General features: G+C 45.9%; 1 protein-coding gene across 1 annotated transcript; it reads left to right on the forward strand.

The window, feature by feature from the left end:
* The first annotated feature begins 25,161 nt into the window (after window positions 1-25,161).
* On the forward strand, window positions 25,162-43,555 carry MYL3 (myosin light chain 3). The gene is made up of 6 exons (XM_064703758.1): window positions 25,162-25,287; window positions 33,340-33,367; window positions 39,625-39,774; window positions 41,556-41,729; window positions 43,270-43,347; window positions 43,527-43,555. Exons 1-6 carry the CDS (start codon window positions 25,162-25,164, stop codon window positions 43,553-43,555), a joined length of 585 nt encoding a protein of 194 aa, XP_064559828.1.
* The last annotated feature ends 27,849 nt before the right edge of the window (window positions 43,556-71,404 follow it).

A 71,404-nucleotide genomic window follows, 5' to 3' on the forward strand; every position in this document is an offset into this window, starting at 1 on the left:
TTTCATCATTCATTCATCATTCATCATCATTCATTCATCATTCATTCATTCATCATTCATCATTCATTCATTCATCATGCATCATTCAGTTCATTCATTCAGTTCATTCACATTCATCATTCATCATTCATTCATTCATCTCATCATTCATTCATTCATTCATTCACATTCATTCATCATCATTCATTCATTCAGCATTCATTCATCATGTCATCATTCACTTCATTCATTCACATTCATTCATCATCATCATTGCATCATTCATCATTCATTCATTCATTTCATGCATTCATTCATTATTCATTCATCATTCATGCATTCATCATTCATTCACATTCATCATTCATTCAGTCATTCATTCATTCATCATTCATCATTCATCATCACATTCATTCATCATTTCATCATTCATTCATTCATCATTCATTCATTCATTCATTCATTCATTCATTCATTCATTCATCATTCATTCATTCATTTCATTCATTCCATTCATCATCATTCATTCATCATTCATCATTCAGTCATCATTCATTCATGTCATTCATTCATTCATTCATTCATCATTCATTCATCATTCACCCCCCATTCATTCATTCATTCATTCATTCATTCACCCCCCATGTCACCCAGGCATCATGTCATGCACACCAGTGCAACAAACCCCCCCCACGTCGAAAACCCCAGTGACACAGCTCAGACCCCACCCCGGCTGTGGCAAAGCCCTGCACAGCCGGCCACCCACAGACCCCCACCAAGAGCACGGCCCACCCCACACCCGTCAGCCCCCGCCCTAGGCACACATACCCTGGACCCGGGCCGCCACGTTAACACTGTGAATCCCACCCCCAGCCCCACCCCCACCCTCCCAGGGAGGATTTTACCTGAAAAAAATTTCCTTGGTTAAGTTTTATTTTGCTGCATTTTTTCCTGTTTATACCTTTATTTTCCCCCCCTTTTATTCCGTGGCCATCCAAAAAGGAATCCTCTCCCCTTGGGGCTGGAGCCCCCCACAAACGGATTTATATCCAAAATGCCCAAACATCCGAGTTTTTCCTTTTCCTTAAATGAAAAAAAAAGAGTTGCAAACAGCTCAAAGGATGTTCTGGGAGTTTTATGGGATGATCCCGTTCTCTGCAGGCAGGAGGAACATTCCCTTCTGCTGGCTCCGTGTCCATTTTCCAATTCCGTGTTTAATGGCTGGGGAGCGCAGATAAGATCAGGTGAAACTGGGAGGGCTTGGTTTTATGGGAATTTCCAAACCAGGACTGTTCTGCTGCCAGGTTTGGGAGATAAAGGATATTTCTGGACATTTCATTCCAGTCCCTGACGTTCCGTGTGCCTGGACAGGAGCACATGGGCTGGGAGATGCTCCGCTCACGCTCAGAGGATTTATCTGAGCATGGGAAAAATAAGGAATATTTTCCTCTGGCATCGCTTTGGAGGAGACATTCCCAGAGTTCCTCAGTGCCCCATCCAGTCTCTTTTTCCCTGGTTGAGTCCTTTTCCCATGGATCCGATGGGTGGGTGGGATTCTGACAGCTCAGTTATGATTTGGGAACAAAATGTTTCGGGAAAAAGCTTCCAAAAAAGGAAAATTCCCTGTGCTCTTCATCATTGCCTGCTGCCATCCCATTCCTGAGTTTTGACAGGGACAAAGAACTTTCCAGAGATTTGGAGTTTGGGGAATTCTGACCAATATCCTCAAGATTATTTATTTATTTATTTATTTATTTATTTATTATTTATTTAATTATTTGTTTATTATTATATATTGATATATCAATATATCAATATATCAATATATCAATATATCAATATATCAATATATCAATATATCAATATATCAATATATCAATATATCAATATATCAATATATCAATATATCAATATATCTATATATCTATATATCTATATATCTATATATCTATATATCAATATAGATACATATCAGTATATCAATATATAAATATATAAATATATCTATATATCTATATCTATATCTAGATAAATAAATAAAATAGAATACATTATTTATAAATTATAAGAAATAAAATTATATAATTATATAACTATATTGTATTATTTAAATTCTATATTATATATGATAATATACACTATAATTATATTTATATTATTTTATACTATTTCTCTCTGTATATAGTTTATTTATTTATTTGAATACTTATTTATTTATTTAAAGAAAAATTTAATGTTTCCAAGGAATGATCCGTGTGGTTCATATCCATTCCCTACTTTTGACAAATATAAAAACAGGGAAAAACTGAATTAACTGGAATCATTGAGTGGAATCGGGATGAGGACAAAGGATTCAGGATCCAGCCCCACAATTCCTAAAACTGGCTAAAAAGTGCCTTTGAATTCCCTAAATGTGGCCCCACAGGAATATTAAGTTTTTCACTGATTAATAACAGCTCAAACACTCGAGGATGTGAAAAATGAGGATAGAAATCCATGGAAAACTCCCTGTTTCCAACTATCCATGGAAAACCATTCCGACTCCAGATTTTTGTGGTCCCAAAAAGGGAATTTTGCACTTTTCCACCTCATTCTGGATTTTGGGAATGCTCAGTGGAACCATGCAGACACCTTCAAACGTGACCCCTGAGCACCAATCAGCTCCTTCCAATGGGATCTGCTGGAAGATGGGAAGGAAAAACCAGGAAAAGGTCAAACTCAGGGATTTTTTTTTTGTGTTTTCCCCTCTTTTTCCTTTTCTCCCTGTTTTTCTTCCTCCTCAGCACTGACAGTTGATGCTGCTGAAGGGAAAACACCGAATTTAGGGAATTTGATCCTACTCTTCTCCAAGATCCAAAGCTCCATCCCTAATCCAAGGTTTCTCAAGGATTATTGGGAACAGGCCAATCCCTTTATGGACCAATCCCTGGAAATGTCCAAGGCCAGCCGGACAGGGTTTGGAGCAATCTGGGATGGAGGGAGGGGATGGATTCCTTCATTCCCTGCCCATGGCACTGGGAGGAGGGAATCTTTCAACTCCCTTCCAACCCCCCAAAAAATTCTGGAATTCTCTGCTTTTCCATGTGTTTTCTTTAAAGGCTTTTTGGGAGCGTTTTCCCACGTTCTTTGCGCTGATGGATCCGTTGTTGCTTCCAAACCCAAGGCAGAGTCCTGGGACCCCCCAAGTCCCAAGGAATTTTCCTTTTGGGATGAAGCCAGTCAGGCTCTGACCCTCCCACTCCAATCCCCTCTGGATAACCCGGGAAAAATCCTTGGAAGTGTGAGATGGAGTTTGGGAGGTCACCTCTGGATTTCCGCACTTACGGAGTCACAGGAAGAGGCAAAACCTCTGTGTTAGACACCACAAATCCACGGAAAAAGGAATTATCACCGTCAGGATCCTGCAGGTGCCATGGATAATTCCCCAGGTGAATTTCCCGTGCTTTCCATTCGCCGTTCCCTATTGGAATTTGGGCATTTTCTTGCCTGCAAAGTCTTGAAGTGATTTTCCTTAATGGATTTAATGGCCAAGTATGCCATTAAAAAAGGTAATTCCAAAAGCTATTCCCTGTATTTCCACATGTTTTTTTCTTTAACCTGCTCCGTATCTCCTTGGTGCCACTTGTCATCCTGGAGTCCTGCAGCCTCAGGATTTGTGGCTGGAAAAAATCCAGGATCCAAACCAGGATTTAAGCAGGGAGGGAGAGAAAACAACAGCTTAATGAAATTTGAATTCCCCTTTATGTGATGGAATTTTTGAGACTCCCTGGCTGGGAATAACCCTGAAGTGAGGAGAGAGTTTTTCCAACCTGGAATGAGGAGGGAAGACTCCAAAGTCAGGTGCTGTTCCTTCCCACTGCTCTTTCTGGAATGCTTTGGAAGAACCCCAGCTTGGGCCAAAATAATGTGCGAGCCTCAACTCCCCTGAGGACGGGAGAAGGATTTGGGTGAGCCTGGAGAAAGGCAGGAAAATCCAACATAATCATCCCTGAAAAAAATAATCCTGAGTAGATTTGTGCAGAATAAAATCTAAATATAACAAATAAAAAATATCAGAAATGTAGCAGGAGAAGCAAATTAAAAAAATATAATTTTTAACCATAAATAATATAAATATAAATAATAAAAATGCAATTAAAATGTAAATAATAATTTTAAAATCACAAAATACAAATGCAAATAGTTAAAAAAATATAACTGCAAGTAATTAAAAAAAATTATAAATCATGTAAAGGGGTTTTATAGATGTCACTCCAAAGAATGTCCCTGCTTTATTTATGACTTTCCAGCTGCTGGGACACAGAGCAGAGGATTTATCTGCTCTAAATTTAGCCCCACCAACGTTGTCCAGCCGGAATCCCAGCTATTCCAGGGATTAGCCTGGATAAATTGTGTTTGATATATGCTTGAGATAAGCAAAATATTCCCAGAGATAATTCCTAATCATAACGGAGGATCTGGAGGCTCAGACTTGACTTCAGAAGAGCAAAGGGAGGACACAGAACGTTCCTTAGCCCTGGATCGCCACCCAAGGGAAAGGAGTTTTTTCCATGCCTGGGTTCATTTCCCACCAAGATTCCCAGACAGAAAACCAAAAAATTGTCCTGGTTTTTCACTCAAAGGGAAAAAATTCCTGCTCTTTCAACGCAGGAGTAGAACAGGAAGGGAATCCTTGGATCAAAATTCAAAGCCTGAGGAACTGAGGTTGTGCAAAAGCCTTTGAAGGGTCTGGAAAATCCAGCTCCGGCTGGGAAGGGTGTCTGATTAAACTGGGATGTGGCCGCTGGTGATGGCAGGGAATTGACAGGGACCTCTTTTCTTTTCCAAGGGCCTCCTCCCTCATTGGGAAAATCCCTGGAATCAGCATGACCAGAGGGATGAAGGAATTGGGAAAAAAATCATGGAGAAGGGCTGGGAGCTCTGGTGGGGGAGGGATGAACATGCCCTGACCCTGTGCTCCAACAACCCCAAAATCTGGAGGTGTCCTGGGCTGATCCCACAGTTTGGGAAGCAGGAAAATGGGAATTCTGCTCCTCTGCCCCCTCAGGTGAGACCCCACCTGTGGAGCTGCTCCAAGCCTGGATCCCCATGGATCACAAGGACCTGGAGATGCTGGAGACATCCAGAGCAGGCCCCGGAGCTGCTGCAGGGCTGGAGCCAGGCTGGGAGAGCTGGGAATGTTCCCCTGGAGAAGGGAAAGCTCCAGGGAGAGCTCAGAGCCCCTGGCAGGGCCTGGAGGGGCTCCAGGAGAGCTGGAGAGGGACTGGGGACAGGGATGGAGGGACAGGACACAGGGAATGGCTCCCAGTGCCAGAGGGCAGGGATGGGTGGGAGATTGGGAATTCCTGGCTGGGATGGAATTCCCAGAGCAGCTGGGGCTGCCCCTGCATCCCTGGCAGTGTCCAAGGCCAGGCTGGAGCAGCCTGGGGCAGTGGGAGGTGTCCCTGCCATGGATGGGCTTTAGGATCTTTCCCAACCCAAACCATTCCATGATTCCTCGGCAATTCCATCCTTTAAGGTGCCTCCCTGGGCCACATTCCCAAACCAGGAAGGGGAAGCTCTGAAATTCCAGAGTTCCATGGAAATGTCTGTAAGACCAAAGGTGAACCAAAGCCTGGGGAGCTGCTGGGGCTTTTCTGGGAAGATTCTCCCGATTTGTCATATCCAGACAAGGAAAAATATTTGGGATTTAGGAGTTATTTCCATCTCACCATTCCTGGTGCTGAAGGGAGTGGAAGGATCTCAAGGCCAGCACAGGGATCTCATTCCTGATTTATGGACAGCACCTGGAATTTCACTTTTCCCATCTGGCTCCTGTTGTATCCATACCATGGAGGCCCCCATTTAAGTTTTTCAATTTTCTTCCCTCTAGGAAAGCCCCAATTCCAAGAATTCTCTTTTCTCCTATGGAAGAATGGTCAACAAACCAAACTTTCCCCTTTCTCCCTGTTTTTGTGTAACTTGGATTCTTATTCCAATATTATCCGTGTTCTCTCATCCTGATAATGCAAAAAACCCCTAACTTTTAATTAAAATTGATTAATTAAAGTGTCCTCTTCTCTACAGATATGAAAATGGGGTGGTCTGGCATTTATTAATATGTTTTATTCCCAGAAATTGCAGAGGGAGGGAATCCTTCACCTTCCCACAAGAAACCCTGGATAGACTTCATGAAAATATCTCCCATCCCAGCATTCCCTTATGGACTCTGCAGGCAACGTGGAAATAACTGGGAATTCTCAGATTTTCTGGAAATCCTGAGGTGCTTCCATCTTCATCCCTGTCCTCCACCCCACTGATTCCTTTTGGGGTTTCCTGGTTTGTGTCCTAAAAATGATCCATCCCTGCTTTTCCCAAAGCTTCAGTGGGGTTTGAGGGATCCCAAGGAAGGGAAGATGGGGGAAATTCAGGGAAGGGAAGATGGAGAAATTCAGGGATGGGAAAACAGGGGAATTCAGGGATGGGAAAACAGGGGAATTCGGGAATGGGAAGAGGGGAGAATTCAGGGATGGGAATGTGGGGGGAATTCATTGAAGGGAAGATGGGGGGATCCAGGGGAGGGAAGATGAGGAATTCAGGGATGGGAAGATGGGGGAATTCAGGGAAAGGAAAATATAGGAGGTATCCAGGGAAGGGAATGCAGGGGAAATTCAGGGAAGGGAAGATGGAGAAATTCAGGGATGGGAAAACAGGGGAATTCAGGGATGAGGAGATGGACGGAATCCAGGGATGGGAAGAGGGGAGGATCCAGGGATGGGAAAATGGGGAATTCAGGGATGGGAAAACAGAAGAAATTCAGGGATGGGAAGATGGGGGAATTCAGAGGTGGGAGAATTCAGGGATGAGAAGATGGAGGGATTCAGGGATGTGGAGATGGGAAATTCAGGGATGGGAAAACAGAAGAATTCAGGGATGGGAAGATATAGGAGGTATCCATGGAAGGGAATGTGGGGGAAATTCAGGGATGGGAATGTGGGGGAAATTCAGAGATGGGAAGATGGAGGGATCCAGGGATGGGAAGACAGGGAATTCAGGGATGGGAAGAGGGGGGGATCCAGGGAAGGGAAGATGGGGGAAATTCAGGGATGGGAAGATGGGGGAAATTTAGGGATGGGAAGATGGAGGAAATTCAGGGATGGGAAGACAGGAGGGATTCAAGGATGGGAAGACGAGGGGAATTCAGGGATGGGAAAACAGGGGAATTCAGGGATGGAAAGATGGGGGGATTCAGGGAAAGGAAGATATAGGAGGGATCCAGGGAAAGGAATGTGGGGGAAATTCAGGGAAGGGAATGTGGGGGGAATTCAGGGATGGAAAGACAGGGGGATCCAGGGATGGGAAGATGGGGGGATTCAGGGATTAGAATGTGGGGGAAATTTAGGGATGGGAAGATGGGAGGAATTCAGAGAAAGGAAGATATGGGAGGGATCCAGGGAAGGGAATATGGGGGAAATTCAGGGATGGGAAGAGAGGGAATCCAGGGAAGGGAAGATGGGGGAATTCAGGAATGAGAATGTGAGGGCATTCAGGGATGGGCAGACATGGAATCCAGGGAAGGGAAGATGTGGGAATTCAAGGAAAGGAAGATATAGGAGGTATCCAAGGAAGGGAACATGGGGAAAATTCAGGAAAGGGAAGATAGGGGAAGTTTAGGGATGGGAAGATGGGGGGAATTTAGGGAAGGGAAGATATGGGAGGGATCCAGGGAAGGGAATATGGGGGAAATTCAGGGATGGGAAGAGAGGGAATCCAGGGAAGGGAAGATGGGGGAATTCAGGAATGAGAATGTGAGGGCATTCAGGGATGGGCAGACATGGAATCCAGGGAAGGGAAGATGGGGGAATTCAAGGAAAGGAAGATATAGGAGGGATCCAGGGAAGGGAATGTGGGGAAAATTCAGGAAAGGGAAGATAGGGGAAGTTTAGGGATGGGAAGATGGGGGGAATTTAGGGAAGGGAAGACAGGGAGCATCCAGGGAAGGGAAGATCCAGGGGGGATGCAGAAAATGGGAAATTCAGGGCAGGGAATATGGAGGGAATTCAGGGAAGACCAGGGGCTGATCCCTCTGTTTCACATTTTCCCATCCCCAGGGCTCTATCCCGAATTCCTCGATTACCAGGAGCCAATCCCGGGGAATATCCATCCCATTCTCCCCTTGAGGCCGGGCACGGCTGAGCTTTGTTCCTCGACAGCTCCGCCTGGATGAAGGAGCCGTTAATCCTGAGGGGGGGATTTGCCAGCAGAGCCCCCGGACGTGATCCCTTGTAAACAGCTCATTAAGGACTTTACATCTCCCAGGGTGTTTTTTTTCCCCTCCCACACTCCCAGCCCGGGTCATTCCCTCCATCCCAGGCGTTGTAAGAGGATCCCGAGGGCATGCCCGGGATATTTTTAAGCCTCCACAGCTGCCGGCCCGTTTTGAAGTCCTGTTCTAAGGCTGGTTCATCCTTGGCCTTCATAACTTTGCATAACCCGTGGCTGGAATTCTCTGCTGTTCCCTCTGGGGTATGAGAGAGACACGGAGCTGATCCAAGGGATGGAGCCGGGCTGGGAGAGCTGGGAATGTTCCCCTGGAGAAGGGAAAGATCCAGGGAGAGCTCAGAGCCCCTGGCAGGGCCTGGAGGGGCTCCAGGAGAGCTGGAGAGGGACTGGGGACAGGGATGGAGGGACAGGACACAGGGAATGGCTCCCAGTGCCAGAGGGCAGGGATGGGTGGGAGATTGGGAATTGGGAATTGTTCCTGTGAGGGTGGGGAGGCCCTGGAATACAATCCCCAGAGCAGCTGGGGCTGCCCCTGGATTTCCAGGTCCAGGCTGGTCAGGGCTTGGAGCAGCCTGGGACAGTGGGAGGTGTCCCTGCCCATGGCTGGGGGTGGCACTGGAGGATCCTTGAGGTTCCTTCCAACCCAAACCATTCCAAGATTTCATGTCATTTCATTCCCATCTGTGAGAAATGAATTTGTAGAGAATTTTTAAAGTTTGACAGAGGAGTTTGGGGAGGAGAAGCTCCAGGGAGAGCTCAGAGCCCCTGGCAGGGCCTGGAGGGGCTCCAGGAGAGCTGGAGAGGGACTGGGGACAGGGATGGAGGGACAGGACACAGGGAATGGCTCCCAGTGCCAGAGGGCAGGGATGGGTGGGAGATTGGGAATTGGGAATTGTTCCTGTGAGGGTGGGCAGGCCCTGGAATACAATCCCCAGAGCAGCTGGGGCTGCCCCTGGATTTCCAGGTCCAGGCTGGTCAGGGCTTGGAGCAGCCTGGGACAGTGGGAGGTGTCCCTGCCCATGGCTGGGGGTGGCACTGGAGGATCCTTGAGGTTCCTTCCAACCCAAACCATTCCAATATTTCATGTCACTTCATTCCCATGAGAATTAAAAATTAAAAGGGAGGGCTGTACATTAGAGGGAAATCTTTGGTATCAGGCGTTTTGGGAAGTCTGAACCGCTCAAGTACCTCAGAAATGAGGAAAGAGAGAAGAGAAATGTGGCTGGAAATTGGGATAAAAAGGAGGCTGAGCCCTCCAAAAATCGGAGAGATCCCAGGGGATGCCCCATGGCCTCTGCCTTTATTGGAATAAATTTATAGGATTCCTCTGTCTCCTTTTTGGACACAAACCTCTGGTGTTTGTGGGTGAATTTTCCCAACAACCTGCATGATGCTTCATTCACATCGTGCAAGTGTGAAAAACGGGGTTTATTTCCTGGGTAAAATTTAAAAAGTTTCATGAAAAGACAGCAGGAGACAGAAATAAAGCAAAGGGTTAAAACATCCGGGTGCTTGGCATTCAGCAAGGAGCACGCTAAAGAATACAGAAAGGATACTTACAAAAGACTAAAAAGATAATAATAATAATGAAAATAAAGATAAAAATAATGAAAACTCCTGACTCTTTCCAGAGTCTCAACACAGCTTGGCCCTGATTGGCCAATGGGTGAAAACAACTCACACCAGACACCAATGGAACAATCACCTGTTGGATAAACAATCTCCAAACACATCCCAAAGCAGCAAAACGCAGGAGAAACAAATGAGATAATTATTGTTTCCCTTTTTCTCTCAGCTTCTTCTCAGCTTCCCAGGAGAAAGATCCTGGGCAAGGGGATTTATGCAGAAAATGTGACTGTGACACGTCCGGGTTTATGGGATTCCTGCAGCGGAATCCCATCCCTGTGGAGCACAAGGATGGAACGTTCCGGACATTTTCCTTTGATGAGAGGCGTTGAAGTGATTTGTTGGTCAGCATTGACTCCAGTTCATTGATCAAATTAGACGCTTTTTATAACAGTGCTAATTCACTTCACGCCTATTGCAAAATTTGAGCTCTCGATAGGCTGTAGAGAAAACTTCAACTCTTCTTTTTGTTTCTAACACCAAGATTTGTGTTCTCAAAACTTACTTTTACTTTTCCAAAACAGCTAAAAATAAAATGTTTACCCGTTATGAAAAAACTGCCTGAAAACTTTAAAAACTTATTTACAAAAACAAGCTGTGAAAATTTACTCTTCACATTTTTGGAAAAATCTCTAACAGAGAGGCAGAGTTTGGGATGCAGTGGGGGCAGCTCCTGCCATCTGATCCTGAGGATCTGGTGATCCTGAAACCGAGCTGGGCTCATGAAGATCTGATTGAAGTTTTTGGATCTCAGGGTTTCTGTGGTTGAAATGGCTCCCGAGGTATTTAAAAGTCTTTTTTCCCAGCCCCATGACAGAAGAAGCTGAGATTCATTGGCTCTGGTTTTCAAGGCTGTTGATTTTCTCTGATCTATTCCATTCTTTCTCTGTCCAGCAGGTTGGGTTGTGGCACACTGAGCACCCTTGGGGTGCTGTTGGCTTTTTATACATAGAACTATGTGTATTTTATTCACGATAATTTTACAATAATTTTCCAACAACTATCACCTATGTTAGACACTCTGTCTCTACTCTAAACCAACATCCCAGCAGAAGATGGAGAAGGAGAAGGAGAAGGAGGAGGAGGAGAAGGAGAAGGAGAAGAAGGAGAAGGAGAAGGAGAAGGAGAAGGAGAAGGAGAAGGAGAAGGAGAAGGAGAAGGAGGAGGAGGAGGAGGAGGAGGAGGAGGAGGAGGAGGAGGAGGAGAAGGAGGAGGAGGAGGAGGAGGAGGAGGAGGAGGAGAAGGAGGAGGAGGAGGAGGAGGAGGAGGAGAAGGAGGAGAAGGAGGAGGAGGAGGAGGAGGAGGAGAAGGAGAAGGAGGAGGAGGAGGAGGAGGAGGAGGAGGAGGAGAAGGAGGAGGAGGAGGAGGAGGAGGAGGAGAAGGAGAAGGAGGAGGAGGAGAAGGAGGAGGAGGAGGAAGAGGAGGAGGAAGAGGAGAAGGAGAAGGAGAAGGAGAAGGAGAAGGAGAAGGAGAAGGAGAAGGAGGAGGAGGAGGAGGAGGAGGAGGAGGAGGAGGAGGAGGAGGAGGAGGAGGAGGAGAAGGAGAAGGAGGAGGAGAAGGAGAAGGAGAAGGAGAAGGAGAAGGAGAAGGAGAAGAGGAGAAGGAGAAGGAGAGGAGGAGGAAGGAGAAGGAGGAGGAGGAGGAGAAGGAGGAGGAGGAGGAAGGAGGAGAAGGAGAAGGAGGAGGAGAAGGAAGGAGAAGGAGAAGGAGAGGAGGAGGAGGAGAGGAGAAGGAGAAGGAGAAGGAGGAGGAGGAGAGGAGGAGGAGGAGGAGGAGGAGGAGGAGAAGGAGGAGGAGAAGGAGAAGGAGAGGAGGAGAGAGAAGAAGGAGAAGGAGAAGGAGAAGGAGAAGGAGAAGGAGAAGGAGAAGGAGAAGGAGAAGGAGGAGGAGAAGGAGGAGGAGAAGGAAGAGAAGGAGAAGGAGAAGAAGGAGAAGGAAAAGGACAACAGGACACACCCCCAGATTCCTCCATTTTGCCTCTTGAACCCCCATTCTAAATCCCCAAAATTCTACTTTTTCACCCACTGGTGAATTCACTGTGTCTGGATCAGGTAATGGGAACAAGGGCTGGATAAAGGCACTAATTGGGATAAAACCCTGGAGTTGGGGTTCCTGCTGCACAAGCTCAAGGGAATCCCAGGATTTAAATCCCAATAAAAACTGACGGCAAGGCGCAAATTCCTTGGATCGTCACTGTGAGGGGATCCATGGTTATGGACACGGCTGGAATTTTTAATCAATACAAGAGGTTGAAATCCCAAAAAACTGACCAGGGCAATGTGGGGATTTATTTGGAGCATCACTACAAAGGGATCCATGGTTATGGACACGGCTGGAATTTTTAATCAATACAAGAGGTTGGAATCCCAAAAAACTGACCAGGGCAATGTGGGGATTTATTTGGAGCATCACTGCGAAGGGATCCATGGTTATGGACACGGCTGGAATTTTTAATCAATGGAAGGGGCTGAAATCCCAAAAAAAACCTGACCAGGGCAATGTGGGGATTTATTTGGAGCATCACTACAAAGGGATCCATGGTTATGGACACAGCTGGAATTTTTAATCAATACAAGAGGTTGGAATCCCAAAAAACTGACCAGGGCAATGTGGGGATTTATTTGGAGCATCACTGTGAAGGGATCCATGGTTATGGACACGGCTGGAATTTTTAATCAATGGAAGGGGCTGAAATCCCAAAAAAAATCTGACCAGGGCAGTGTGGGGATTTATTTGGAGCATCACTGTGAAGGGATCCATGGTTATGGACACGGCTGGAATTTTTAATCAATACAAGAGGTTGGAATCCCAAAAAAAACCTGACCAGGGCAATGTGGGGATTTATTTGGAGCATCACTGCAAAGGGATCCATGGTTATGGACACGGCTGGAATTTTTAATCAATACAAGAGGTTGGAATCCCAAAAAACTGACCAGGGCAATGTGGGGATTTATTTGGAGCATCACTGCAAAGGGATCCATGGTTATGGACACGGCTGGAATTTTTAATCAATGGAAGGGGCTGAAATCCCAAAAAAAACCTGACCAGGGCAATGTGGGGATTTATTTGGAGCATCACTGCAAAGGGATCCATGGTTATGGACACGGCTGGAATTTTTAATCAATGGAAGGGGCTGAAATCCCAAAAAAAACCTGACCAGGGCAATGTGGGGATTTATTTGGAGCATCACTGCAAAGGGATCCATGGTTATGGACACGGCTGGAATTTTTAATCAATACAAGAGGTTGGAATCCCAAAAAACTGACCAGGGCAATGTGGGGATTTATTTGTTGTAGGGCTGTGACTGGAAAGGAAAGCCCCAGGTGTTCCCAGCTGTGGGAATGAGAGGTGGGATTAGCTCTGATTCCCGGTGGGAATTTGAACATCCTGAGTGTCCATCCAATCCCAAGGCGGGAATAACGACATCCCGGCTTTTCCTGACAGGAGTTTATGTAAACCCAGCCTAAAGCGTTCCAGCAGGCCCAAGTTCTCCACCAGGCAGATTCCAGCAGCTGGGATTCATCGGAACACGGAGTTTTCCCAAACATTTCAGCAGGAAGATGAAGTGCAGCTTCTCCCAACCACCGGGAACGGAGTTTTGTGTGCTTTGAGCCACGGAGAGGGAATTTTTATAAGGATGGGCAGTGATGGGATAGGTGGGAATGGTTTAAACGGAAGGAGAGGGGGTTTGGATGGATATTGGGAAGGAATTCCTTACTCTGAGGGTGGTGACGCTCCAGCACAGTTTTCCAGAGAAGCTCTGATGCTCTTTCCCAGCCATCCATCCATCCACACTGTGCCAAATGACGGCATTTCGGCAAATCCAGAGGGGCAGGATTGGTGGATCCATTGGAAAAGAGCCCCAGGGATCATTGATTCCAGGTAAATCAACAATCTCCATCCAGCTGGGAACAACCCAGTGAGGATTGTGGGGATGAGGGAAGAGTCCTGGAATGTGTTCTCCGGGTGAGGGGTATCCATGGTTATTCCTGGTGTCCTCAGTCCTGGAATGTGTTCTCCAGGTGAGGGACATCCATGGTTATTCCTGGTGTCCTCAGTCCTGGAATGTGTTCTCCAGGTGAGGGACATCCATGGTTATTCCTGGTGTCCTCAGTCCTGGAATGTGTTCTCCAGGTGAGGGGTATCCATGGTTATTCCTGGTGTCCTCGGGCCAAAGGGAAAGGTTTGGGAAAGGATCCCAGGAGAGGGCAGCGATCCTCGCTGGCTTCCCTAGGGGGAAAAATGCAATTCAGAATGGACTCAGAGAATTCCAGGATGGTTTGGGATGGAAAAGAACTTAAGGATCATCCAATTCCATCCCCTGCAATGGGCAGGGACACCTTGAACTATCCCAGGGTGCTCCAACCCTGTCCAGCCTGGCCTTGGACATTCCAGGGGGCATCCACAGCTGCTCTGGGAATTCCATCCCAGCCAGGAATTCCCAATTCCCAATCTCCCACCCATCCCTGACCTCTGGGAGCCATTCCCTGTGTCCTGTCCCTCCATCCCTGTCCCCAGTCCCTCTCCAGCTCTCCTGGAGCCCCTCCAGGCTCATTGACTCCAGGTAAATCAACAATCTCCATCCAGCTGGGAACAATCCAGTGAGGATTGTGGGGGTGAGGGAAGAGTCCTGGAATGTGTTCTCCAGGTGAGGGGCATCCATGGTTATTCCTGGTGTCCTCAGTCCTGGAATGTGTTCTCCAGGTGAGGGGCATCCATGGTTATTCCTGGTGTCCTCGGGCCAAAGGGAAAGGTTTAAACGATCCCAGGAGAGGGCAGCGATCCTCGCTGGCTTCCCGAGGGGAAAAATGCAATTCAGAATGGACTCAGAGAATTCCAGGATGGTTTGGGATGGAAAAGAACTTAAGGATCATCCAATTCCATCCCCTGCAATGGGCAGGGACACCTTGCACTATCCCAGGGTGCTCCAAGCTCCATCCAACCTGGCCTTGGACATTCCAGGGGCAGCCACAGCTGCTCTGGGTGGAAATCCCAATTCCCAATCTCCCATCCATCCCTGCCCTCTGGCACTGGGAGCCATTCCCTGTGTCCTGTCCCTCCATCCCTGTCCCCAGTCCCTCTCCAGCTCTCCTGGAGCCCCTCCAGGCCCTGCCAGGGGCTCTGAGCTCTCCCTGGAGCTTCTCCTCTCCAAACTCCTCTGTCAAACTTTAAAAATTCTCTACAAATTCATTTCTCACAGATGGGAATGAAATGACATGAAATCTTGGAATGGTTTGGGTTGGAAGGAACCTCAAGGATCCTCCAGAGCCACCCCCAGCCATGGGCAGGGACACCTCCCACTGTCCCAGGCTGCTCCAAGCCCTGACCAGCCTGGACCTGGAAATCCAGGGGCAGCCCCAGCTGCTCTGGGGATTGTATTCCAGGGCCTCCCCACCCTCACAGGAACAATTCCCAATTCCCAATCTCCCACCCATCCCTGCCCTCTGGCACTGGGAGCCATTCCCTGTGTCCTGTCCCTCCATCCCTGTCCCCAGTCCCTCTCCAGCTCTCCTGGAGCCCCTCCAGGCCCTGCCAGGGGCTCTGAGCTCTCTCTGGATTTTCTTTCCAGGGGAACATTCCCAATTTTCCCAGCCTTTCCTTATGGGAAAGCTGCTCCATCCCTGGGATCACCCAGAGCTGGCTCATGCCAAGCAACTTTCCAGCTCCCATAAATCTTTTCCTTCTTGTCCCCAATGAAATTCCATGGATGTCAAAGGTGGATCAGCTGAGCTGTCCCAGACCTCATGCAGTCCTTGGCCCTTGGATCTGCATCCAAATCTTGTTCCTGCTCCTGGAGTCTGGATGTGGGAAATCTCTCCTGGAAGAAAGAGGAAAAAGAGGGGAAAATCTATTTTAAAAGGATGAAAGGATTTGGGTTTTGAAGGACCATCAAATTTTAACTCAGTCAAGACTGAAATGCTGTGTTTGGTGAAGGCCTTATTAAAAAAGATCCCAAAATCTTTCAGGAATGAGGGAAAGAATAAGAGGATAAAGTGGGAACTGAGGCAGAGAAATAAAAAGTGACTGGGGAGTCCAGCCTGGGGCAAATCCCGGGTGTGAATTCCCAAAAGAGGGGAAAATCTATTTTAAAAGGATGAAAGGATTTGGGTTTTGAAGGACCATCAAATTTTAACTCAGTCAAGACTGAAATGCTGTGTTTGGTGAACGCCTTATTAAAAAAGATCCCAAAATCTTTCAGGAATGAGGGAAAGAATAAGAGGATAAAGTGGGAACTGAGGCAGAGAAATAAAAAGTGACTGGGGCAAATCCTGGGTGTGAATTCCCAACCATGGCATCCCATTCCCTGTTCATGAGCCTGTCCCAGATGGATTCAGGGACACCTTTGGATGTTCCCTTTGACCCCTAATCCTGATCTCAGCTCTTCCCGCACCTCCCAGGCTCCTCGGGCCCGGCATTCCCGGGATTTCAGGAGCCCTTGATCCCAGGACATTCCTGGCGTTCCCGCGTGCCCATTGTTCCCGGGCTGATGGCTCGGGTTGGGTTTCAGCCCCGCAGGGAAGGGAGGGGGGAGCGACACAACCAGAGCCCAAATTCCGCCCCACGAAAAAGGCAGGGGAGTATTTTGGGAAGTGACATCGATGTTCCACCTGTGGCATCCCAAAAAAAGGGCTCCGTGCTCCCTTTGGATCTCCCCTCTCCTTGTTGAAACACAAAACAGCATCAACGCCAAGGAAATTAAGGAAATTCGCTGTTAAATCATTCCTGTGTAAGTTTTTCCCATCCCTTTTTCCTCCTCTTCCCACTTGTATTTAGGCTTTATTTTGATGCTTTATTCCTTTTCTTCCCCATCGTTTGAAAATTTCTTTCAAATTTATTTGTATTTAGGCTTTATTTTGTATTTAGGCTTTATTTTGGTGCTTTATTCCTTTTCTTCCCCATCGTTTGAAAATTTCTTTCAAATTTATTTGTATTTAGGCTTTATTTTGTATTTAGGCTTTATTTTGATGCTTTATTCCTTTTCTTCCCCATCGTTTGAAAATTTCTTTCAAATTTATTTGTATTTAGGCTTTATTTTGATGCTTTATTCCTTTTCTTCCCCACCGTTTGAAAATTTCTTTCAAATTTATTTGTATTTAGGCTTTATTTTGTATTTAGGCTTTATTTTGGTGCTTTATTCCTTTTCTTCCCCATCGTTTGAAAATTCCTTTCAAATTTATTTGTATTTAGGTTTTATTTTGTATTTAGCTTTATTTTGATGCTTTATTCCTTTTCTTCCCCATCGTTTGAAAATTTCTTTCAATTTATTTGTATTTAGGCTTTATTTTGTATTGAGGCTTTATTTTGGTGCTTTATTCCTTTCTTCCCCATCGTTTGAAAATTTCTTTCAAATTTATTTGTATTTAGGCTTTATTTTGATGCTTTATTCCTTTTCTTCCCCATCGTTTGAAAATTTCTTTCAAATTTATTTGTATTTAGGCTTTATTTTGTATTTAGTCTTTATTTTGGTGCTTTATTTCTTTTCTTTCCCCAAAATTTGAAAATTTTTTTTCAAATTTATTTGTATTTAGGCTTTATTTTGTATTTAGGCTTTATTTTGATGCTTTATTCTTTTCTTCCCCATCGTTTGAAAATTTCTTTCAAATTTATTTGTATTTAGGCTTTATTTTGTATTTAGGCTTTATTTGGTGCTTTATTCCTTTTCTTCCCATCGTTTTGAAAATTTCTTTCAAATTTATTTGTATTTAGGCTTTATTTTGTATTTAGGCTTTATTTTTGGTGCTTTATTCCTTTTCTTCCCCATCGTTTGAAAATTTCTTTCAAATTTATTGTATTTAGGCTTTATTTTGTATTTAGGCTTTATTTTGGTGCTTTATTCCTTTTCTTCCCCATCGTTTGAAAATTCCTTTCAAATTTATTTGTATTTAGGCTTTATTTTGTATTTAGGCTTTATTTTGGTGCTTTATTCCTTTTCTTCCCCATCGTTTGAAAATTTCTTTCAAATTTATTTGTATTTAGGCTTTATTTTGTATTTAGGCTTTATTTTGGTGCTTTATTCCTTTTCTTCCCCATAGTTTGAAAATTTTTTTTCAAATTTATTTGTATTTAGGCTTTATTTTGTATTTAGGCTTTATTTTGGTGCTTTATTCCTTTTCTTCCCCAAAATTTGAAAATTTCTTTCCCCCCCCCATGTCTAACTGTGATAAAAGCTGGAATTGCGGTTCCTGCTGCAGCCTCAAGGGAATCCCGGGATTCAAATCCCAACAAAAACTGATGGCAAGGCGCAAATTCCTTGGATCACACTGTGAAGGGATATCCATGTTTATGGATACAGCTGGAGTCTTAAATATCTCAGAGAAAAAACAGGAGGAGGACCAGGATAATTTTCCAAAAGGAAAAAAATTCTGAAATTAACAGAATTATACTATCATGAAGTCTGCAGAAATAATTGTTAATGAATCCTTTTAATTGTTTAATTATGTTTAATTAATCCTTTTAATTGTTTAATTATGTTTAATTTTATGTTTTATGTAAGAATATCAGAATATCCTTTGCACATCTGTGAACATCAAAAGTTCTCGTTTCCTGACATTTATGGAAGCCACTTCTGCTTGGACTGGAAAATTCTGGATTAAAATCCCAGTAAATCCTTGGGATTTGATTCTGTTTCCTCCTGTGTGTTCCTCCTCAAAACCCAGGGTAAATCCAGGATTTTTGGGAGTTCATTGGTGAACGGCCAAAATCCATGAGCAGATCAGTGGATTTTTCAGGAAATAGCCAGAGGGCATTTCTGGGATTATGAATTATATATTAGAATTATATATTATGAATTATATATATGAATTATATATTTAATTATATTATGAATATATATTTAATTAAAATAATTAATCCTTTTTTTTCCTTTCCCAAAACCCCTGAAGGATCCTGCTGATTTTTTTTTTTTTCCAGGATTTTGGAATTTTTTTTTTACCGGCTTTGCAGCAATGGAATGCCAAATCCCAGATCCCTTCTTCTCCTTGTCCCATGGTGCCTCCACATCCAAGGAATCCATCAGAAACTCATTTTCCATGAAATCCCACACGGCTTTGTGAGGAAGAGCAAATTTTTCCTTGGATTTCGCTGCTTGGTATCTTTAACATTCCATTTTCTATGGAAAAAATACTTTTGATTCTAATTTTTGATCCTTCTTTTCTTGTCCCAGGGAGGAGCCAACATGTGTTGTCCTGATCCCAGAAGTCGGGAAGGAATGGATGGATCCTGCTCCATATCCACAGCTGGGATAAATCAGCGTTTTCCCCTTGAAGTTTTGGAAGTGATTTAGAGCAGCTGAAGAGCTGGGCCAAAAGTGGGAGTCGGATTTTTTTTTGGGGAACTGAAATTCCTGTAGGAAATAGAGATAACACCCCATGGAATTTGGGAAATTCCCAAATTTTTCCATTTTTCCCTCTATTTCTGTGCCCCCCCCAGCAGCTTCTCAGCAGGAAAATCCCTCTCATGGTCCCACCTCATCCATTTTTCCATGTGGATCCAACATTTTCCCATCTCCCTTCCCTTCCTGCTTTATCCACTCTGGTGTTGACGGAAAAACTGGGAAGATCTGGCAAAAAATTGGGAACCAAAATGAGATTTTTCTCTAAATTCCCCATCTGGTTTTCAGGTTTTTTTATTTTATTTAATAGTTTTCCTTTTATTTTTAAACTGCTTTGTATTTTTCTTCCATAATGATCTTGGAAATGCCAGAGCCTTTTTGGAAAGCTTGGAATTTCTGTTTTTAACTGGGTTCGCCAAAGGGTGAGGAGCAGATGTGGTTTGGAGCTGGTTTTTCCTCATCCAACATCTGTCAGGAACATCTGGGCCTGAGAAGCCCCCAAAAAAATCCTCATTTTTGGGTCGCAAATCATCTAAAAATGCTTTTTTTATGCTCTTGGGGGAAGGCCTCAAGCTGTGACCATCTCCCAGTTCCAAGGGCAGAATTCCTTAGTGGGAAAAGTTGCACAACAATTTTTGGTTGGAATTGGGAACATCTTTGACGTGTCAAGATCTCGTTTAAAGGCGTCTGGAGACCTTCCAGGGATGTTCTGGAAGTGAGAATTGGAGTTTAAAATCCCAAATTGATTCGATTTTTATTTGGAACAGAAATCCCAAAACGTTCCAGAGGGGGGATAAATCAAACATCTGGAAACGGACGCATTTTTTTTTTTTTTTCCCCCAAATAATTGAATTTTAATCGCCCACAACGATATTCCATGGGAATTGGTCACTTCTCCCAGGTTTTTGTTTTTCCTCGGAAAAAGGGGATTCGCATTCCCTTTCCACTCTCCTTTACCTGAGGGGGAATGGGGCAAAATGCAGGAAAAAGAGGGAAATTGGGAAAAAATCTCCTCCAGGTCCCTTTTCCATGAAATGTGCCTCCCGATATTTTGAGGTCCTTTCCATCCTGATTCCAGCAGACATTCCAGCATTCCATTCCATGGGACAGCCAGAATTATCAAGGATCATGAGGCACCGTGGCAGCATTCCCAAATTTCAGCCATCCAGATTTTGGCTGGAATGTTTTGTTTTCGCCTCAATCCCAATTTTTTTTTGGTCCTTAAATCCAGTTGGTTTTGGGTTTTGTGGGAAATGTCTTGCTGAGTCCTGGAGAAATTTACTCTGCCCTGAGAATCCAGGGAATTTTAGACAATTCCCAGTTATTCCAGCTTCTCCTATGGAATAACGGCTCAGAAAAGTTGAGGAGGAATCTCCACCCTCTGCCCCAAATCCATTTGTAGGAAAAGGGATTTTGGGGCAAGTTTGGGGTTTTTTGGGAGCTGCTGGGATTCCAGTGGTCTTCCTGGAAGAGATGGATGAAGGATTTAGGAAAAGATTTGGCTGTTGGCAGAAAGATTTGCAGGGCATTGAAATATTTTGAATCCATGGGATTTGTCCAAGCAGAGGTTTGGTGCCTGCAGGGATTAAAATTCTATCAGGATCTTCCCTGATTTGGGTGGATTTTGGATATTTAAATAAAGAGGAACTTAGGAAATCTTGGAATTCTGGAATGGTTTGGCTTGGAAAGGACCATCAGAAAATCCTCTTCCAATCCATGGGCTCCAATATTGGTTTAACTTGGCTTTGGACATTCCCAGGGATCCAGGGGCAGCCACAGCTGCTCTGGGAATTCCATCCCAGGCAGGAATTCCCAATTCCCAATCTCCCACCCATCCCTGAAATGAAATGCCAGGGGCTATTCATAATATAATAATCCATAATTATTCATAATATATTCATATATATAATTCATAATATATAATTCATAATATATAATTCATAATATATAATTCATAATATATAATTCATAATCCCAGAAATGCCCTCTGGCTGTTTCCTGAAAAATCCACCTGTTCTGCTCATGGATTTTGGCCGTCCACAGATCCTCACCAATGAACTCCCCAAAAAAATCCCTGGATTTACCCTGGGTTTGGAGGAGGAACACACAGGAGGAAACTGAATCAAATCCCAAAGGATTTAACTGGGATTTTAATCCAGAATTTTCCAGTCCAAGCAGAAGTGGCTTCCCGTAAATTGTCAGGAAACGAGAACTTTTTGATGTTCACAGACGTGCAAAGGATCATTCCTGAATATTCTTTACCATAAATACATAAAAACATTCTGGAGAAAATCTTGGATAATCCAGAATTTTGCCTGAAAATCCAACTGGGTGTGATTTCCAGCCGTTTTTCCTGACCACCTTTCCTGTCATTTAATTTTAGCGGGGAAAAAGCTGAGGAGAAAAAAAAAAAAAATCCCAAAAAATCAGCCGACTTCCCAAATGTGGCTGATTTGTGGGATTTGGGAGAGAAGGCAAATCCATCCTTCCCGTTTTTTCTGGGCTCTTCTTATCCCTGGATCTGTGCTGATCCCAGAAATGTGGATTGAGGGATTTATTGTGAACATGGTGAAATAAATCTTTGGGATTTCTTGGGATCTGTGAAAGCTCCCCCAATTCTCCAGCCACGACTCCTTCCAATGCAGGAATTAAAGAGGGAAAAACTTTTCCAGGATATGAAAACAGGAATAATTCCTGTTATTTTTGTTATTTTTCCCAGTTCCTGGGAGTTTTCCAGGCCAGGCTGGAATACCCTGGTCTAATGGAAGGTGTCCATTACATAAATGGGATAAATGGGATAAATGGAATAAATGGGATAAATGGAATAAATGGGATAAATGGAATAAATGGTATAAATGATTTTCCAAGTCCGTCCAACCCAAACCATTCCATGGATTCAGTGATCCCATGGTTCTGTTTCTTCTCAGGGATATTTCCAGCGTGCAGAGTTTGCAGGGATCCATTCTGATCCCAGAAACCTTCCTGTCCTAATTCCTGTTGAGACAGAAAATGGGAAAATTGGGAAAGAGAAACCTGCGGGAAAACTTTTCCAATGGGGCTTTGCCATCTGAAGGAAATCTGGGAAGAGGGGAAATCCAGGAAAAGCAGAGGGAAGGGGTTTGGATTGTGGATCTCCAGGATGACACCAAAATGAGCTCCAGGAGATTTATGATTTTATGATATTTATTGGAATTCCAGCCTGGATCCCCTCACAAGTTCACTGTGGTTTGGTGAGTGGCTGCTTTGTTCCAGGTTTTTTTGGGAAAATACAAATAATCCAAGGAATGTGCAAGTGCCCCCGTGTCAAAGGTTCCTCCTGGGAAAGAAAAATGCCCTGAAAATGGAAAACATCCCGGAAAAATGACATAAATCTGGGAATTATTCCCTGCATTTTGCTTTGAGGGGAAGCGTTATCCAACCCGAGTGAAGGAAAGCTCCAAATGGGCGCTCTTATCTCAGTCCTTGGGACAGGAATTTGGCACTCGAGTCCCAAAAAAGGCCTGGAAAATCCAGGATGAGGAGGCAATTCCAGCACTGCCCCTTTCCCCGTGGAGGGAGGGAGAAAGCAGGAGAGGAAAATCCAGCAAAATCAAAGAAGGAAGGACAGAGGGAAAGAAGCAAAGGAAAAGAAAGGAAGAAGGGGGAGGTGGAATGAAGATGGAGAAAAATCTGGGGTGCAGAGCGTGTGGCTGAACGTTCGAATGCTCCCGGGGTGCATTTTCCTCAAAGCCATCCTGGTTTTTGGGCCCCTTTCCCGGGAGAAGGGCAGCGTGTGATCCGAGACGGGAATTCTCCCGGTGCCAGCTGACGGATGCTTCAGCTTCCCCAAAGCCCCATCCTCGGCTCTAAATATAAACCCGGGCTTATCTTTGCCTGACAAAGGCCAGGGGGGCCATCCAGCCTGGAAAAGCGAGCTGGGAATGTCACTCAGGAGCTGGGAATGTCACCTGGGAGCTGGGAATGTCACTCAGGAGCTGGGAATGTCACTCAGGAGCTGGGAATGTCACTCGGGAGCTGGGAATGTCACTCAGGATCTGGGAATGTCACTTGGGAGCTGGGAATGTCACTCGAGAGCTGGGAATGTCACCCAGGAGCTGAGAATGTCACCCAGGAGCTGGGAATGTCACTTGGGAGCTGGGAATGTCACCCAGGAGCTGGGAATGTCACTCAGGAGCTCGGAATGTCACCTAGGAGCTGGGAATGTCACCTGGGAGCTGGGAATGTCACTCGGGATCTGGGAATGTCACCTGGGATCTGGGAATGTCACTCAGGAGCTGGGAATGTCACTCGGGAGCTGGGAATGTCACTCGGGATCTGGGAATGTCACCTGGGATCTGGGAATGTCACCCGGGAGCTGGGAATGTCACTCAGGATCTGGGAATGTCACCCAGGAGCTGGGAATGTCACTCAGGATCTGGGAATGTCACCCAGGAGCTGGGAATGTCACTCGGGAGCTGGGAATGTCACTCAGGAGCTGGGAATGTCACTCGGGATCTGGGAATGTCACCCAGGAGCTGGGAATGTCACTCAGGAGCTGGGAATGTCACTTGGGAGCTGGGAATGTCACTCAGGAGCTGGGAATGTCACTCGGGATCTGGGAATGTCACTCGGGAGCTGGGAATGTCACCCAGGAGCTGGGAATATCATTCGGGAGCTGGGAATGTCACTCGGGAGCTGGGAATGTCACCTGGGATCTGGGAATGTCACTCAGGAGCTGGGAATGTCACTCGGGATCTGGGAATGTCACTCGGGATCTGGGAATGTCACTCAGGAGCTGGGAATGTCACTCAGGAGCTGGGAATGTCACCCAGGAGCTGGGAATGTCACTCGGGAGCTGGGAATGTCACTCGGGAGCTGGGAATGTCACTCGGGAGCTGGGAATGTCACTCGGGAGCTGGGAATGTCACTCGGGAGCTGGGAATGTCACTTGGGAGCTGGGAATGTCATTCGGGAGCTGGGAATGTCACTCAGGATCTGGGAATGTCACTTGGGAGCTGGGAATGTCACTCGGGAGCTGGGAATGTCACTTGGGAGCTGGGAATGTCACTCAGGAGCTGGGAATGTCACTCAGGAGCTGGGAATGTCACCCAGGAGCTGGGAATGTCACTCGGGAGCTGGGAATGTCACTCGGGAGCTGGGAATGTCACCCAGGAGCTGGGAATGTCACTCGGGAGCTGGGAATATCACTCGGGACCTGGGAATGTCACTCGGGAGCTGGGAATGTCACCCAGGAGCTGGGAATGTCACCCAGGAGCTGGGAATGTCACTCAGGAGCTGGGAATGTCACTTGGGATCTGGGAATGTCACTCAGGAGCTCGGAATGTCACCTAGGAGCTGGGAATGTCACTTGGGAGCTGGGAATGTCACTCGGGATCTGGGAATGTCACTCAGGAGCTGGGAATGTCACTCGGGAGCTGGGAATGTCACTCAGGAGCTGGGAATGTCACTCGGGATCTGGGAATGTCACCCGGGAGCTGGGAATGTCACCCAGGAGCTGGGAATGTCACTCAGGAGCTGGGAATGTCACTCGGGAGCTGGGAATGTCACTCGGGAGCTGGGAATGTCACTCGGGAGCTGGGAATGTCACTCGGGATGGACCTGGCAAGGACCAAACCCATCGGAGCACCTGGATCGTGATCCTCCCCCTTGTCCCTGCCCTGCAAAAATGTTTGAGCCGGCGCCAGGCTCGGCCTAAACCCCCCCAAAATCTCTTTTTCCATGGAAGTGTTAATTGGGAACAATGCCGGATCCAAGGGCAGGGTCCAAAATAGCCGGGGCCAGTCTTGTCCTTTTATAGCCGTGGCCCCATTGTGAGCAGTGGCATGTGACGGCTCTGGGAGGGACAATGGGGCACTTCCAGAGGGGATAAAGACCCACTCCAGCCCTCCAGCCGGGGCTTTTCCTGCAGCAGCTCCTCTTTCCTGCCTTTCCCACCCTGCCCAGCTCTCCTTCCCACAGCAGCCATGGCTCCCAAGAAGCCCGAGCCTAAGAAGGCGCCCGAGCCTAAGAAGGAGGAGCCCAAACCAGCGCCCAAACCGGCGGAACCAGAGCCCAAAAAAGAAGTGGAGTTTAACCCAGCTTCGGTCAAAGTAGGTGGATGGATGCTGTGGTGGTGCTGGAGATGGTGGAGGAGTTGGATACGGGGAGTTGGAATCCTCAAAAATTAGCTGGGATTTGGGTTTGTGCCAAAACGTGAATGTCCCGTGAGGGATAAACTCTGCAAGGCACAGGAGGAATTCTTGGTGGGGCTTTGTCCTTTGGGGGAAAGGATTGTCCTTTGGGGAAAAGGATTGTCCTTTGGGAATTGTCCTTTGGGGAAAAGGATTGTCCTTTGGGGAAAATGATTCTCCTTTGGGAATTGTCCTTTGGGGTAAAGGATTGTCCTTTGGGAAAGGGAATTGTCCTTTGGGAATTGTCCTTTGGGGAAAAGGATTGTCCTTTGGGAATTGTCCTTTGGGGGAAAGGATTGTCCTTTGGGAATTGTCCTTTGGGAATTGTCCTTTGGGAGAAAGGATTGTCCTTTGGGGAAAAGGATTCTCCTTTGGGAATTATCCTTTAGGGAAAAGGATTGTCCTTTGGGAAAAGGCATTGCCTTTGGAAATTGTCCTTTGGGGGAAAGGATTCTTCTTTGGGAATTGTCCTTTGGGAGAAAGGATTGTCCTTTTTGGGAAAGGATTATCCTTTGGGAATTATCCTTTGGGAATTGTCCTTTGGGAGAAAGGATTGTCCTTTGGGAATTGTCCTTTAGGGAAAAGGATTGTCCTTTGGGGAAAAGGATTGTCCTTTGGGAATTGTCCTTTGGGAATTGTCCTTCGGGGAAAAGGATTGTCTTTTGGGGGAAAGGATTGTCCTTTGGGGAAAATGATTCTCCTTTGGGGAAAAGGATTCTCCTTTGGGAATTGTCCTTTGGGGGAAAGGATTGTCCTTTGGGAATTGTCCTTTAGGGAAAAGGATTGTCCTTTGGGAATTGTCCTTTGGGAGAAAGGATTGTCCTTTGGGGGAAAGGATTGTCCTTTGGGAATTGTCCTTTAGGGAAAAGGATTGTCCTTTGGGAAAGGGAATTGTCCTTTGGGAATTGTCCTTTGGGGAAAAGGATTGTCCTTTGGGAATTGTCCTTTGGGGAAAAGGATTGTCCTTTGGGGAAAAGGATTGTCCTTTGGGAATTATCCTTTAGGGAAAAGGATTGTCCTTTGGGAATTGTCCTTTGGGAATTGTCCTTTGGGGAAAATTATTGTCCTTTGGGAATTGTCTTTTGGAGAAAAGGAATGTCCTTTGGGAATTGTCCTTTGAGAGAGGGCATTGCCTTTGGAAAAAGAAGAGGAGCTTTGTGGGATCTCTTTTGTAGCAGGAATTTGGAGCAGACAATCACAGAATCAGGGAATCCCAAAATTCTGGAATGGTTTGGATTAGGACAGACCTTCAATCCCATCCCATTCCATGAGCCTCCCACTGCCCCAGGCTGCTCCAGCCTGGCCTTGGGCACTTCCAGGGATCCAGGGCAGCCACAGCTGCTCTGGGAATTCCATCCCAGCCAGGAATTCCCAATTCCCAATCTCCCACCCATCCCTGCCCTCTGGCACTGGGAGCCATTCCCTGTGTCCTGTCCCTCCATCCCTGTCCCCAGTCCCTCTCCAGCTCTCCTGGAGCCCCTCCAGGCCCTGCCAGGGGCTCTGAGCTCTCCCTGGAGCTTCTCCTCTCCAGGGGAACATTCCCAACTGATAAATATCCCTGGATCCTTAAAAAACAGTTTCCCCTCAGGAAAACATGGGAATTTTGAGAGAAAGGGAATAAGTTATGTTGTCTCCTCATTGATTAAATCCTTCTCCTCTCCCACGTGGCACCAAGTCCCACAGCTCAGGATTTGGGACAAATCCCGGAAGGGAATTTTCCAGCCTTGAATCCCAAATTCCCTGTAAATCTTTATATATTGGTTAAAAAAAAAAAAGCAATGATTTGTAACATATCAAGAAATCGAGTCCCAAGGAATTCAGTTTTGGGGAACTTTTGAAGGGAATAACTCCAGAACAATTCCATGACCTTGGGAAGGAGGTTTGTGATGGCATCCAGCTCTCTCCAACAGCTCCGTGCTCAGCATTCCAGAGCTGGAACGGGACAGGGACGAAGGGAATTGTTTCCCTTGGAGGCACAGGGAGCTCCAGCCAGGACTTTGTGGGAATATCCACTGGAATTCTGTGGGGTCAAGGGCAGCAGGGATGAGTTGTCGTTAAAAAAACCCCGAACCCAAATTAGCATCACTCATAAAATCTTTATTTTTTAATCAAAACAATTCCACACTCCACATATTTATTATTTTTATCTTGGAAAAAAATTAATTCTTGCATTTTTAAAAATTACTCTGTGCAGCTGTTTGGGAAAATTCTTATTTTTCCCAGAAATGTTTATTTTTCCATTTGGCACAATTTGGAATCTTGAAGGTTACATTTATGATAAATATTATATAAATTATAAAGTTCTTATCCCACTTTGAAGGCGCTAAAAGTTTGTATGGAATTCCCAAATAATAAACAAATCCCAATCCCTGCAGGGAATATCCCATTCCCAAATATTGGATCAAGAAAATTGGGAAATACAGAGTTGGAGTCTGGGGCATTTTTTTCCAAACTTATAGAAAGGGAAGGGGACATTTCCTAGAGAAATTTTCCCGGGAATTCTTTAATTTAATTTAAATTTATTTTATTTAAATTTATTTTTATTTAAATTTAATTTTATCAGGAATGCCTTTGTCTGTTTGTGCAAATTCTGCTCCATAAATCCATCTCTGCTGGCGCCCAGAATCCCTTCCCAATGTTTGGAAAAATGCTTTTATGAGGGTTGGAATTCTCCAAATATCCCAATTTCTGCACTGCAGGGTGAAATCCATCTTCGCTTTAACAAACCGTGGATAAAAAAAAAGTAGGGAAAAACAACCTAGTATCCAAAAAAATGTTCAAAATTAATCCTTTTATGGGAATGTCTCAAATGATTTCTATTTATTCCCAGATTTTATTGGTTGTGTTTGGAATTTTAAATTTAACTATTTTTTAATACTACTACTACTTTTTTACTAAAAAGTCTCAAAATCAAAATATTCCTGTGGTAGGGAAAGGTGCTCCTTGTTGGAATTTTCTCACCTCTCCCAGTCCTGATAATGATCCCAGGATCTTATTTGGCACCTGGAATTATATCAGATTTTCCCCATTTTTTTCCTCTCACCTTTGGATTCTCCTGGTCTGTTTTTGTGTGTGTTGGGATACAGTTCCAGAGGCCTAAATGTGGGATCCATCCCTTACCTAAAGCCATTATCCCAAATTTTTGGAGTTTCTCCCACGCACATTCCCATTGGATTTACCCAACGCTCCGAGATTTTCAACATTCCAAAGATTTCCCAAATTTCCAAGAGTGGCTGCAATTGGATGTTTTCTGCAACTCATCCAAAAATTTTGGGGATTTATTCTCCATAAGAGTTGGGCTCATTCCTTGGAAAATATTTTTTTGAGGAAGTGTTTTTCCTAGGATGATCCCGTACTTTTTATTTTGAGGCATAAATTGTAAGATAATTGTAGCAATTGAGGAATAATTGTAATCTGAAAAAGTTTGGTAGCACAAAAATTTTTATTTCCATACATTTAATTCATTCCCACCTGGAAGCTTTTCAATAGGGAGGTGCATTTTCCCAGGATAATATTTTGCTTCCATGAAAAATAATCTGAAAAATGGGATGAATTTATGATTTTTAAGGGCACAGAAAAGAGCTTTAACCATGGGAAAATGGATCATTTGGTTTAAATCCTCAATAATGAACAGGGAGAAAATCTCTGGAAGTTCATCCCTTGGGATGGGGCCAAATTCCTAAATCTGGGTGGGCTGAGTCACCCTTGGGAGACGCTGAGCTGGGATAAAGGGAGATGAGAGGGGAATTTGGGAATTTGGGCGCCGGGATAAAGGAGATGAGGGGGGAATTTGGGCGCTGGGATAAAGGGAGATGAGGAGGAATTTGGGAATTTGGGCCCGGGATAAAGGGAGATGAGGGGGAATTTGGGAATTTGGGCGCTGGGATAAAGGGAGATAGGGAGGAATTTGGGAATTTGGGCATGGGATAAATGGAAGATAAGGGGGAATTTGGGAATTTGGGCGCCGGGATAAAGGGAGATGAGAGGGGATTGGGAATTTGGGCGCCAGGATAAAGGGAGATGAGGGGGGAATTTGGGAATTTGGGCACCGGGATAAAGGGAGATGAGGGGGGAATTTGGGAATTTGGGCGCCGGGATAAAGGGAGATGAGGGGGAATTTGGGAATTTGGGCGCGGGATAAAGGGAGATGAGAGGGGAATTTGGGAATTTGGGCGCCGGGATAAAGGGAGATGAGGGGGAATTTGGGAATTTGGGTGCTGGGATAAAGGGAGATGAGAGGTGAATTTGGGAACTTGGGCGCCGGGATAAAGGGAGATGAGGGGGGAATTTGGGAATTTGGGCACTGGGATAAAGGGAGATGAGGGGGAATTTGGGAATTTGGGCACCGGGATAAAGGGAGATAAGGGGGGAATTTGGGAATTTAGGTGCTGGGATAAAGGGAGATGAGGGGGAATTTGGGAATTTGGGCGCCGGGATAAATGGAGATGAGGGGGGAATTTGGGAATTTGGGCGCTGGGATAAAGGGAGATGAGGGGGAATTTGGGAATTTGGGCGCCGGGAAAAAGGGAGATGAGGGGGAATTTGGGCCTGGGATAAAGGGAGATGAGGGGGAATTTGGGAATTTGGGCGCGGGATAAAGGAGATGAGGGGGGAATTTGGGCGCGGGATAAAGGGAGATGAGGGGAATTTGGGAATTTGGGCGCGGGATAAAGGGAGATGAGGGGGAATTTGGGAATTTGGGTGCTGGGATAAAGGGAGATGAGGGGGGAATTTGGGAATTTGGGCGCTGGGATAAAGGGAGATAAGGGGGAATTTGGGAATTTGGGCACCGGGATAAAGGGAGATGAGAGGGGAATTTGGGAATTTGGGCGCGGGATAAAGGGAGATGAGAGGGGAATTTGGGAATTTGGGCACTGGGATAAAGGGAGATGAGAGGGGAATTTGGGAATTTGGGGCCGGATAAAGGGAGATGAGGGGGGAATTTGGGAATTTGGGCGCCGGGATAAAGGGAGATGAGGGGGAATTTGGGAATTTGGGTGCTGGGATAAAGGGAGATAGAGGGGAATTTGGGAATTTGGGCGCGGGATAAAGGGAGATGAGAGGGGAATTTGGGAATTTGAGCGACCGGGATAAAGGGAGATGAGAGGGGAATTTGGGAATTGGGCGCCGGGATAAAGGGAGATAGAGGGAATTGGGAATTTGGGCGCCGGGATAAAGGGAGATGAGGGGGGAATTTGGGAATTTGGGCGCCGGGATAAAGGGAGATGAGGGGAATTTGGGAATTTGGGCACCGGCATTTCAGTGGCTAAAGTTGGATGAGGTGACGTTGCTCCAGGTCTGGTGACCGGGATCAAAATCCAGTGGAGACAGCTGGGAAACGTGAGGACCTGGAAGGGACACGGTTTTCCATAGAGAGTTTTCCACATTTTCCATGTTTTCCTGGGAAAAAAAAGCAGCCAGGAATTATTTTTGTGGGGCGCTGAGATCTCAAGGCTATATGGAATTTTTTGTCCCTGCTGGGATACTGGAATGGAAAAATTTCCTTCATTTTTTCTGCATGGAAAGATGGAAAAGCATCCATGGTGGGAGCAGCCGGGGAAAACAGGGATGGTGCAGCAGCAGGAATGGGGAATCCTGCTGGATTTGCCTGCTCAGCTCCAGAGCTTGGAGCATTCCATGGGCAGAAGGGCTGGGAAAAGGGAAGCTTCTCTTGGGATGAACGGGTTGGTTTTGGGAGGGATATCGAATGTTCAATTTAATCCCATCCCAGGGATGGGATAATTCCAACTGCCAGGAAATCTCTCCATCCTTGGGCACTTCCAGCTCCTTAAAAATCCAGCTCCAGGAGCTGGATCTCTTCAAAATGTCCCTGGAATGGTCCTGAAGATAAACAGGAATGAGCTGCCCAAAAGGCGCTGGGAAAACGGGATAACAGGATAACGGGATAATGGAATATCAGGATAAAGTGGGGACAGGAGGGCTCTGCTTTTGTTTCCCAACTCTGGCGGAGCAGCATTCCCAAAATAATCCCTCTCTAACCCAGTCCTGCTTCCAAGGGGGCAAAAACTCTGGGAAAATGATAAAATCCCAGAATTTTGGGTTGGAAGGGACCTTAGGGATCATCCCAACCACCCCATTCCATGGCAGGGACACCTCCCACTGTCCCAGGGTGATCCAAGCCTGGCCTTGGACATTTCCATGGATCCAGGGGCAGCCACAGCTCTCTGGGAATTCCATTCCACTCCCTCCCCACCCTCCCAGCCGGGAATTCCTTCCCAATATCCCATCCATTCCTGCCCTCTGGAATTTTAAGAGCAAACAGAAAAAAAAAAGGAACAAATTTGTGGGGATTTTAGGCAGCAGCAACCTCTGCATGACCTTGACAGAGATCCTGCCTCCTATTCCTATTCCTGAAGTATTTTGCTTTGGAATTCAAGCTGGAATTAAGGGTTGATTTCTGGTTTTACTTCCCTTTCCTTTCTGAGGGCTGGAGCTGTTGGAGGCCGGATCAATGTTTGTCCCAGGGCGCTGGAGGAGTTTTTATATCCATCATAATTACTGTGGAAAGTGATGGGATGATGGGAATGTTGTGCGTTAATAGGATTAAAAAGGTTTTAGTGGAAGAAAAAGCCCCGCATGATGGCGAAATCCAAATGTAACCTCAACCCCCAGGATCCTGATCCTGATGGTTTTCCTGGCCTCTTTCCAGCTCCTGCATTTCTGGCTCCTGAAGCAGAGTCCCAAGGGAACAGTAAAAAAAAACCCCAAAACAACAACAAAAACAACAAAAAAACCGAACAAACAACTTTAACAAAACCCCACCAAAAACCCCAAGAACCCCCAAAACTCCAACTAAATAAATAAATAAATTTAAAAAAAACCCTAAAATCCAACCTCCTCTTCCTCCCAAACTCTCCCTGCCGTGGCCGAGTGCAAACCCTGCTGCTCATCCCCGGATTCCCCGGTGTCCTATGAAAAACCAGGAATGTTGTTTCACTCCTGGAAGGGCTCCATTGTCCAAATGCTTCCTCCCCCAGCTCAGCCCCTCACCGCTGGGTGACAACAGATTTATTCACAGGACTGATGTCAGGCTTATTGGGATTGATAAAAATTCCAGGAGATTGGAAGCTGTGAGTGACGTCAGCAGGGCCGAGGGTGGAGTTGATCCCTCCTGGAGCCTCCAGGACAAAGCCAGGGAAAGAATCCAGAGGATTCTTTCTGGAGATGAGGAAAGCTGGTGGAAAAGTTTGGATTCGGAGGTTTGATATCCTCATGGAATCCCTAATGTTGTCTATACATCAGGGCAGGAGAAAAATGGGAATTTCTCTGTCTCCCACATGGATTTGGACCAAACCTCAGCACTGGGAGCCCTAGGGAGAGAGAGGCCTGGGTGGAAATGTCCTGGCTTTAAACGACAAAATTTTTTGCCTTTTAAAATTGCATTTATAGAGGAATTCACGTGTTTTTTCCTAAAAACGCTCCATTCCCTGGGAAAAAAAATACCAAGGAAAACTCAGCTCTGAAGAAGAAGATCCCTTTTGCTGGGATATTTCCCACAAAAAAAAAAATTCCCAAGGGAAACCATCCTGATGTCCTTCCAAGGAAAAAGGGGAATGAGTTCTGGACCCATTTAGGGTAGAAAAATCCTCAAAAATTGTCAGATCCAGCAATTAACCCAGCACTGCCAAGGCCATCGTTGTCCCCAAGTGCCACATCCACGTGGATCTTAAATCCCTGCAGGAATGGGGCCTCCAGCTCCGCCATGGGCGCTGTGCCAGGCCTGCACAGCCTTTTCTGGAAGATTCTATCCCAATATCCAACCCCAACCTCTCCTGTGACCAAATGTCCAAGGCCAGGCTGGGCAGGGCTTGGAGCAACCTGGGGGGAATGGGAGGTGAATCCTCCCAAACCTTCGGGATCATAAAACTGGGACTGAACCAATTTCTTCTTATCTGAGCCATTCTCCCCCTTCTTATCAGCTTTCTTATCTTGTTTTTTTGTCTCATCCAGGTGGAATTCAGCCCTGACCAGATCGAAGGTGAGGAAGATTTTTTCTCTTCTGTGCTCAGTAAATCCATCCCTGGGAAAAGTGCTGGGATGAGCAGGGCTGGGATGTTGGAAGAGCTTTGGGAAGGCTGAGCTTTAATTCCTGGCTTTTATTCCTCTCCTCAAAATCCTTCCCTCCAAAAGAAAAGCATGGAATTCACGTCCCATTTCCAGGAGTTACACCCCCAAAAAAGCCCAAATACAGGTTTTTCTTGAGGAAAAAACCCACCAGTATCAATATTTTCAAAGCAAAACCCTCAACTCTGCTTCAGATAATTTTTTCCTGCCTTCCATCAGAGCTTAATGTGTTCCAGCTCTCCCGAATCCAGCAAATAACACCGGGCATGGAATTTCTTTATCCTTTCAAAGCCAAACATCAGCATCAGTTTCCAAACCCTTTGTCCCGGCTCAAGAAAATGATCCCAAACCCTCCTGCCTGAAATCCTGGGAATGTTGGCGCTGCAGCTGTTCCCTTTCTCCTCAAAAACTGGGTTTTATGGGATAACCGATGGATGGAATCAAACATCTGGCAGGATTTGCCTTTGGTCTTTAAACCCTCAGGAAATCCCCTAAAAAAAATGGGATCAGGGAAGGGGTTAATTAGAGCAGGGGAAAAAAAAATCAATCGGAGAGATGTTTAATTATCACCTCCCTTTGTCATTCCCTGCTGGCCCAGGAGGATCCAGGGGGCTCAGGAAGATTGGATGTTTCCCAGTTTGTCAGATGTTCCCAAAGCTGACAAATTCCTTTGGAATTCCCAAATTCCATCCTCTGGGTTGGTCTATCACCATCGATTGGGGTTCTGGCAGCTGATTCCAAATGGGGGTGGTGGAGGAGAAACAGAAGCTGCAGCACCTTTTAAAACTCCCCAAATTCTTTCTTTTTGCTAAGGAAAAGGTTGTGTGGAGCAAAGGATGCCCTGAAAGGATTCAGGGGTGGTTTGGTCCCCAAAATGCGGCTCCAGGAGAAGAATTGATGGTCTGGGGTGAAGCTTTGGGGAACACTCCCATTTTTGGGGTGTCCCGCTCCTCACTCACGAGTGAAACCCATCCCTGCTTTGAATTCTGGGTTTGGGCCTCTTCAGCTCCCAGAATTGCCGGAAAAGGGGAAAAAAGGAGCTGTTCCAGATGGGCAGAGAGGCAGGAATTGGGAATCTGAAAATATCCAGAGGGTTCCTGGCCAGAGGGAGGGCAAAGGACACCGAGGTGGTTTTGGTGCATGGATGGGAATTTCGTGGAGTCAGCAAATGCAAATGAAAAGATTAAAACAGTAGGAAAAAAAACCCACAACAACCAAAAAACCAAATCAAAGCCTTGGAAATCTGAGCTGTCAGGAATTTTGCTGGGTTGGGAATCTTCAGGAGACGGTCCCAGGGAGCTGGAGAGTGGTGGTGGATGAGGAGCTGAGGGAACTGGGAATATTCCCAATTTTTCCTCACCCGTCTTGTTGTGAGACCCCCGGGAAAGGAGCTGGGAAGGGGTCTCTGCCCCCATTCCTCTGTCAGCAAGAGCCCAGGAAAATCCACGATTGCCCTCTGCTGGAATGAGGGGCTGGAAAGGGATCGGGGACAGGAGGGAAAATCAGCAGAGAGGGGCAGGGAGAGGAGGAAAGGGAGGAAAGCGGAAAGGGGAAAACAAGGGAATGTTGATTAGTGCCAAATGAGAAGGTTCAGTGTTGTTTGGAAGTGTTGGATGAAGAAGGAAATGAGGAAATTTGGAGCGGAATGATTAAAATGGAAAAGCAGGGAGAAAGGAGGAGAGGAAAATCCAGCAAAAGTCAAAGGAGGAAGGACAGAGGGAAAGGAAGGAAGGAAAGGGGTGGAAAGGAAAGGGAAAGGAAAGGAGGGAAAGGAAAGAGGGAAGGAAAGGAAAGGAAAGGACAAGGAAAGGAAAGGAAAGGAGGAGGAGGAAAGGAAAGGAAAGGAAAGAAAGGGGAAAGGAAAGGAAAGGAAAGAAAGGAAGGAAAGGAAAGGAAAGAAAAGGAAAGGAAAGGAAAGGAAAGGAAAGGAAAGGAAGGAAAGGAAAGGAAAGGAAGAAAGGAAAGGGGGAAAAGGAAAGGAACGGGGGGAAAGGAAAGGAAAGGAAAGGAAAGGAAGGAAAGGAAAGGAAAGGAAAGGAAAGGAAGGAAAGGAAAGGAAAGGAAGGAAAGGAAAGGGGGAAAGGAAAGGAAAGGAAAGGAAAGGGGGAAAGGAAGGAAGGGAAAGGAAAGGGACGGAAGGAAAGGAAAGGGAAAGGAAAGAAAGGAAAGGTGGAAAAAAAGGAGGAAGGGGGAGGAAAAGGGGCAAGGGGGGGGGGAAAAGGGGAAGGGGGAAAAACGGGGGGGAAGGGAAAAAAAAAAAAGGAAAAAAGGGAAAGGGGGGAAAAGGGGAAAAGGAAAAAGGAAAAGGAAAAGGGGAAAAGGAAAGGAAAGGGGGAAAGGGGGATAGGAAAGGGGAGGGGGAAAAAGGGGGAAGGAAATAAGGAAGGGAAAAAGGGGAAAAGAGGAAAAGGGAAAGGGGAAGGAGGGGAAAAAAGGGCGGGAAGGAGAGGAAAGGAAGGAAAAGGGAAAAAGGGAAAAGGAAAGGAAAAAGGAAAAAAGGAAAGGAAAGGAAGGAAAGGAAAGGAAAGGAAAGGAAAGGAAAGGAAAGGAAAGGAAACGGAAAGGAAAGGAAAGGAAAGGAAAGGGAAAGGAAAGGAAAGGAAAAGGGAAAGGAAAGGAAAAGGGAAAGGAAAGGGAAAGGAAAGGGAAAGGGAAAGGAAAGGGAAAGGAAAGGGAAAGGAAAGGGAAAGGGAAAGGGAAAGGGAAAGGGAAAGGGAAAAGGAAAGGGAAAAGGGAAAAGGAAAAGGAAAAGGGAAAGGGAAAGGAAAAGGAAAAGGAAAAGGAAAAGGAAAAGGAAAAGGAAAAGGAAGGAAAAGGAAAAGGAAAAGGAAAAAAAGGAAAAGGAAAAGGAAAAGGAAAAGGAAAAGGAAAAGGAAAAGGAAAAGGAAAAGGGGGAGACGGAATAAAGAGAAGGAATTGGGGAAGATGGAGAAAATCTGGGGTGCAGAGTGTGTGGCTGAATGGTTGAACGAATCAGGATTTAGGGAAAAGAGGATAAATTCCCAGAGTTTGGAAACGTGGGACAGAAATAAAGGTGGAAACGCAACAGCAGCACAAGGGCCAGATCCAGGGATTTAAAGCCAAAGGGATTTTTGGGATCAGTTGTGGATGGTGCAGTGGGAAGTCAAGGATAACGGTGAAGTTAAAGGATTAGGGATAAAATTAAAGGATAAAGGATGAAGTTAAAGAATAAAATAAAAGGATAAAGGATGAAGTTAAAGGATAAAGGATAAAGGATAAAGGATAAAGGATAAGGATAAAGGATAAAGGATAAAGGATAAAGGATAAAATAAAGGATAAAGGATGAAGTTAAAGAATAAATAAAAGGATAAAGGATGAAGTTAAAGGATAAAGGATAAGGATAAAATTAAAGGATAAAGGATAAAGGATAAAATAAAAGGATAAAGGATGAAGTTAAAGGATAAAGGATGAAGGATAAAATAAAGGATAAAGGATAAAATAAAAGGATAAAGGATGAAGTTAAAGAATAAAATAAAAGGATAAAGGATGAAGTTAAAGGATAAAGGATAAAGGATAAAATAAAAGGATAAAGGATGAAGTTAAAGGATAAAGGATGAAGTTAAAGGATAACAGTAAAGGATAAATAAAAAAGGATAAAGGATGAAGTTAAAGGATAAAGGATGAAGATAAACGATAAAGGATAAAGGATAAAATAAAAGGATAAAGGATGAAGTTAAAGGATAAAGGATGAAGTTAAAGGATAAAGGATGAAGTTAAAGGATAACAGTAAAGGATAACAGGCTGTTGCTGCTGCTCCCTGGGATCCTCCCCTGACCCTGCAATTCCAGCAGGGAAAGGAGAGCCGGAGGAACCGGAGAGTCTGGGGAAGTGTCTGCTGAATCCTGCATGAGAATCATGGAATCATTCCATTTGGGAAAGACCCTTAAAACAATTGATCCCAACCTTTACCCCAACACTGCCAGTGCCCTCAAGCACCACATCCACACGAAATCAGTGGTGGGACCGAGAACTTTTCCCATGGGAATGCTCTTGCCAAGATCCTGCTCCTCCCAGTCATGAGGGATTCCATTTAGGGAGATGGGAAACCTCTGAACCTCTCTGGAGATCTGGCCTGTTCCCGGTTCCTGAGGGAACAGCAAACCCTGTTCCCTGTGCTCAGCCCTGGAGGCACCTCTGGGTGCTGTGTCCAGCTCTGGATCCTCCTCAGCACAGCAGGGACAGGAGCTCCTGGAGCTGAGCAAGGGCCTGGAGCAGCTCTGTGCCCAGGAAAGGCTGAGGGAGCTGGGGCTGCTCAGCCTGGAGAGGAGCCACAGTGAGAGGGGCCTCAGTGATGGGTGTCCCTGGCTGTCCCTGTGTGTCCCTGGCTGTCCCTGGGTGTCCCTGGGTGTCCCTGTCTGTCCCTGGCTGTCCCTGGGTGTCCCTGTCTGTCCCTGTTCTATCCTTGGGTGTCCCTGGGTGTTCACTGAGTGTCCCTGTCTGTCCCTGTGTATCTCTGGGTGTCCCTGGGTGTCTCAGGTGTCCCTGTGTGTCCCAGTCTGTCCCTGTGTATGCTTGTCTGTCCCTGTGTGTCCCTGTCTGTCCCTGGCTGTCCCTGTCTGTCCCTGTGTGTCCCTGTGTGTCCCTGTGTGTCCCTGTCTGTCCTGGTGTCCCTGGCTGTCCTGGGTGTCTCAGGTGTCCTCAGTGTCCCTGTCTGTCCCTGTGTGTCCCTGTCTGTCCCTGTCTGTCCCTGTGTGTCCCTGTGTGTCCCTGTGTGTCCCTGCCTGTCCCTGTGTGTCCCTGTGTGTCCCTGTCTGTCCCTGTGTGTCCCTGGCTGTCCCTGTGTGTCCCTGTGTGTCCCTGTCTGTCCCTGGCTGTCCCTGTGTGTCCCTGTCTGTCCCTGGCTGTCCCTGTCTGTCCCTGTCTGTCCCTGTCTGTCCCTGGGTGTCCCTGTGTGTCCCTGAGTGTCCCTGTGTGTCCCTGTGTGTCCCTGTCTGTCCCTGTGTGTCCCTGTGTGTCCCTGGCTGTCCCTGTGTGTCCCTGTCTGTCCCTGGGTGTCCCTGTGTGTCCCTGTCTGTCCCTGGCTGTCCCTGGCTGTCCCTGTGTGTCCCTGTGTGTCCCTGTCTGTCCCTGTGTGTCCCTGTCTGTCCCTGTGTGTCCCTGTGTGTCCCTGTGTGTCCCTGGCTGTCCCTGTCTGTCCCTGTCTGTCCCTGTCTGTCCCTGTCTGTCCCTGGCTGTCCCTGGGTGTCCCTGTCTGTCCCTGTGTGTCCCTGTCTGTCCCTGTGTGTCCCTGTGTGTCCCTGGCTGTCCCTGGGTGTCCTGGGTGTCCCTGTGTGTCCCTGTGTGTCCCTGTCTGTCCCTGTCTGTCCCTGGCTGTCCCTTGGTGTCCCTGGGTGCAGGGAGGGTCACAGCAGGGCCAGGCTGTGCTCCAGGCCCCCAGCTGTGGCACCAGAGCCACGGGCAGGGACCGATCCCAGGAATTCTCCCGGCACAGGAGGCAGAACTCCTGCCCTGGGCAGTGCCCAGCCCTGAGCAGAGCCCAGAGAGGGGTTGGAGTCTCCTCCCGGGGACATTCCAGATTGACCTGGGCACAATCCTGAGCCCTGTGCTCCGGGATGGCCCTGCTGGAGCACGGAGGAGCCACCAACTCTCCCACTCTGGTCCCTTCCAACCCAGCCCATCCTGGGATTCTGGGATAAGGTTTTCCACACACCTTCACCCTCCCCCACCAACACACAGCGTGTAGGGTGACAACCGCAGTGTTTTTCCTGTCACAGCTCATTCCCAGCTCCTAGAGGTGCTCCTGGAGCTCCAGGCACTGGGCCAGCGCTCTCCAAGTATCCAACGTTTAATCCAAAATCCGCTTCTCCCATCCCCAGAGCTGCTGTTGGTTCCTGGGCCTTCCTGAGCGCTCCTGAGCAGCTGGAACGCTCCCAAGGCAATGATTTCTCCTGTTTTCCACACTTTCTGATGGTAACAGACACGGAAATACCACGGGAGAAGCATTTGACCTCCCCGATTCCATCCCGCGGTGGAACCGGAAAACGCGGGGAAGGAGGAACACAAACATCGGAGATAACAAAGCTCATCCAAATTTTTCCCAAACCACAAAATGAAACAGCCAGGCAGTTAGCGAGGGAAAGGTTTCTATTGAGTTTATCTTTTATCCAAGGTAGCACAGAATGAATTTCTCCTGACATTTTTCCCTTCCAGAATTTAAGGAAGCGTTTTCCCTTTTCGACCGGACCCCCAAGTCGGAGATGAAAATCACCTACGCCCAATGTGGAGACGTCCTGAGGGCTTTGGGGCAGAACCCGACCCAGGCTGAGGTCATGAAGTTGCTTGGCAGACCCAAACCTGAAGGTTGGTGGCCTCCTCCGTTTGTTTTCCCAGAATTTTTCCTGGAGAAAGTGAGGTCTCCATTTTCTAAGTAAGAAGTAACTCAGGATACGGAGCAGCCTCTGAAATTGCCAGCAGAAAGGGAAGAAAAATTGGTCTGGAAGTCAAGATAATTGTCCCAAATTGAGGGGAATTAATTAATTTAACAGCCCTGGGCATCAGGGTGTTTCAAAATGACAAATTTTTTGCCTTTTAAAATTGCATTTATGGAGGAATTCACGTGGTTTTCCTAAAAACACTGATTATTTCCAACACATCCAGAGAAACAAAGGGATAACCTGGATGTAAGGACATGGATTGTTCCACAAAAGATGGGTGGGAAGGCCTGTAATGACTGCAGTGATATCCTTCTGTATTCCATATTTCCATGTTCTTCTCTCCCTTTTATCCAATGTTTATCCCCACATTTCTGTGCTCATGCTGGATATTCCATTGTTATTCCCAACTCTCCCAGAATCCCCCAAAACTTCCATTTCCAGGCTCTTTTTTTCCTTTTATCTGACATTTATCACCACAGATCTTCCACCCATGGTTATTCCCAACTCTCCCAGAATCCCCCAAAACTTCCATTTCCAGGCTCTTTTTTTCCTTTTATCCAACATTTATCACCACAGTTCTGCCCTCACAGTGGAAATCCCATGATTAATTCCCAGCTCTCCCAGAATCCAACAAACCTTCCATTTCCACACTCTTCTCTCCTTTTATCCAACATTTATCACCACGGACCTTCCCTTCCATGGTGGGTATCCCATCGTTATTCCCAACTTGCCCAGAATCCCCCAAAACTTCCATTTTCAGGTTTTTTCCTCCTTTTATCCAACATTTATCACCACAGTTCTGCCCTCACAGTGGATATCCCATGGTTAATTCCCAACTCTCCCAGAATCCCCCCAAGCTTCCATTTCCACACTCTTTTCTCCTTTTATCCAACATTTTTCACCACAGATCTTCCACCCATGGTGAGTATCCCATTGTTATTCCCAGAATCCCCCAAAACTTCCATTTCCAGGCTCTTTTCTCCCTTTATCCAACATTTATCACCACAGTTCTGCCCTCACTGTGGATATCCTGTAGTTAATGCCCAACTCTCCCCCAAAACTTCCATTTCCGGGTTCTTTTCTCCTTTTATCCAAAATTTATCACCACAGATCTTCCCTCCCCACGGAGGGTATCCCATCATTATTCCCAGAATCCCCCAAAACTTCCATTTCCAGGTTTTTTTCTCCTTTTATCCAACATTTATCACCACAGTTCTGCCCTCACAGTGGAAATCCCATGGTTAATTCCCAGCTCTCCCAGAATCCCCCCAAGCTTCCATTTCCAGGTTCTTCTCTCCTTTTATCCAAAATTTATCACCACAGATCTTCCCTCCCCACGGAGGGTATCCCATCTTTATTCCCAGAATCCCCCCAAGCTTCCATTTCCAGGTTCTTTTCTCCTTTTTTCCAAATTTATCACTGCAGATCTTCCACCCTGTGGTGGGTATCCCATCATTATTCCCAGAATCCCCCCAAACTTCCATTTCCGGGTTCTTTTCTCCTTTTTTCCAAAATTTATCTCTGCAGATCTTCCACCCTGTGGTGGGTATCCCATCATTATTCCCAGAATCCCCCCAAGCTTCCATTTCCAGGTTCTTTTCTCCTTTTTTCCAAATTTATCGCTGCAGATCTTCCACCCTGTGGTGGGTATCCCATCATTATTCCCAGAATCCCCCCAAACCCTCCGTTTCCCCTGGGTTTTTCCAGAGATGAATTCCAAGATGATCGACTTCGAGACCTTCCTGCCCATGCTCCAGCACATTGCCAAGACCAAGGACACGGGAACCTACGAGGATTTCGTGGAAGGGCTCCGGGTGTTCGACAAGGAAGGCAACGGGACGGTCATGGGAGCCGAGCTCCGCCACGTCCTGGCCACGCTGGGTGAGGAAAACCTGCCCTGGGCGGGAATTTCCATCCCTCCTTTTCTCCCTCCCTCTTTTCCCTTCATGTTTTAGTTCTCCTATAAAATATCTTGTTCCCATCACCATAAAATGATCCCAGAATTTCCAACCCCAACGATTCCCTTGGTTTGTCCCCATTTTTCTGTGTTTCCAAGAGGAGTTTCCATCCCTTCCTTCTCCTCTCCCTCCTTCCTGTTGTGTTGGATTTCTCCAATAATTATTTAATTTCCATAAATCATCCCAGAATTTCCAACCCCAACGATTCCCTTGGTTTGTCCCCATTTTTCTGCACTTCCAAGAGGAGTTTCCATCCCTTCCTTCTCCTCTCCTCTCCCTCCTTCCTGTTGTGTTGGATTTCTCCAATAAAATTTCCATAAATGATCCCAGAATTTCCAATCCCAATCATTCCCTTGGTTTGTCCCCATTTTTCTGTGTTTCCAAGAGGTGTTTCCATCCCTTCCTTCTCCTCTCCTCTCCCTCCTTCCTGTTGTGTTGGATTTCTCCAATAATTATTTAATTTCCATAAATCATCCCAACATTGCCAATCCCAACGATTCCCTTGGTTTGTCCCCATTTTTCTGTGTTTCCAAGAGGAGTTTCCATCCCTTCCTTCTCCTCTCCTCTCCCTCCTTCCTGTTGTGTTGGATTTCTCCAATAAATATTAAATTTCCATAAATCATCCCAGAATTTCCAATCCCAACGATTCCCTTGGTTTGTCCCCATTTTTCTGTGTTTCCATCCCTTCCTTCTCCTCTCCCTCCCTCCTTCCTGTTGTGTTGGATTTCTCCAATAAATATTAAATTTCCATAAATGATCCCAGAATTTCCAACCCCAGCTATTCCTTGGTTTGTCCCCATTTTTCTGTGTTTCCAAGAGGAGTTTCCATCCCTTCCTTCTCCTCTCCTCTCCCTCCTTCCTGTTGTGTTGGATTTCTCCAATAATTATTTAATTTCCATAAATCATCCCAGAATTTCCAACCCCAACGATTCCCTTGGTTTGTCTCTGTTCTTCTTCACCAAAATGAAGATTTACAAACCAATAGGCACCAAATATTTAAATAATAAAATTAGATTTAATTAAATCCATCACTGATCCATACCAATAATCCCAAACTTGACCTTGGAGTCTTCCAGAATCTCAAACTCAGCGGGAAACTGAGTTTTCACTTTTTTCATCAGGACTTGGTTAAAACTGACCCAAACCTTCAATATTCGGCACTTAGATCAAATTATTCTTAGGAAAATGAGTTGTGCCCATAATATCCTGCGAATTTCCATATTTTCCCTGTCTTTCTGGATTTGGGATCAAATTTATTCTCAAATTTGGACCTAGATTTGAGTCAAGCTTGGAATTTGGATCAAGTCTGCAATTCCAAAATGAGCTTATCCCATGGTCAGCACCCCAAATTCCTGCCAGGAGAAACGTCCCCCTCTTCTCTCTCACTCCCATTTGTGTTCCTCAGGAGCTTCCTAAATTCCTAAATCAGGGATTTTGATCCGGGGATTTTGTTTTCCGTGCAGGGGAGAGGCTGACTGAGGAGGAAGTGGATAAATTGATGGCTGGGCAGGAAGATGCCAACGGCTGCATCAACTACGAAGGTGGGTGGGACCCCTGAAACCCTTCCTAAAATATTCCCAAGAAAGTTCAAATCCATGGGAAAATCTGGGGCGAAATTTCCAAATTTTTAGACAATTCTGGCTCCGTAACTTTTCTGATAAACCCCACCTATGAAAGGTTAATTATGTTTCCCGTAGGATAACTGATCCTTTTTTCCCAGCTTTTGTGAAACACATCATGGCTAACTGAGCCCAGGTGAGTCTCCTCTGCCCTTCTCCTGGATTTCCAAGTCCTCGTTCCTTTAGGATTGACTGGAAACTTCCAAGAAAAAAAATATTTTTGCACGTGCATTTACAAATCCCTGCTCCCAAATTCCTAAAAACACAAGGAAACAGAATTGAGCTGACAAGAGAGGGGGAAAAAATAAAAGTAAAATAGATAAGAAGGAATGAGGAATGTTCTCAGCCCTGGCAGTATAATTAGTGGTTTTCCATAAATCTTGCTCCCACCATCTCCTGACAACGGATTGGGTTTCCAGGAAAAGCTTTGTCCGACACATCCAAACCACAGCACCACCGAGGGCATCTCTGTCCCACCCTCACAAAGGAGCTGGGCTTTGTTTCCAGGATCTCCTGGGCAAGGTTTATCCCAGTTTTACTGGAAAAGGTGCCTTTGTCGGGCATTCCCGGGGTTTTCTCCCTGCTCAGCTCTTGGGGAAGGGGCTGATGGATCCATCTTAGCTGATATCCCGGGAAAAGCGGCACTCAGATTTGGTCTGGATGTTTTGGGTTTGCTGTGGTTGTTTTTTAGTCGGTTTCAGCAACTCTGGTTTATTTTTAGGCCTGGTTTTGGGTTGGTTTTGGAGCTGACCTGGCTGTCCTGTGGTGACTTTGGTGTCTGGGTTAAGTAGGGGTCACATCCAGGTTATTTGGGAATTTTGTTCCAAGATATAACTTAACAAAACATAAACAAGCTAAAAGAATAACCAGATTTGGTTTGGTTTTTTTTTTTTCCCCTTTATTTCTATTTTTTCCCTATTAGAATACTTTTTTTTTTTTTTCCTTAAGGCATTTACCTTTGAACTTGGACTTTTCCAACTGGTTCCCAGTTTTTGATATAAAAAATCAGGAGTTTTGGCGAAATCCCAATCCATGGTCCCTGCCTGTTGTTCAGGGATGTTTTCAATCCTCAATCCAAACCCACAAGAAATTCCCGTTCCAATGGGAACCAATGTCAGTCAAGTGAGCATGGAAAGATTGGTTTGTCACGGGAAAAAAGTTTTCCAGTTCCATAGAGAAGCTGGAAAACTGGAATAGGATTGGGAATCATTCCGAGGGTCTTTGATGGGTTTGGGAAGGGGGCTGTGAGCTTCTGATTCCCAGGAAACCAACATTCCTGGGATTTGCTGATGAGCCTTGGTGGTGTCATCCAGAGGTGTCCCTCCCACCCTTGCTGTGGGGCTCTTGGAATGTTTGGGCCATGGTCCCTGCCTGTTGTTCAGGGATGTTTTCAATCCTCAATCCAAACCCACAAGAAATTCCCGTTCCAATGGGAACCAATGTCAGTCACCAGAGAAGACAAGTGAGCATGTAAAGCTTGGTTTGTCACGGGAAAAAAGTTCCATGGAAGCTGGAAAACTGGAACAGGATTGGGAAAAAATTCTGAGGGTCTTTGATGGGTTTGGAAAGCTTCTGATTCCCAGGAAACCAACATTCCTGGGATTTGCTGATGAGCCTCAGCAGTGTCATCCAGCGGTGGCCCTTCCACCCTTGCTGTGGGACTCTTGGAATGTTTGGGCCATGGTCCCTGCCTGTTATTCAGGGATGTTTTCAATCCTCAATCCAAACCCACTGCCCTTGGAAATTCCCATTCCAATGGGAACCAATGTCAGTCAAGTGAGCATGGAAAGATTGGTTTGTCATGGGAAAAAAGTTTTCCAGTTCCATAGAGAAGCTGGAAAACTGGAACAGGATTGGGAAAAAATTCTGAGGGTCTTTGATGGGTTTGGAAAGCTTCTGATTCCCAGGAAACCAACATTCCTGGGATTTGCTGATGAGCCTTGGTGGTGTCCCTTCCACCCTTGCTGTGGGACTCTTGGAATGTTTGGGCCATGGTCCTTGCCTGTTATTCAGGGGTGTTTTCAATCCTCAATCCAAACCCACTGCCCTTGGAAATTCCCATTCCAATGGGAACCAATGTCAGTCAAGTGAGCATGGACAGCTTGGTTTGTCACGGGAAAAAAGTTTTCCAGTTCCATAGAGAAGCTGGAAAACTGGAATAGGATTGGGAAGCATTCTGAGGGTCTTTGATGGGTTTGGGAAGGGGGCTGGGAGTTTCTGATTCCCAGGAAACCAACATTCCTGGGATTTGCTGATGAGCCTTGGTGGTGTCATCCAGCGGTGTCCCTTCCACCCTTGCTCTGGGGCTCTTGGAATGTTTGGGGAAAGCCAAATGGAATTGATGCCTTGTGCAGGCTGACCTAGAGCAGAGAATGGACAGAGCTAAAGAATAAAGCAGGGATTTATTAAAACCCTCCATGGCTGCACCTTGGGCAGCACCAGAGCCCAGCCAGGGCTGCACCCAAGATGAACCAAAATGGCCCCAAAATGCACGAGCGCTCCCGGGCTCTCTCCCTGGGATCAGTTCTGCTCCATTTGCACCTTGCAGTTCATTGTCCCATCCCAGCTTTAGCCCAGGCAGTCCCACCCTGCTTGTTTTTCTCTCTCCAGCCCACGGGGTTTGTGCTCCTGGGCTGAGATTTGGATCATTTGCCCTTTATAGTAAAAAGGGCACCATTTATAAAAATATTCCTTCAGGATCCTCAATGAAGGAATGATTGGCATCTGACTCCAAGGCTTCAGAATGCTGAACACTCAATTATTAGAACTATATTATATTACATTACAACTATATTAAAGAGCGCTACTACACCATACCATATCATACTTATTGCTAAAATACTAAAGAAAAGTCGTGACTGTCTCCTGACAGTCAGGATACAGCTTTGTGTGACTGGTTAAGGAAACAAAACAATCTTCAGTGGAATCTAATTATCAAATTCTTTCAGGTAAATAATCTTCTAACGCATTCTACATGCCACAAGCACAAGAGTAGTAATAGAGATAAGAATTGCTTTAATTATTCTTTTTAATTATTCTTTTCTCTACTTTTCTTATAGCTTCTCTCTGTTCAGAGGGCACATGAACACCACAGTCCTTGGTGCCCAGCTGGAGCAGGAATTGTTTTGTCTCCCTGCTCTGTGCACAGAGCTCACCATGCCCTGATGTGGAGCTCAGACCCACACACTAAAGCAGCACAGAACCTGAAAATATAAAAATTAAACCCTGAGGCATCCAAATGTTCACTCTGGAAGGAGCCAAGGTCCTTTGCCACAGGATCTGAACTCGGTGGGAATCTGGAGCTGAGCCCAAAAATTCAGGAACGGCTCCATCTCTTGGCCATTCCTGTGGGATGGAGGGAAGAAAAATCTGCATTTCCATATCCCCATGGAACTGGGCCTTTCCTTTTCTCCTGATTTCCCGAGGGAATTGGGACTATTTTATATGGAATTTCCTTACCTGGGTCAGCTCCAGGTGTTAGGGACTGCTTCCCATGTTTTCTCCATCACTGAGCATGGGACTGTGGGATTGGGATGATTCCTGGTGTTTTGGCAGCTCTTGTTGTTGATAAGCTGAGAATGATTCCCAGCGGAATTGTTTGTTCCTTCTTTTCCCACTAATTTAAAAAAAAATCTTTATCTTTCAGGACAAGATAAGCACCGAGAATTCCGGATACTGGCCTTGGATTTCCATCTGCTGGAATTTCCCCTTGTTTTTCAGCCCAGACTCCCATTCCAGAGCTCCAAAATGGGCCGAAATCCCTAAAGATATTTGGATATTTTTGTTTAGTTTGCCTTGCTCCTCCGTGGGAAGAGGGTGGAACCTGTGGAGATCCTATGGAAGAAACTGGAATGTGAACGATGAATCCCTGGGAATTTCTTGAGGATGAAGGATATAAACAGAAATACAAAAGTCAGGAAAAAGGAGGAATTCTTTTCATTAATAAATCGATCAAAAAATTATTGATCCCTTTTTCCATCCCAAACTCCACCTTTTCCCTGTGTTTATGGGACACCAGTATAAATTCCAGGAATATCCTTCATCCTTCGGGAAAAACTGTGAAATTCCCAGAAATCAGCAAAAAACAGAACCTTGCTGATGTTTTTTCCTCTGCTTTGAATGATGGAAAATTAAGGATGTAAAAGAAAAAAAAAAATCCCAAATTAAAGCAAAATTTGCTAAAATCCATCTTTTCTCCATGAGGATTCCTTCCCATTCCAATAATTTCCCTAGGAACCAAGGAAAAGTCTTCCCCAAAGGAAAATTGGAAGTTGTTCTAATAAACACACCTCAGTCCTGGAGTTTTTGCAGTAAAAAATGGGATTTTTCGTGTCTTTGTTTCCTCATTGTTTCTTTGTCTGTGTGAGGGAAGGGGAAAAGAGATCCTGAGAAAAACCTCAGCAGAGGCCAAGGAAAGCTGAGAAGCATGGAAAATCACACGGATTAGGAGAGCTCCTTTTCTGGGGAATAATAATTGAAAAAGTAAGGGGGAAAAAAAAAATCCTCTGGGGCTGGAAAAAGGAGAGGCCAGGAGCTGGTGGAGCTTTTTAGGGAATGCCGAAGAACCTGGATATGCAAAAATCCAGGAGCAGAAGGGGTTGTTAAAACAGGGAAATTCTGAGTTTAATGGAGGGAAGATCAGCGGAATATTAGAATTCTGGGATACAGAATTCCATTTCCTTTCCTTTCCTTTCCTTTCCTTTCCTTTCCTTTCCTTTCCTTTCCTTTCCTTTCCTTTCCTTTCCTTTCCTTTCCTTTCCTTTCCTTTCCTTTCCTTTCCTTTCCTTTCCTTTCCTTTCCTTTCCTTTCCTTTCCTTTCCTTTCCTTTCCTTTCCTTTCCTTTCCTTTCCTTTCCTTTCCTTTTTCCTTTCCTTTCCTTTCCTTTCCTTTCCTTTCCTTTCCTTTCCTTTCCTTTCCTTTTCCTTTCCTTTCCTTTCCTTTCCTTTCCTTTCCTTTCCTTTCCTTTCCTTTCCTTTCCTTTTCCTTTCCTTTCCTTTCCTTTCCTTTCCTTTCCTTTCCTTTCCTTTCCTTTCCTTTCCTTTCCTTTCCTTTCCTTTCCTTTCCTTTCCTTTCCTTTCCTTTCCTTTCCTTTCCTTCCCTTTCCTTCCCTTCCCTTCCCTTCCCTTCCCTTCCCTTCCCTTCCCTTCCCTTCCCTTCCCTTCCCTTCCCTTCCTCCTTCCTTCCCTTCCCTTCCCTTCCCTTCCCTTCCCTTCCCTTCCCTTCCCTTCCCTTCCCCTTCCCTTCCCTTCCCTTCCCTTCCCTTCCCTTCCCTTCCCTTCCCTTCCCTTCCCTTCCCTTCCCTTCCCTTCCCTTCCCTTCCCTTCCCTTCCCTTCCCTTCCCTTCCCTTCCCTTCCCTTCCCTTCCCTTCCCTTCCCTTCCCTTCCCTTCCCTTCCCTTCCCTTCCCTTCCCTTCCCTTCCCTTCCCTTCCCTTCCCTTCCCTTCCCTTCCCTTCCCTTCCCTTCCCTTCCCTTCCCTTCCCTTCCCTTCCCTTCCCCTTTTTTTCCTCTTTTTTAGGAATCTTTTATCCAAAGGAAAATTAATATTTTAATATTTTTCATTGCTATTCACGAGGCAATAAATAAATCAATAAAAATCCATAATTTAATTAATTCTTAATTAAAAATCCTTTGCCCCCAAGGTCAACTTTTGTATTTATTCATCCCTTGGGAAGCTGTTTTTAAATAATTAATTAATTAATCGGCCTGCATCTCCTTGATATTCAATATTTTAACTTTTCCAACAGTTTCCTCTGACAGCAAAATTTTCAGCAATTTTTAAAAAAAATTTGTTGCCAAAATTGCCCCTGATTTTAAACCCAAATTTTCTTCAGAACTGATCCCAGGATTAATTTTCCTCAGCTGACCCATTCCATTTTCCTTGGTATTTTTACTCAAGGATTAATCACCCCTTAGAATCTCTCTTTTCCCCTCCACTGCAGATAAAGCAACTCCAAACAATTTATTCAGGAATTGTCAATTTGATCTCAATTCCCAGCTTTATTTAAGACAGAAATTCCTGGAATTCCCTGAAGTTCCTTACACAGCTCTGTCCACCTCTTCTTCTTTAAAGCAAAGTGGCAAAAAAGAATTTGCCTGTATCCCATAAAATCCCATAAAATCCCATAAAAATCCCATAAAAATCCCATAAAATCCCATGAAATCCCATCTATCCCAGGAACTGCTGTGGGATAACGGGCTGCTGGAATTTTCCAAGGAGCTGCCTTGTGGAGCAGCGATCTCCAGGCTGGATTTTCCTCCATTCCCTCCCCTTCTGCTGACTCCAGCCAGCCCCAATTCCCTGGAGGAGCCTCAATTCCGACACAGATAATCCACAAACGACCCCAAAACCTCGTAAACATGGGAAGCACAGCCAAGGAAAACAACTCCCAAAGATCCCAAAATTCCTTCTCCAGCCTGTCCCCAGTGCCACCGGCACGGCCAGGTTGGCTCCGGTTGGGTTGGGAATTTTTACCAGAGGGGAATGTGCTCAGCCCATCCCAACTTTCCCAGGATAAACACGGGACAGATCCAATTCCCTGGAACTTCCCACAAATCCCTCCAGGAGCAGAAGGAACAGCAAACAACGGGGATAAAAAAGGAAAAGCCCGTGGGGACGTGGCCAGAGGGACGAGCACGGAGTGTCCCCAAGGCTGGATAAACAGTCCAGACTCGCAGGGAATTTTTGCAATCCTGTTTTACCTCTGGGCTTCTTTTTAACCAAGAAATCCCAAAAAAAAACCCTCTGGATTTCCCTCTTGAGCAGGGGTCCAGTGGGATAAACAGATTCAGGAATTTCTGGGTTTGTTTGTAGCTCCTACAGACAATTCCTTATTCCAGGTTTCCCAAAAAAATGTCCATGTATGACAGTCCCAGCCACAATATCCCAAAAAGCCCTGCCAGGTTCAGCTCCTGCCTTTCCCACCTTTAGAACCTCATGGTGCTGTCTCTCCAAATCCATGGATTCCAAGGATAAGGTGCAGCTCCTGGGCTGGAGGAGCTCCAAGGCTTCCAAAGATCCATTTCCACGTTGGTGGCTCCATCTCCCAACTGTCTTTGATGAGCCAGAGATTCCCAGAATTGTTTGGGTTGGAGGGGCAGCTTGAAGATCCTGGAATTCACTCACCAGGGGTTTGTGCTGGGGCCAGCTCTGCTCAATGCCGTTATTGATGACATGGATGAGGGATTGAGGCTGTCATCAATAAATCTGCAGGTGACACCGAGCTGGGAGCTGTGCCCGTCTGTGGGAAGGCGGGAGGGCTCTGCAGGGAGACCTGGAATGGTTGGAGGGATGGACAGGGTCTAACAAGGTGAAGTTTGATAATTCCAAGGGCCCAGTCCTGCATTTTGTATAATGATTGTAAGGGCTCTACCACAATGACCTCCGTTTGGAGCTCAGTGATCTGTGCTTTCACAGAATCACAGAATCACAGAAATTCTACGTTGGAAGAGACCTTTAAGATCATTGAGTCCAACCCATTTTGGCCACAATAATTGCCTGAAACTCTCTGGGCTGGGGATGGTGTGGCTGGACAGTGCCCAGGTGTTGGGTTTTCGGCTGTTTGGAGGGCCTGGAAAGGCCCGGAGTGGCCTTGGGGCAGCCCGCGTATCAAAGGACGAGAAGAGGCTTCAGTTCTTTTCTCGGTCTCGGTGTTTATTAATTGTTTATCTAAAAGATTTTCTCTCGGCCCGACAGAGCTCTGCTCAGCAGCCAGCCATGAGCACACTCCCTGCCCTCCGGGTGGTCACCTATCTTTATACCCATGGTTACGTGTACAATATTTATCATTTTTCCCCAATGCCTTTCACCCTTATTGCCCAGTGCACTTTCAGTAATGACCAATCCCAAAGTGCCACCATCACCACAGAAGATGGAGGAGAAGAAGAAGAAGAAGAAGGACAGGACACGCCCCAATTCCTCCATCTTACTTCTCTAAACCCCCCTGTACAGAAATCCTAAACCCTGTGTCTCACCCTCTAATTAACCAATCCCTTCACCATTCACCCCGGTGAAACCCTCCTGTCCTCATACAGGTGTCGTCTCCTGTGTAGGATCAAAGTGCAGCCACCAGACACTTCTGGAACATTCCAGGACTCCCGAGCCCCCCAAGGGTGCTCTCGGTGACACCTCAGTCCTGAGCTGCTGAGATCCCACACCCAGGCACAAAGGGAGGGACAGCAGGGTGGACAGCAGGGTGGACAGGAGCCAGCAGTGGTGGCCAAGCAGGCCAAAGGCTCCTGGCCTGGCTCAGCAATGGAGTGGCCAAGCAGGAGCAGGGAGCTCACTGTGCCCCTGCCCTGGGCACTGCTGGGGTCATATTGAAGTTGGAGGGAGACGACCCACCTTGCGTTGGTCAGCCATCAACTCCACTTTATTGATCAATCAATCACCTTTTATAACAGTGTTAATCAAGTTCATGCACATTGCAAAATCTGAGCTCACAATCGGTCAGAGATAACACACCAACCCTCCCTATGTTTCCAATACCAAGATTTGGGTTCTCAAAATTATTCTTGCTTTCCCAACACAGCCAAAGATAGAACATCCACTTGTTATGAGAAAGCTGCCTGAGAACTCTGATGTGCAAGGCTCTCAAGGCCTTCATGTTTGTCACTTTTACCTGTAATTAAAAATAACCTGAGAACCTCTGCTGTTCACAGAAGCAGGCTGTGAGAACCTGCTCCTCACAGCTGCCTTCTGGGCATCCTGAAAAATCTCCACAGGGTCACACCTCGGGTGCTGTGCCACTCTGGCCCCTCAGCTTGGAGGACCTGGGGACCTGAGCACATCCAGAGGGGACGCGAGGCTGGAGAGGGCTGGAACAAAACCCTGTGAGGAGCCCTGAGGGAGCTGGGGTGCTCGGCTGGAGCAAAGGAGACTCAGGGAGAGAGAGGGGCCTCAGCCCTGCCTGAGCTGCCTGGGCCCATGTCTGTCCCTGTGTCTTCCCTGTGTCTGTCCTGTGTCTGTCCAGGAGCAGGGACTCTTCTGTCTCTGCATGCTGAGGCACAACTGGAGTCTGTGCCCAGCTCTGCCCCTCAGCTTGGAAGAACCTGGGACATGACACATCCAGAGGGGACAGCGAGGCTGGAGAGGGGCTGGGAACACAAACCCTGTGAGGAGCCCTGAGGGAGCTGGGGGTGCTCGGCCTGGAGAAAAGGAGACTCAGGGCTGCCCCCATCACTGCACAGCTCCTGAAAGGGGCCTGTGCTCAGCTGGGCTGGGCTCTGTCTGCAGCAGCACTGACACACCAGAGCACACAGCCTCGAGCTGCACCAGGGAAGTTTAGGTTTTTATGAAAAACCAGGGCACTGGGAATATTTCTGTGTCTGCTCTGGGTGCCCTGACCCCCAGGGCAGCACTGACTCTGACCCTCATCCATGGAGAAAGTTTCCTAAACTCCAGAATAGACCAGAACCCACAAAAGTGTGCAATAGATTATAGAGAGCAGTGTGGGTGTGTCACTGGGTGAGAAATTGAGGTTTTTTGGGGTTTTTAGTGTGTTGTGGATGGCAGCAAGATGGAGGGCACAGGGTGTCATCCTGGGTTTCTTCTTCATGCTGCTTCTTCCTCCTCCTCCATGGGTTTGGGTGGCATTTTGTGATTGGGCAGAGAAGTCCCACGCAGCTCTGTGGGATCAGTTATTGGGTTAAAAGGGGAAATAATCCAGGTGTCAGCTCTTAATGGGATAGTTTAGTCTGAAAAGACCTTGGAACAAGAGATTGTTGCCATTTTGTGCCTTCTGATGAAAAGCTGCTGAACTCCCAGCAGTGAGACTGAGATAAGAAATAATAAACACCTGAGTGTGAACATGAAATAACATCTCCAGTGCCTTCAGTCCAGACCCAGAGAAACCCACACCTGGAACCAGCACAGGGTGGACATCAGGATAAAGTTTTTCACAGAAAGAGTGATAAAGTTCTGGAATGGCTGCCCGGGGAGGTGGTGCAGTCCCCATCCCTGGGTGTGTTTAACAAAGCCTGGATGTGGCACTGGGGGCCAGGGCTGAGTTGAGCTGTTGGGGCTGGGTTGGACTCGATGATCTTGAAGGTCTCTTCCAACCTGGGCATTCTGGGAATTCTGGGAATTCCAGCATGTGAGGGAACTCCTGCCACCATCCCAGATTGCTCCCAGCCCTGCCCAACCTGGGCACTTCCAGGGACAAGGGTTGAACTCCAGTCTGGGAATGACCCCAGGACAAAGCCAAAGTTTGTGTATATTCCCATAAACCCCAAACCGGAATCCGTGAACGGAGTCTTGTGGAGTTCAGCCAATCCTTCCTGGATCAGCAATTCCCAAAGCATCCCACAGGAGATCCTTTCCCACCCTGTCTCCCTGAACCTGGCAAAATCCCCATCCCTGATTTCCGTGGCGCTGACAGAGCCCTCAGTGACATTGTGACATTTTTATGGGATCCTGCATTTCCTCCCCACGGATCAGCCGCAGAACGGAGCTGGATTCCAAACTCGGATATTTGCAACCCCATGGATTCTTTCCCTGCATCATTTGGATCCCCCTCCCCATAATAAATTTAGAGCCTGAGCTGCATCCCTGAATCCCAGCTCCCATTTTTAGGGATTCGATGGAACCACCCTGATTCCCCCTTCACAGATGAGGGAGTTTTATGTCCTCTCCCAGCGTTTTTTCCACATTTCCCTCCTCCTGCTGTTTTTTTTTTTCCCTCCTAGTGGAAAATCGCTCTCAAAGTGCCCTGAGAGTAAAACCCATCAATTAAAACCCTCTCGTTAGCAAGGGAGGAATTCCACAGCCTTGAGTTTGCAGATGGAGAGGAGAGAAAAAAACCAAAAAAAAAAAACCAAAAAAAACCCAAAAAAAACCAAAAAAAAAAAACAAAAAAAAAAAAAAAAAACAACAAAAAAACAACAACAAAAAAAAAAAAAAAAAAAAAAAAAAAAAAAAAAAAAAACCAAAAAAACCCCAAAAAAACCCAAAAACAAAAACAAAAAAAACCAAAAAAAAGGGATTTTTGAATTCCTCGCTTTTGAAATTCCAGCGTGATCCAACTCCCAGGTCGCTCCATCCTTAACGGGCCATTAAAAGCAATGTTCAAAACACAGAGGACATCATCATCCCCTCAGGAAAGTTAATGGAGCAGAACGTTCAGCTCCGAGTTTTCCCCGTGTCTGCCCCGGGAATGTTTGTTCGGAGAGGCTTTTAATGGAGAACAGGTGCTGGAGGCAGAAATTTGGGAATAAATGGAGTGGAAAAAAGGGGCCAAAATAGAGCAGGCAGAGAGCAGGTTGCAAATTCCAGGGAATATTAATGCTTGGGTTTGAGGGAGAAATGGTGTTTTTGTGATTTCCTGAGGTTTTGAAGCTCCCTGGAATCGATGTGGGTTTTTTTCCTTACAAACAGTTCAAAAAAAATGAAAATGTTCTTTCCAAAGGGAGTATTTCAGTGTTTTGTGTTCATACCCTTATTTCTCTTCTTGGTCTGGAGAACAAATGGAATTTTCTTTCCCAGTTTTTTCTCCTTTCCCCACGTTTTTCTCCTCCAGTGCCAGCAAAAGAAATCGGTGGCAGGAAAGCTGGAAAAAGGCAAAAGGAGGAATTTATTTTAAAACCTGTTATTAGATTGATCAGAACTGATAGGACAACAGCAGGAATTGTTAAGGAATTATGAAAAATCTTCTTTATTCTGGGAAAATCCTCCATAGGATGAAATTCTGGGTAGAGCTGGAGGAATACCAAGGACAGCAAAGCGAAAAAGCTGCAGATTTTGGCCCAAAAACCCCCTCTTGTTACAAAAGCATCACCAAGGGATGGATCCTGCCTGGATCCAGAAGATCCAGACCGGTTTATTCCAGGAATTTGAGGAGCAAAGATCAGAGCACTTCTTGGAATATCTTTTTTTTTTTTCCAACTCATTAAGAGTTTGCAGAAAAATTTGGGATGGTGAGAGAGCAAGGAACAGAGACTTTGGCCAAGCAAAGCCTTGTGGATTATCTGGGATCTCTCTGGAACTTGGCTCTTTCCTGGAATATTATTAAGGATCAAATTATTTGGAATTAAAACCAAAAAACGAAGACAAGAATTAGAAATAATTTTCAGTTTCCCGAATTTTTTTTTTGCCTTTTCTACTCCCAGGGAAGAACCGCCATAAGTTTGGGATGCGCATTCTGCCTTCTCCCAGAGAACATTCATTTCTTTGGGAATAAAAAAAACCCCTCGGCCGTGGCATTAATAATTCCCTGCTCCAACCCTAAACCTTGGGAACAGCGCCAACTTTCCAAGGCTCCCGGAGCTGCCCTGGCCCAGCAGCACCTTGGCTCCGTTAGGAATTTTCACACTTCCGTGCACTTGACCTTTGCATTGCAACACTTGGCCCCAAATCTTTTATTTTTCCCTTTTTTTTTTTCTTTTTTTTTAAAGGATTTTGCTCGTTGAAGGAAAAAATAAAATCCCAGTGTCAGCTGCCAGGGAAAGGATTGGGAAAAAATAAAAATTTTATTTAAAAAAATACTTGTGATGAGCTGTTGACATTCCTGGGAACTCCAGGGGTTCCTCAGCAGATGTTTCCCAACAGAAAACACAAGGATGTCCAAATCCCAGGAAAACAAGATTTAGGAACAAGGGGAGAGGAGCAGGAAAAGCAATTCCCGATGGGAAATGAAGGTTTCCAGCGTGGCTCTGGAATTGTGCTGAGGGTGGAGATGGCTCTCCTCGGATTCCCCATCCCTGGAGGTGTCCAAGGCCAGGTTGGATGGGGTTTGGAGCAACCTGGGATAGTGGGAGGTGTCCCTGCCCATGGGGTTGGGATGGATGGATCCTGATTATTTGGGGGATTGAGAAAAACAGGAGCTGTTAATTAAAATAAAAACTTATCATGAGGATTTACACAAGAAAAGTGAAATTGGGGAAGGGCAAATTCCAAATAATCTGAGTTGGGATAGTGGGAGGTGTCCTTGTCCATGGGGTTGGAATGGATGGATCCTGATTATTTGGGGGATTGAGAAAAACAGGAGCTGTTAATTGGAATAAAAACGGGATACTCATCATGAGGATTTACACAAGAGAGGTGGAATTAGTGAAAGGCAAATGGCAGATTCCAAATAATTCCATTTGGGATAGTGGGAGGTGTCCCTGCTCAGGGGGTTGGATCCTGATTATTTGGGGGATTGAGAACTGATGGAAACAGGAGCTGTTAATTGGAATAAGAATGAGATATTCATAATGAATTTACGGAAGAGAGGTGGAATTAGGGAAGGGCAAATTCCAAATAATTCCAGTTGGGATAGTGGGAGGTGTCCTTGTCCATGGGGTTGGAATGGATGGATCCTGATTATTTGGGGGATTGAGAAAAACAGGAGCTGTTAATTGGAATAAAAATGGGATACTTATCATGAGGATTTACACAAGAGAGGTGGAATTAGGGAAGGGCAAATTCCAAATAATTCCAGTTGGGATAGTGGGAGGTGTCCTTGTCCATGGGGTTGGAATGGATGGATCCTGATTATTTGGGGGATTGAGAACTGATGGAAACAGGAGCTGTTAATTGGAATAAAAATGAGATATTCATAATGAATTTACAGAAGAGAGGTGGAATTAGGGAAGGGCAAATTCCAAATAATTCCATTTGGGATAGTGGGAGGTGTCCCTGCCATGGCAGGGGTGGGATGGACAGATCCTGATTATTTGGGGGATCGAGAATAACAGGAGCTGTTAATTAAAGTAAAAACTTATCATGAGGATTTACACAAGAGAGGTGGAATTAGGGAAGGGCAAATTCCAAATAATCTGAGTTAGGATAGTGGGAGGTGTCCTTGTCCATGGAGTTGGGATGGATGGATCCTCATTATTTGGGGGATTGAGAAAAACAGGAGCTGTTAATTGGAATAAAAATGGGATACTTGTGATGAGGATTTACACAAGAGAGGTGGAATTAGGGAAAGGCAAATTCCAAATAATTCCAGTTGGGATAGTGGGAGGTGTCCCTGCTCATGGGGTTGGAATGGACAGATCCTGATTATTTGGGGGATTGAGAGAAACAGGAGCTGTTAATTGGAATAAGAATGGGATATTCATAATGAATTTACAGAAGAGAGGTGGAATTTAGGGAAGGGCAAATTCCAAATAATTCCAGTTGGGATAGTGGGAGGTGTCCCTGCCATGGCAGGGGTGGAATGGACAGATCCTGATTATTTGGGGGATCGAGAATAACAGGAGCTGTTAATTAAAGTAAAAACTTATCATGAGGATTTACACAAGAGAGGTGGAATTACGGATAGGCAAATTCCAAATAATCTGAGTTAGGATAGTGGTAGGTGTCCTTGTCCATGGGGGTGAAATGGACAGATCCTGATTATTCGGGGATTGAGAACTGATGGAAACAGGAGCTGTTAATTGGAATAAAAATGGGATACTCGTGATGAGGGACAGGGTGCCGAATTCCCAAAGATTTGTGTGGATCCTGGTGTCCAGAAATGATCTCCCATGGGATTGTGACAGGGCAGAGAGCCTGGGGCTCCAGGACTTCATTCCAGGTGCTGCTTCCAGCAGCCTCAAGGAAACAGAACTGCTCTTGAGAGGAGCAGGATTTTCCTTGGCTCTGCCTGGCCCAAGGCATCCCAGGAGCCAGGCCTGGCTTAGCCATCCCTACGGGAATGCTGGGGCTGTTCCAGAACCTTCCAAGTCAAAGGGAATCTCCCCACGGACTCCAGCAAACCTTGCATCTGACCCACTCATGCAGGAGCACCCTTGTCCAAGTGGGAAAACCGTTTTCCTTGAATTCCTCGGTGTAGAACAATCCCAGAATTCCTTCTTTCTAATTTCTCCCTCCCCTCCACTTTCTAAATTTTTCTCCTTGTTTTTTTTTTCTCTCTCCTTTGGCAGCAGCTGCTCTGGAAAAGTCACAGAAGAAACACGATCAGGATGTTTTCCTCGCTCGTGGCTGCCCTTGGCGTTATCCCGAGGAACTGGGCTGCTCCCTATTGTCCATCATTCCCTATTTCATGCGGAATTGTTATCAGGGGCTCCAGGATCATCAGGAAAAGGCTTTTGATTGGATTGCTGGGATTTATTTCCCCTTTTTGAAGCCAGCTGGGATTGAAATCCAGACCCAAATCACTGCAGCATTCCACAGAATTCCATAGTTGGAGGCATCCAGGAGTTGTTGTGGATAAACACGGGGTGGATTCCGTCGGCATCCAGCAGGCGCTTAACGAACCCTCCTCGGTTCCACATTCCCCACCATTCCCACAAGGAATGTGAAGCCCAGGAGGTGTTTCCTCCCTAAATCCCCCTGGGAATTAAGAAGGATTGGGAAGGGAGATCCAGCCCCCTTTGGGTGCTGAGCTCGGCCTCGTTATTTGCGAAAAGGCTTTAAAGCAATTCCGGCCGGGAGTGGCCTCCTCGCCATAGAGTTTTGGGAATTCCGTGGTATTCCAGGCAGGATTTAGGATCTGGGATTAATAAATAAATAAATAAATAAATAAATAAATAAATAAATAAATAAATAAACAAAGCTTCCAAGCTGCCATGCACCTATTCAAATCCAAAAATCCACTTATCCAGCAGATTTCTTGGAAATCATTGGGCTGCCTTGGCTTGCAGCTCCTGCTAATTAATGGAGCAAGGGAATTATTTATGGCAATTAAACAACACCCCCGACCTCCTCTCCCTGGAATGACTTCTCAGTAGTTTATCAAAAATCAGAGATGGCTCCTTATCAAATTCTTATTCCCACTGGATGAACATCCCTGGATGAGTTCAGGCTCTGGAAATGAACAACAAAGGAATTGTTCTTATTTATCTCAGGGAGGATCGCAAAATCTCAGCTCTGCAAAGAGGAATCCTGGCAATTTTTGGTTTATTAGAGCAATTTTCTTTGCTATAATTTTCTCCCTGAAGAAAATAATAAAAATAATAAAAATAAAAATAAAAATAAAAATAAAAATAAAAATAAAAATAAAAATAAAAATAAAAATAAAAATAAAAATAAAAATAAAAATAAAAATAATAATAAAAATAATAATAAAAATAATTAAAAATAATAATAATAATAATAATAGTAATAGTAATAATAATAACAACAACAACAATAGCTGTGGTTTATAAAATTCCAGGAGGGTTTTTGTGGGAAGGAATCTTAAACATGATCCTGTTTTACCCCCAGATGGGCAGGGACACCTTCCACTATCCCAGGTTGCTTCAAGCCCCATCCAACCTGGCCTTGGACACTTCCAGGGATCCAGGGGCACCCAAACTTTCAGAGGGAAGAATTCCTTCCCTATTTCCCACCTAAACCCACCCTCCTTCAGCTTAAAGCCGTTCCCACTTTTAGTCCATGTTTACATTACAAATATTTATGGGGGAAAAGAATCCAGCGCAATTCCCATATTTACCAATCATTTCCTGGGATATTTGGTGCCATCAGACAGTTCCTTTCTGTTGGAAAAGGCAACAAAATGGTCCTTCCATTGTTCAGGGGGAATGGTGCGAATCCCCCGGGATAAATCCATCCCAGCCCATGGATCATTTTGCATTATTGTCATTTAGTGACTTCTGCAGCAGAGATTTGGAAATTTCCGTCCTCTCTTTGCTCGGAGCCACGGTCATCCCAAAACATCGGGTCTTTGCCATGTTTTTTTTTTTTTTTTGTGGGATAGAAACCATGAGGAATTCCAGTGAAAAATCTCCCACTGTTTTGCCTCCATAATTCACTGGAGGAGGGACATTTTAACCTCCCTGAAATGAAAATGTTCTGCTTTGACTTGTTGAAATAAGGCTTTGTTTGGGGTTTTTTCCTCATCAAACTCTGGCTCTCTGATGTGGTGTGGGAGAGCCGGAGCCTCCAAGGGGTTTGGAATCTTGTTTCTTTTGTAGGATGAAAGTTTTATGGCCAAATTACACCTCTTGTCATGGCCCAAATCAATCCCTGTGAAAGAATCCGTGCCTTAGAACGAGCACATGGGGAGCAAAGGCTTCCAGGCCGCTCATCCCACAAGATTTCCACTGCAATTCCCAAAAAGCTGTGAATTCATAGCACAATGCTATGGAACTGACTGGGAAGGAAATCCCTCACACCAGAGGGGCAAAGTGAAACCTTTAGGATGTGATTTTTCAATCAGACATGGATCATTTCCCTCATTCCTCAGGATAATTCAATTTTACAGGAATTTTCAGTGCAGAAATAATTCAGGTAGAAAAATCCTGAGCATTTCAATCCATGGATCCTTTGGAACATTGAGCTCCCAGGAAAACTGTCAGAGCAGGAATTACATCCAGAAGTTTACAGAATCGATGGCTCTCTATATTGTACATTGTATACAATTGTATATTGTCTATATTGTATATTGTCTATATTGTATATTGTCTATATTGACATTGGATTGTCGTGGAATCCTGGAATGGTTTGGGATGGACGGGACCTTAAAGCCCACCCAGTGCCACCCCTGCCATGGGCAGGGACACCTCCCACTGTCCCAGGTTGCTCCAGGCCCCCTCCAGCCTGGCCTGGGACACTTCCAGGCATCCCCAGTTTCTCTGGACAATGGAATCTGCACGTTTGTGTTGCACCTGGCAAGAGGAGAGCACAGTCCTGAGTGGAAGCCACAACAATCCCAGTGAAATAATAACAATGGAATACTTGGAAAAGCCAACTCCTTCCCCTTTGTGGCCAAGAAGTTTCTCCTCATCCAATGAAACTTCCCTTTGCACCAGGAATGGGGCTGCTTACTTAGGCAGGAAGGATTTCCTTGAGCATGGTGGGATTTGAAGGTTGGATTTTGGAGGTCTTTCCAAAGTTTAAAGATTCCAGGATGGAATCCCAGATATCTGGGAACACCAGAGCTCTGAGTGCCACATCCAGGAATTCCTGGGACACCTCCATGGATGGCAACTCCAAAGCTCCCCGGGCAGTTCCAAGGCCTGAGCCCCCTTTCCATGGGGAAATTCCTGCTGGTGTCCAACCTTGGCCCAGCCTGAGGCCATTCCCTCTGCTCCTGTCCCCGTTCCCTGGAGCAGAGCCTGATCCCTGCCTTGCTGCAAACCTCCCTCCAGGGGACTTGTGGAGAGTGAAATTTCCATGAAATGGGATGGAAACTCTGTCCCATATTCTGGGTCTCGGATCCCTCAGTCAGCTTTGGATGATTTAGTAGCAACTTTCTTCAAGGGAAAAGATTCCTGGTCTGAGGGACGGCTACTGGAATTCAGCCTTCACTCTGGGCCCTGTGTGTGTGAGAGCAGCACAGCTGGGAATTTTCTCCAGACTTTGTGTCCCAGGATAACAGGAATTCCTTGGAGACCTCCATGGATGGCAACTCCAAACATCCCTGGGCAGTTCCAAGGCCTGAGCCCCCTTTCCATGGGGAAATTCCTGCTGGTGTCCAACCTTGGCCCAGCCTGAGGCCGTTCCCTCTGCTCCTGTCCCCGTTCCCTGGGAGCAGAGCCCAATCCCTGCCTTGCTGCAAACCTCCCTCCAGGGACCTGTGGAGAGTGAAATTTCCATGAAATGGGATGGAAACTCTGTCCCATATTCTGGGTCTTGGATCCCTCAGTCAGCTTTGGATGATTTGGAAGCAGCTTTCTTTTAAAGGGAAAAGATTCCTGGTCTGAGGGACGGCTGCTGGAATTCAGCCTTCACTCTGGGCCCTGTGAGTGTGGGAGAGCAGCACAGCTGGGAATTTTCTCCAGACTTTGTGTCCCAGCCGAACTCGAGCCCCGCCAGGCTGCCAGGAGCTGGGGAAGCAGGAAATCAGCAGCTCCAGGGAAGTTCCTCTCAGGTCACTCCATGCGGAAAGAACGGGAGGCCGGGAAGGAGGCCGGCGGATCCCGGTTCCAGCAGAGCCCGGAGGGTTTCTCCTCGAGCCGTGCCAGGAGCAGGAAAAGGAGCTGGGTCTTGTTCCTGTCACAGAAGTGAGAGCCCAAGGCTTGGAATCCCCCTGGAATTTCTTCAGGGAAAAACCCTGTGCACACAGAGCCGTCCGGGCCTTTTTTTAGGCCCTGGAAGTGAGACTTCCATCTGGATCAGATTTCCTCTTGGCTGGAGCTCCCGTCCGAACCTGCTGGCCAACGGCAACAAAACTCCAGCCTGACTCCACTCCCAATTGGGCTTCCTTGTTTTCCTGCTGCTGGTTGGGATCGGATTTGCAAGCGACACCCGAAATCCTCCAGGACAGCAAATCCGCACAAACAGGGCCACGCTTCCCTGTGTTTGTCCAAGCCCAGGAATAATAATGATTATTACAATAATAATAAATCCTGGCTGGTTTATAAATAGGAGCTGGAGAACCCTTTGGAATTGGCTCCATATCCGCTTCTAGAGGATGGATGCAGTTTATTCTTGCTGGAAGCTAAAAATTTAGGAATATTCCAGGAGCTGCAGAAAATGAGAGGAAAATGGGATGAAAGGGGGTCCTGGATGTGGGGAAATATTTGGGGCTCTTCCAACTGCTGCTGCCACAGCTGGGAACACCTGGAAAGAGGGAACGGGGATTTGCCGGGGAAAGAGAAGGAAGGAGAGGAGCAGTGGGAGAATGAGAACCCTGAGGAGGCTTCAAGGTGATGGAATCCAAAATAAGGGAAGGTAAAATTCCATAATTCCCAAACGTCTCGGTACAAGTCTGTGCATTCATCCAATATTCAAATTTCAATATTCAATTCCAAAAATTAGACCGCAAATCAAACACTCCAGGACATGAAATTCATTCCTACACAGGATCCTATCTCTTTCTGTTTCCCACCTAATTATGGAGCAAATCAAACATGCCAGGCCATGGATTTAATTCCTACATGAGATTTCCCAATTAATCATGGAGCAAATCAAACACTCCAGGCCGTGGATTTAGTTCCCATCCATGATCCCTTCTCTTACCCTTTCTCAATTAATCATTGAGCAAATCAAACACTCCAGTCCATGGATTTAATTCCTACACGAGATTTCCCAATTAATTATGGAGCAGATAAAACACTCCAGGCCATGGATTTTGTTCCCACACAAGATTTCTTCTCTTTCCTTCCCCAATTAATCATGGAGCAAATCAAACACTGCAGGCCATGGATTTATTTCCCACACAAGATATCCCAATTAATTATGGAGCAGATAAAACACTCCAGGCCATGGATTTCGTTCCCACACAAGATTTCTTCTCTTTCCTTCCCCAATTAATTATGGAGTAAATCAAACACTCCAGGCCGTGGATTTATTTCCCACACAAGATTTTCCAATTAATTATGGAGCAAATAAAAAACTCTAGGCCATGGATTTCGTTCCCACACAAGATCCCTTCTCTTTCCTTATGCAATTAATCATTGAGCAAATCAAACACTGCAGGCCATGGATTTATTTCCCACACAAAATATCCCAATTAATTATGGAGCAAATCAAACACTGCAGGCCATGGATTTATTTCCCACACAAGATATCCCAATTAATTATGGAGTAAATCAAACACTCCAGGCAAAGGATTTTGTTCCCACACAAGATCCCTTCTCTTTCCCTTTTTCAATTAATCATTGAGCAAATCAAACACGCCAGGCCATGGATTTATTTCCCACACAAGATTTTCCAATTAATTATGGAGCAAATAAAAAACTCTGGACCATGGATTTAGTTCCCATCCATGATCCCTTCTCTTTCCCTTTCTAAATTAATCACTGAGCAAATCAAACACTGCAGGCCATGGATTTAATTCCTACACGAGATTTCCCAATTAATCATGGAGCAAATCAAACACTCCAGGCCAAGGATTTTGTTCCCACACAAGATTTCTTCTCTTTCCTTCCCCAATGAATTATGGAGCAAATCAAACACTCCAGGCCATGGATTTATTTCCCACACAAGATATCCCAATTAATTATGGAGCAAATCAAATGCTCCAGGCCAAGGATTTCGTTCCCACACAAGATCCCTTCTCTTTCCCTTTCTCAATTAATCATTGAGCAAATCAAACACTGCAGGCCATGGATTTAATTCCTACACGAGATTTCCCAATTAATCATGGAGCAGATAAAACACTCCAGACCATGGATTTTGTTCCCACACAAGATCCCTTCTCTTTCCTTATTCAATTAATCATGGAGCAAATCAAACACTGCAGGCCATGGATTTTATTCCCACACAAGATTTCTTCTCTTTCCTTCCCCAATGAATTATGGAGTAAATCAAACATGCCAGGCCATGGATTTATTTCCCACACAAGATTTCCCAATTAATCGTGGAGTAAATCAAATGCTCCAGGCCAAGGATTTTGTTCCCACACAAGATTTCCCAATCAATTATGGAGCAAATAAAAAACTCTGGGCCATGGATTTAGTTCCCATCCATGATCCCTTCTCTTTCCCTTCCTCAATTAATCATGGAGCAAATCAAACATTCCAGGCCATGGATTTTTTTCCCACACAAGATATCCCAATTAATTATGGAGTAAATCAAATGCTCCAGGCCAAGGATTTTGTTCCCACACAAGATCCCTTCTCTTTCCCTTTCTCAATTAATCACGGAGCAAATCAAACACTGCAGGCCATGGACTTAATCCCATCCATGATCCCTTCTCTTCCCTTCCCAATTAATCACGGAGCAAATCAAGCACTGCAGGCCATGGATTTCATTCCCACCCTTGATCTCTTCCTTTCCCAATTAATCACGGAGCAAATCAAACACGCCAGGCCATGGATTTAATTCCTACACGAGATTTCCCAATTAATCATGGAGCAAATCAAACACTGCAGGCCATGGATTTCATTCCCACCCTTCTCTTTCCCCTTCCCAATTAATCATGGAACAAATCAAACACTGCAGGCCATGGATTTCATTCCCACCCTTGATCCCTTCCCAATTAATCATGGAGCAAATCAAACACTGCAGGCCATGGATTTCATTCCCACCCTTCTCTTTCCCCTTCCCAATTAATCATGGAGCAAATCAAACACTGCAGGCCATGGATTTCATTCCCACCCTTCTCTTTCCCTTCCCAATTAATCACGGAGCAAATCAAGCGCTCCGGGTGCTGTTTCTGGCCCCGATGCCCGGTCCCACCTTGTGACTCACATCCACACACAGGAACTCTTCCCCTCCCCGCCCTCCCAAGAAGAAAATATCCAAATCCCAACTTCCCTCTGGGAATTGTCCCTGGCTCCTGCTGCCTCACCATCCAGGGATCTTCCCAAGCTCCCAGGATCCGGCTTTATTTTTAATGGATTTGTGAGCATTTCTGGGTTGGAAGGAGTTGGCTGAATCCTGAGACAACCTCCCAGCTATTCCAGCTCAGAGGGGTTCCAGTGTTTCAAAAACAAGGAGTGAACGAATGGAATTGTCTTTATTCCATGGCTGGAATCCACTGAGGGCAGAGGCATTAAGAGACTCGAGCCAAATAAATGGATACTGATGGAGCAATCCTCGGGCTCTTGGATAAATCTTTATTTCGGAAGTGTGTAAGAACTCCTGTCAGCTCCGTGGTTCCCTTCCAGCTTCAATAAATATCCAGGCTGAAATCCCAGACTTCCTCTTATTATTTTTTTTCCCCTAAAAAAAAAAAAAAATGCTTCTCTGCCTACACCCCTCATATGAGGGAAGGTAAATATTCCCATATTTATATCTGGTGGAAAAAAATTCCGGGCAGCAAATTCAGGATTAGCAATTTCTGACACTGCCCTAAAGCTTTATTTTGTGCAGTCCAAACACAGAGCATTCAAATATGAAATAAATCTTAAATAATGATGAATGAATTATAAATTCATATTTAACATCACGGTTTTCTAAGGAAGACCAGCCCATTCCCTAGGGATCAGATAACACTGGAAAACCTGATAAGCAGCTGGGACAAAATGTTTGATGATGGAAAAAACATTTCCAAAGGCAGCAAGGAGTAAAGAAATCCCGGAGACCCAAGGATCTGCAGGAAGCCAATTCTTGGGATGTCTATAACAGGGCAGAACCACAAAGCTGAATTTTTTTGGGGGGAATTACGAGAGACGAGAGCAGCTCAAGAGAAGCACTGAAAGCCGGATTTCTTTTGGGAGAACATCCATTGATTTTTATCTCCCTGCAGCTCGAGTTTCCCCGGATTATCCGCGGGCTGGCCGAGCTGACGGCTTTGTCTGAAGCTGTGTCAGAGCAAGCCCGGAGCTGTTCCTGGGCACGGAACCACAGGAAATACCCCGGGCAGAGCGTGGCCTCCCTGGCACCCCCTCCTGATGATTAAAAACCTTCCTGTCCTTTAAACCCTTCTCTCCCAAAAGCTCCGTGGCTTGGAGCCTTCCTTTCACCAGTGTTCCTGAATTTTCTGTCTTCTCCTCCACATTTCAGGAGGCTCCAAACCTTGAGGGTGAGGAGGTTCTGGAGAAGTTTTCCCACAGAAGATGTGGCTTCTCCTGGATCCCTGGAAGTGTCCAAGGCTGGGTTGGAAGGGGTTGGAGCAGCCTGGGACAGTGGGATTTCCCCTTGCCCATGGAATGGGATGATCCTGAAGGTCCTCCCCAATCCATTAATGGAGTCGGAATTTCACAGCACAAAACTCTTCCTCGTTTTCCTGATTTTTTCCCCTCACTGGAAATGGTGGAAAAAAGAGCTCCCAAAATTAGGGATTGATGCCCTGAACTCCCATCCCGACCAGAACTGGACACAAACACGGATCACATCACACACGTTTCTCATGGAAAGTTTTCCCTTTGCTCGAGACCAACGGGGAATAAAACTTTACAAAATCCAGGGAAAATCAGGGAAATTTCCTGTCTTTTTGCCTTCGCTGGAAAGGCAGAAGAGGGATTTGGGACAAGGCCTGGTGTGCCAGTGTCGGGTTTTCTCGGCTGTTTGAAGGGCCTGGAAAGGCCCGGGGTGGCCTTGGGGCAGCCCGCGTATCGAAGGAACAGAAGAGGCTTCAGTTCTTCTTTCGGTTTTTATGTTTATTAATTGTTTATCTAAAAGATTTTCTCTCGGCCCGACAGAGCTCTGCTCAGCAGCCAGCCATGAGCACACTGTGCTGCCCTCCGGGCGGTCACCTATCTTTATACCCATTGTTACGTGTACAATATTTATCATTTTTCCCCAATACCTTTCACCCTTATTGCCCGGTGCACTTTTAGTAATGACCAATCCCAAAGTGCCACCATCACCACAGAAGATGGAGGAGAAGAAGAAGAAGAAGAAGGACAGGACACGCCCCAATTCCTCCATCTTACTTCTCTAAACCCCCTGTACAGAAATCCTAAACCCTGTGTCTCACTCTCTAATTAACCAATCCCTTCACCATTCACCCTGGTGAAACCCTCCTGTCCTCATACAGGTGTCGTCTCCTGTGTGGGATCAAAGTGCAGCCACCAGACACTTCTGGAACATTCCAGGACTCCCGAGCCCCCCAAGGGTGCTCTCGGTGGCTCAGCACCTCAGGACTGAGATCCTGAGATCTGACATGCCAGGACAAGAGGGAATGGCTTTAAACTGAAACCGAGTCGGGATAGATGGGATTTTGGGAAGGCATTCCTTCCAAAAGGAGCTGGGATGGGATTCCCAGAGCAGCTGTGGATCCCTGGCAGTGCCCAAGGCCAGGCTGGACATTGGGGCACCCTGGGACATTGGAGGTGTCCCTGCCATGGCAGGGGTGGCACTGAGTGGGCTTTGAGGTCCTTTCCAACCCAAACCATTCCAGGATTCTCCGGAGTTAAGGAAGGGCTCCAAATGGGATCATCCGGCTCCAGAACTGACATTTCAGTCGTTGTCCGCACTCTGATCACATCCAGCATTCCCAGATGGCCAGAAGGTCCCACTCCTGATGCAGCCATTCCCACAAATTCTTCAGAGGAGACAGGTGAGGCAAATCACCGAAATCACGACAACAGAGGAAAATTATTTCCCAAAATCCACAAAAAGCGGGACAGGAAAACACAAAAATCAGAGAGCTCAGGGAAGCACAAGGATCATCCAACTCTTGTGTATCAGTTCCTCCATGGCCCAAATTCCTTTGGGAATGTCCTTGGGATCTTCCAACCCTTCCTTCAGACCTGTGGGCACCAGCCCAGCTCCAAAGCAAAGCTGCTCCTCGATTTTCTCCTTTACCCACACAATTCCAGCGCTCAGGAGAAGCTGAGCAGAGCAGGAAGGGAAGAGCAGCAGGAATATCCCAGAAAATCAAGCACGTGGATCTTTTTTAATGTCTCTGGAGAGAAGATAATTCAAAATCCTGCTATTGTCCAAGAATAAAATCATTTAAAAGGCGGCTACACCCCGAGTTCTCAGCAGGAATATCCCAGAAAATCAAGCACGTGGATCTTTTATGGCTCTGGAGAGAAGATAATTCAAAATCCTGCTGTTGTCCAAGAATAAAATCATTTAAAAGGCCGCTACACCCCGAGTTCTCAGCAGGAATATCCCAGAAAATCAAGCACGTGGATCTTTTTTACGGCTCTGGAAAGAAGATAATTCAAAATCCTGCTGTTGTCCAAGAATTAAACCATTTAAAAGGCGGCTACACCTCGAGTTCTCAGCAGGAATATCCCAGAAAATCAAGCACGTGGATCTTTTTTACCGCTCTGGAGAGCAGATAATTCAAAATCCTGCTGTTGTCCAAGAATAAAATCATTTAAAAGGCGGCTACACCCCGAGTTCTCAGCGTCCTTGCTCCCAGTCTGGGTGTGTGTCATTCCCACCTCCCTGTCTGTCTGGAAACAACAAACTCTGGAATTGGAAAGGGATGACACAGTGAGGCAGAAAGCCTCAATCCACGGGGAAAAGTCAGGGATAACTTTTAGCTGCTGGGGTGACGCAAGAGAATTTTTTTTATTTATTAAGGAATGAATACAAAAAAAAAAACAACTTGGAGCAACCAGGAAATGCACAAGGCACCAACGACAGTCCCGCGATTCCCAAACAAGGCCTGGAAAGCTCCCTGGTGTTCCCAGCATGGATTAGTCACCCTGCTGGGAAGGCCTTGGCAGCTCCTCTGGGTGGGCAGTCCAACAGGTGGGGCCGAGATTCCAGGGACTCGAATTCATCCTCGGCTCTGCCAACACCGGGAATGTCCTTCCTGGGAAATGGGGGTGCAAGCTGCATAAATATCCCAAAAAAAACCCCAAAATTCTGTGTCCACGGTGTGAAAAAAAAACCACCTCTGGCCCTCCCTGCAGCCTGGCAAATATTCCTTCGTTTCTGTGCTCATCGGGGATTTTTACTCCCCAACTTTTTTATTATTTTGTCAAAGAATGGATGATAATTCTCATTCTTTTGGTTGAATTCCAAGTTTTTCTTTCTCCTCCTATTGCCATTTGCCAGAATTCTTTTTTTTTTTTTTTTTTCCCCTTCAAATTGCTTTTAAAGATTCCATAGGACATTCCAGCAGGGAGCAACAAGGAGATAAATTCTAAAAATAGAAGGCGAACACACGGAGCCAAACTTCATTTTTTGGGAGCGGGTGTCCAAGCGGTGACTTCGTTCCCATGTTCCTGCAAAGGAGACACCAAACTCCTGCAAACCAGAAAATCCTAGGAAAAAAATGTCCCAGGACAAAAAAAAATCCCCAAAAATAGTTGGGATGGGAAATCCTTCAGGAAAACCTCACTCCCAATCCGCCTGCTCCCCGTTAATGATGTCACGACCCCGCAATTTGCATTTTCCAGGTGTTTTGTGGCAAAGAGAGATTCCAGGAGCCAAACTTCCCTAAAACAGGAACAAGCAGTGGTGTCACATTCCCAATCCATGTTTTGGAGGAGCATCAGGTCCCTCCTGCTCCAAAGATGGAAATTCCAGACTCCATCGGCACCGAGTTGGAGAAGACCTCAGAGTGCAGCTTTGGCTCCCCAACTTTTTTATTATTTTGTCAAAGAATGGATGATAATTCCCATTCTTTTGGTTGAATTCCAAATTTTTCTTTCTCCTCCTATTGCCATTTGCCAGAATCCTTTTTTTTCCCCCTTCAAACTGCTTTTAAAGATTCCATAGGACATTCCAGCAGGGAGCAACAAGGAGATAAATTCTAAAAGTAGAAGGCGAACGCACGAAGCCAAACTTCATTTTTTGGGAGCGGGTGCCCAAGAGGTGACTTCGTTCCCATGTGCAAAGGAGACACCAAACTCCTGCAAACCAGGAAATCCCAGGAAAAAAATGTCCCCAAAAATATTTGGGATGGGAAATCCTTCAGGAAAACCTCACTCCCAATCCGCCTGCTCCCCGTTAATGATGTCACGACCCCTCAATTTGCATTTTCCAGGTGTTTTGTGGCAAAGAGGGATTCCAGGAGCCAAACTTCCCTAAAACAGGAACAAGCAGTGGTGTCACATTCCCAATCCATGTTTTGGAGGAGCATCAGGTCCTTCAGGGTCCAAAGACGGAAATTCCAGACTCCATCGGCACGGAGTTGGAGAAGACCTCAGAGCCCAGCTTTGGCTCCCCAACTTTTTTATTATTTTGTCAAAGAATGGATGATAATTCTCATTCTTTTGGTTGAATTCCAAGTTTTTCTTTCTCCTCCTATTGCCATTTGCCAGAATCCTTTTTTTTTTCCCCCCCTTAAACTTACTTTTAAAGATTCCATAGGACATTCCAGCAGGGAGCAACAAGGAGATAAATTCTAAAAGTAGAAGGCGAACGCACGGAGCCAAAGTTCATTTTTTGGGAGCGGGTGTCCAAGCGGTGACTTCGTTCCCATGTTCGTGCAAAGGAGACACCAAACTCCTGCAAACCAGGAAATCCCAGGAAAAAAATGTCCACAAAAATAGTTGGGATGGGAAATCCTTCAGGAAAACCTCACTCCCAATCCGCCTGCTCCCCGTTAATGATGTCACGACCCCGCAATTTGCATTTTCCAGGTGTTTTGTGGCAAAGAGAGATTCCAGGAGCCAAACTTCCCTAAAACAGGAACAAGCAGTGGTGTCACATTCCCAATCCATGTTTTGGAGGAGCATCAGGTCCCTCAGGGTCCAAAGATGGAAATTCCAGACTCCATCGGCACGGAGTTGGAGAAGACCTCGGATCCCAATTGGATTTCCAATTCAATCCATGGAGATTCTGGAAGGAGTCAAACCTGGAAAATTTTC

The sequence above is a fragment of the Zonotrichia leucophrys genome, chromosome 2, assembly GCF_028769735.1.
Source record: "Zonotrichia leucophrys gambelii isolate GWCS_2022_RI chromosome 2, RI_Zleu_2.0, whole genome shotgun sequence".
Classification (NCBI taxonomy): Eukaryota; Metazoa; Chordata; class Aves; order Passeriformes; family Passerellidae; genus Zonotrichia; species Zonotrichia leucophrys.

What these genes read in the sequence shown, in the direction of transcription:
- MYL3 (XM_064703758.1), top strand. Translation starts at nt 25,162, where the DNA reads ATGGCTCCCAAGAAGCCCGAGCCTAAGAAGGCGCCCGAGCCTAAGAAG. An exon ending in TGGCAGACCCAAACCTGAAG is followed by an intron (nt 39,775 to 41,555) that starts GTTGGTGGCCTC and finishes GGGTTTTTCCAG; the next exon opens with AGATGAATTCCAAGATGATC. An exon ending in CCACGTCCTGGCCACGCTGG is followed by an intron (nt 41,730 to 43,269) that starts GTGAGGAAAACC and finishes TTTTCCGTGCAG; the next exon opens with GGGAGAGGCTGACTGAGGAG.